The 69,899-nt window shown below is 44.4% G+C and overlaps 1 protein-coding gene across 3 annotated transcripts; it reads left to right on the forward strand.

Moving 5' to 3' along the window:
* The first annotated feature begins 645 nt into the window (after positions 1 to 645).
* IRF2 (interferon regulatory factor 2) lies at positions 646 to 42,547 on the forward strand. 3 transcript variants are annotated; one of them, XM_027879875.1, is made up of 10 exons: positions 646 to 892; positions 17,846 to 17,979; positions 18,947 to 19,054; positions 24,312 to 24,411; positions 25,020 to 25,196; positions 27,666 to 27,712; positions 31,632 to 31,743; positions 34,548 to 34,712; positions 39,819 to 39,865; positions 41,204 to 42,547. In XM_027879875.1, exons 2-10 carry the CDS (start codon positions 17,974 to 17,976, stop codon positions 41,513 to 41,515), a joined length of 1,074 nt encoding a protein of 357 aa, XP_027735676.1. In that variant the 5' UTR covers positions 646 to 892; positions 17,846 to 17,973; the 3' UTR covers positions 41,516 to 42,547. The 3 variants fall into 3 exon arrangements, with proteins under 3 accessions (XP_027735676.1, XP_027735677.1, XP_027735678.1); XM_027879876.1 differs by having other exon boundaries at positions 17,846 to 17,975; XM_027879877.1 differs by lacking the exon at positions 17,846 to 17,979.
* The last annotated feature ends 27,352 nt before the right edge of the window (positions 42,548 to 69,899 follow it).

Here is a 69,899-nt window from a genome sequence, read left to right on the forward strand (position 1 = left end):
AGTGACTACATTCCATATCTCCTCCAGGCCCCAGACGCTCGGAGCCTTTCCTTTATCATTTACGGCTAGGGCTAGGAATAGCACATTGCAACCTTTCCTCAGTCAATTTTATATACCGTATTTGAATTGGGATTATAAGAATCTGTGGAACAGCCTTGGTCTCTAAACAGACTCCACGACCAACAGCAGTTTACAAAATCTGTTGGAATCCAAGAGCTCTGTCTTGAAGGAACCCAGCTGCTGGAGACTCGCTAGGTTGAAAAGACCTGAGCTGAAACTGTCCTCGTTGTGGAACTGACCAAGGGCAAAGACGGCCCCACCACGCGTGTGCACCAGCCCGAGACCACCGCTCCCACCGCAGCAGAGAGGGCAGGAAGGCAGGCAGCGATTCAGCCGGTGCTGGCGGAGCTGCGCGGCAAGGGTTCCTTCCCGGTCTCCGGGAAAGCCTTCTTTGAGCTGGGGGGGGGGGGGGGGGGGGTTAAGCTTGTGCGTCTCGGAGGAGTGCCCCCCGGTCCCGGCCGCTCGGGGGGTGGCGGCGGAGCCCCGAGGCGCTCGGAGCCCCGCGGCGCTGTGTGCCGCTCCGTGCCGTGCCCGGCGCGGCCGTGACGGGCGCAGCGCTTCCGCGCCCGCCGCCGCAGCCCTGCCCCCGCCGCCTGCGCGGCCGGCCCGGCCCGGCGGAGAGGCGGGGGGATTTCCAAGCGCCGGCGGCCTCGCCGCTTCCTCTCCTTGTTTTGCTTTCGATCTGGCCCTCTCTCCGCCCGGGCGGAGGCACTGAACTTTTAGTTTTGCTCCCGCGATTATTCAGCGCCTGTTTTCATTTCCATTTCGCGTCCCCTGGCAACGGCGGTAACCTTGAGGAATTGTATAAGGGCCGCGAAAACGGGCCGTCAAGGTAATTTGGAATTGTTTTCTGATTTTCCTATTTCTTTTTGGTTTTTTTTTTTTTTCCTTCCTCGTTTAATTTTTATTTTTCCGCATTGCCCCCGCTTCCGTGTGTAGGCGGCGGGGGCTCCCTGGCAGATGCGCATCGGTTTTAAAAACAAAAGGTCGGGCTGCAGCGACCGGGGCCGATCGTGATTCCGCCTCTGCGTTTGGGAAGGGGCTAGGGGGGAAAGGGAGACGCGGCCGCGGCGGGGACGGAGCGGGCGGGGGGCACCCGCCGCTTCCCGGGTGGGGAGGGAGCTGGGGCGCAGAGACAAAGGCGGGGGCGTTGGATCGGGAGGTCCGGGGCGCGGCGCTGGCCGGGCCGGGCCGGGGGTCCCTGCACTTGTTGCGGGGCGGGAGGCAGCTGGCGGCTCCTGTGGGGAGAGAGGGGCTGCGGGTCGGCAGAGGGGCTGGGGCGGGGGTCGCTGCGCTGCGAGGGGGGGGCGCTGCCCCCGCCAGTGCCGGGGGGGCGGGCAGGGGGCGCGGCCTCGCGGCCCCCGCGCCCCGCCCCGCGGAGGGCCCGTTACACAAGCGGCGGGGCGGGGTTGGGCCGCCCCCACGGGCAGGGGGTTACCCTGCGCCCCAGGGGTTTCTGCCCTCGGGGCCGGGGTATCCTGGCATCCCAGCATCTCAGCCTGCGGGGGATGGCGGCGGCAGTGCGGCGGGAGGAGATGAGCGGGGCTGGGGGCGGTCGGGCCGCGGCGGAAGGAGGAAGTGGCGCGGCCGCTCCGTTCCCTGCAGGAACAGGCTCCGCTGCGGGCACGGGCAGCGCGTTCTTAGGGCTGCCCCCGTCCTGCCCCGCGTCGGCCAGCGCACGGCCAAGGCCGGGACGGCTGCCCCCAGAGGGAATCTGTGAACCGGCGTTTTGCTTGTGCGCAGCGCCCAAGGCCAAATGCCAAGCGTCTTGCTGTGTCTGGGGTCAAAGTTGCAAGTACTCGAAGAGTTGGATCCCGCGGCCCAGGTTCCGAGAGATACTTAGGTCTTTAATTCCCGGTTTGATTAGCGTGAGCACCTAAGCAGCAAATTCGGTGACTTTGTCTTATTTAGACACAGAGCTCAGATAAAGAAATTTCAGAATGCAGAATTCTGAATTCAGAACTTCCCTTCCAGTTAGTGTACGGTTATAATTTATAGTCCAGCTTACCATGCTAAAGCCTTGCAGGCAGCAGTCTCTTGAAGGTATGAGTAGTTGTAAACTACAACCTCAGTTTCTGGAGATGAAATACAGCATGTTTAAGTTTGTAGTTATTTTATTTAAGTCTTAGTGGGTTTACATACAGTAACTTTTGCAGAATGCTTGTGTTCATACCATAAAAAGAGTTGAGTGGAGCAGCACCATTTAAATTCATCTTAATACAGAATCAGTGACATAAAAGTAGCAGAGTCTGTGAGGCTGATAGTTTCAATCTGAATCACAGTCTTTCCATGCCACCAGCCCCTACAGAGACATCAGTGTCCTTCTCTGGCTCCTGTTGGTAACATCCCACTAGGGAGTTACTTCACCTGCCCCGTGTGCTGCAGTTTCTGTTTGCTGTTAAAGAGTGGTGGAAGATATGAGTGTGGACTCCTTTGGCACAGTATCATTTTGTCATGGTCGTGTGCCATACTGCAGTTCTTCAGCAAGCTACAGGCATGGCAAGGTGTGAGTCTGGTGTGAACCCCGTGTTACCTCTCTGAGGCTTGGGGTCCCAGCAGGTCATCAGACGTATTTGGGCTGATCAGCCATTGAATTTGGCACATAACCTTTGCACTGCCGCCTGGTTACTTGCTGACTACAGAAGGGTCAGGTTTCAGAAGATGTGAAGTCAGTCTTTAGAGAAGAGCTGTTCATCACAGGCTGCGTTACATGGAAAGTTTCTCATACCAAGAGGTATGAGAAATAACATGCAGGCTGTTGGGAGTGGGGCTTAAAGGCCCCATTCTCCATTGCATGAAGGCCTTTGGTATGTGGGACCAAGTGGAGTTACAGACAGAGTCTTAACTCAGAGTTGAGAAAATGATGGGAAAAAAAAAAAGGGAGCTAAGATATAAGAAGAAATGGAAGTGTTTTTGCAACAGAAAGATTTTACATTAGAAGAATGGGCTTTATGTAAATAAATTTGCAGCCAGGCTCTGTATGCCTTAAATTAAAACATTTACTTATATGTACTCTGTGTATATTAATTTGTGTTTAAAAAACAAACATTAGGGAAAAGCTGATGGGTGAAGAATGTAAAGTTTGCCATGACACATCCTCTTTTGAAGAGGAACGTCATCCCCGTGGTGTTAAAATGTATACATGGTACAACACTTGGAGTATCAGGAACATCATGAATGTTCAGATTTTGTAGACAGACATATGCATATGCATGAAGTGAGATATTTTTGTTTAAGAGGAAATAACTGTTTGGGGAAATAACACAGGGTTTCATGAGTTGATGATCTAGGTCTGTATAAAAAGATAGAGATTAGGGCTGCATGACTGTCTTCCCAACCAAGATGTTGGCAACAACCATCATATATTAAGGGAGCATAGAGAAGCTACAAAAAATAGGAAGTACAGTTGTTAATGGGAGGTCTCCGTTGCCCCCACATAGATTATGTCATTTTCCAACATGAAATTTGCTCAGGTGCAAAAAAAGCATACTTGCTAGGTGTACCCTGTACAGATAGTCTGTGGCTAGCAACTCTGGACAAGGTACTGGCCAGCAAGAATTAAGTTCAGAATTTTGCATTTAAAATCCCAGCCAGCTCTGGAGTGACAGTGATCCTAATGTTCTTAAACTCAGTGTTGCTTCAGGAGCAATAAAGCCAAGAGTTGTGAGAGTGTTTAATTTTCCAAAGTAAATCTTCATAAAGTGAAGAAAGAAATTAAGCAAATGGTGAGAGGCAGCCAAAAGTGTAAAATAGTTGCAGGTGGCATGTAATTCTTTGAAGACACTAATAGTAAAGGCTCAGAGGAGTTGCGTACCATTATGGTCAGAAATACCAAAAAAGCTGATCATGCTGACAAGCAAAGTAAAGGAGCTCAGTAAAAGTAAAAAGATGTCTTTCAAACGTTGATGTTTTGTCTTCAGATGGGAAAGGTGGAAAAGAGCATAAAATCTGTATTAAACACAATAAGGTAGGCCAAAAAGAATCATGGAACAAACTGCTGAAGACATGAAAACAATTAGAAAATGCTCCTTGAAGTGCATCAAAACCAGGAAGCCTGCTGATAAGTGATCTGTGTGTGGAAGGAGTGGCCAAGGAAGATAAAGTCATAGCAGAAGAGTGAAACAAATTCTTTGGGCCTTGCTTCACTGAGGAAGAGCTTTAAGGCAATTCCCTTGCAGGAGGCTTTTTTTTTTTTTAAGGAATGAGCGTGTTGGAGAATTTTTCCTGAAGCGAATTGTCTGTAAGAGAGGGTATCAGATAAACCGGTGAGAAGGATGAAGTAGAAGGCAGGAGGTGATACTTGTAAAGACTTTTGGAGAAACTTAAAATAGGAAGTTGCTAGTACATTGCCTGTTGTGTGTAACTCGTTGCGTAGGCCTGCCTTAGTGCTCCAGGAATAGAAGGTGACAGATGAGCTGACAGTTTTTCAAGGTTTCTGGGGAAACTGACAACTCAAGGATGGGCATTTTTGTTTGCTTGTTTGTTTGCCAGGGATTAGTGAATGGGACTAGTGAACATGGGAGTAAATGTGATACATTGAGGAAGACTAGGCGACTAGGCTGGACTTCTGTTGCCAAGGAGTTGTGCATCACGACTCTTCTAGCGTTCTCTAAAGGAATTGCTGAGCTGTTGTCTGGTTGATATAGTCCTTATTAAAGCAAGGGCAGTTTCAGGATAGGATCAGTTTGCTCTGAGTTGTACAGTCGTGGTCATTTTGCTCAGTGAAAGGAGGTTGCCAGTTGTACCCCCTCCCCCCAAGTCTGCCATTTAAGGGTTGGAAGGGGGAATAGGTGGTAGTGATTTAACAAGTTTGCTGGTTGTATTAATTCCTTCAGAGCGTGACAATCCCAAAGGCTGAACAACAAAGCCTGCAGAAGAATCTTACATTGGAAGTCCAGATGTAAGTTTGAAAATGAAGTTCAATACAGGCCAATGTAAGTGTAATGCGCATGGAAGGGAATGCAGTCTTAACTTTCTGTTCACAAGGGTGAAGTGTGAACTGATTTTTTACTCAGGAATCTGGTTTAAAAAATTAGCTCTGTGCCAAGATGTGGCTAAGAAAGGAGAGGGCAGGTTAAGAATTACTAGGAAGGAGTAAAAATAGAAGTAGAAAACACCATCGTGCCATTACAAGTCCACGGTGCTCCCCTCTCCTGATTCAGGATTTAGTAGTGGAAGTTGCTGAGCTTCAGAGAGGAGTGTCAAAGAGGATCAAGGGTATGAAGGTGCTTTTGTGAAAGAGTAAGTAGCTTGGAAAAGATGTGACTGAAGGGGTTGTAGGGGATATTCTTTAAAATCATTAGTGTCATGAAGATAGTGAATTGTTAAGATAAATGAGACCCAAATAAAATGTTGGGACGTAGCTTCAGAACAACAGATACAGTACATAAATTGTGGTGCTCATGGCCACTTTGTGTATGTTAGGAGTTTACTTTCGTTCAGGAGTGATTAGGCAGTCTGTGGGAGAGAAACTTGCTGTGCAACTTAGAAGTCAGAACAGTTCAGTATCAAATTTTGGGCAGTGATTGCCCACAGAGAATTACTGCACATGATGATCAAGAATTATTGCTGAAAACTGCTAATAGAAACTTCCACTAAGAAGCATAAACTATGATCCATTTGAAGATAACACAGAGAAACAGGACAACCTATTGCCGTTTGCTATGTGAATCTTGTGGTATAAGATCTTATGAAATTTCCAGGAAAAAAAAATGAAACATCTATGGTGATGCTGTTTTATCTGTGCTTGTTACCCCTGCACTTGGTAACCTGACAGCAGTTACAGTAAAGTTAAGTACATCCTGTGTGCTTTTACAGTTGCATTGGAGTGGTAACCCTGCAAAATTCTTCTGATATTTGCATATTAGAACCTCAACTTGTATTCTGTGCATCTTGTATTGAAAGTCATGGTCCATTTGTTGGTAAAGCCATGAAACTAATCACGTGTTGCTGTTACTTATCTCTTTGACTCGTTTGTAAAGATTGCTCTTTTGAAACTCGGTTCTTCAAAGGCTTGTAATGATTGTGATATTGCAGGCATAAACCATAAGGCAGTGTTTACAGAAGTTTTATTGTAGCTTATGCTGCTACAAACTGATTAGTGCAAAAGATTTTCTAGTTTGTCCTTTGAGATCTCAAGTGTAAAAGCAAAACACAAATACGCAAGCTGAAGAGATTCTAGGTACAGTGAATGAGAGGATTTGTTAAGTTGCCTATTACTTATGTATGAATAACATTATGGAAAAAATCATTCTGTGCAATTAAATAATTTCCCCTTAGGTTGTTTGTTTGTTTGTTTTTTCCCCCCAGAAGTGTTGTTGGAACTGTATGAAGGTTCTTCCATGTATCGACTGTGTTTGAACTCTTGTGTTAAGATTAAAATAAATTACCATAGCCACTAAGAAAAACTGAAATTAACAATTGGCAGTTAGTGGAAGGGAAACCATATTAACAGTCTAGAGCTTAATGTTGGCCTATATGTATATAAAGATATATATATATGCAGATATACATATTGACATATATATAAAAATATAAAATGAAGATGTTTTGTGTATAGCATAAATAATATACTGTACAGCACACATTTTTTATTGATAAACTGTAAAAAGGTTTTAAAGCTTGCTCTTCTAGTTAGTGCTAGATATGTTTTCAATTTCTTGGAAGCTGATGAAAAATTACTGTTTCTTTTAAATGACCTAGGGAGAAAAGAAAGAAATAGGAAGCAGTGCAGTAATATTTACTTTCTTAACGTGTAATATACTGCAAGCCCAGCTTTGTGTATATTGGAAATCTTCTGACCCTTTTGTTTGCTTGGGGGCAGATTGCAGTAAATGTACAGTAGTCTTTAGTACAAGGCAAACATTTTATTTTGTTGCAGCTTGGACACAGGCATCCAGGAGCAAATCTGCCTGCTTGTTTTTTCACCCCAGGGGCAAAACTAAATTTTAACTCTTAAGTATTTTAACATTCAGTTGTTGCTATATAGGTTGCTGGCTTTCAAGATAAGCTTGGAAGTAATAATTTCCATATTCCTGCCTATTAAAGAGTAGAGCAGGTTGCGGTTTGATAGTTTTTCAGCTAACCTTTACAGGTTAGCTTGATTTGTAGCTCCCAGCATGTCTCTGGTGTTAGGAATGGAGTTAAGGTGTGGCAGAAGCAAAAGTATTTAAATTTATGCTTTGTTTTGAACTGCACGTGACAGTGGATGTTGTCTAACCATTTCCCTTCTGGTGTAAAATTATTTTACTCTTTAGAGACTCAGATACTTAACGTTGATACAGCACAAAAGGAGGAAGAGTTGCTTATGTGTTTGGTTTTAAAAAGTCCGAAGTGTGGTTAAGTTCTGCTTTTTGTCATGAATGGAGGGGTGTATGTGACTTGAAGGGCCTGATGAGTGCACAGAAGACAAAGCCTGTACTGTAATGTTCCTCCTGCACTGTAATATTACTTTTGATATTGAGCATAGCTTGACAGCATTCCAGGCAAGCTTCTTACAGATAATGCCTTAGTTGTTTAATAAATTAAGGTAGAAGTAAATTTAGGGCTTTATGTGCATTTCATGGGCATATATATATATATATATATGTATAAAAAATGCATTTGGTGCATGATGTGGGCTTTTGTGCATTTGGTGCACTGGCTGCTCTTTTAAGGTGTTTTGTTGAATTATGTAAATGGATATGCAACTGAGATATGAATCAAGTGGAAAATCCTGAAGTACTGAATTTATTGGACTAGGCACATAAATTTGTGAAATCAAAACTAAACAATGCCACCCCTAAACACTTTCCAAAATTGTGATAGCATCTTAAAAAGTTTATCTAAACGCAAATAATTCCAAAACAGGAAAAGAGGCAGGATAGGAGACTAATGTTTTTTAATTACTGAAGCTTGTCTGCAGCATCTGAAATCCCAACAGTGCCACAAAAAAAGATAAAAGCAAAACTTGAGGATAAAATTGAAACCAAATATAAACAAAAGTGAAACTGACTCCATTGGTTTTCATATCCCAGTTGGCAAAAATGAAAGAAAAAACACAGAGCAAAGAAGCACGAGAGCTGAACTTGAAAAATTAGTTCAGTTTTACTATTTATTTCATCTTTTGGTAAATTTGACTGCTGCGTGGCAGCAAACTACACAATAGATAATAGGAGCTGCACTCCTGTTTTTTTCCACGTACCACTTTTTGCAGCCAGAGATCTGGTCAGCAGCCCTGCGGTATGGGAAGTGGCATCTTCTGCAGGCACGGAAGTACGTTTTGAAGTGCTGTGGCAAACACGTACAGAAAGTACAGTGGAGGTGATGACATCCAGTGTGATGAAAGGGAGTCAGTCATTCAGCTGGTAGGGACTCCTGAATTTTATTCATGTTGAGCTTTGAGTTGTTATAGGATCAGGTATAAAATATATGGTGGCCTTTTTTTTTTTTGCACCCCACCCTTGGGGTCATCCACTTAGATCTGGGGCAGATCAACGGTAACCAGAAGATCTTACCCTGGTATCAGCTTTACTGATGACATGAAATGACTGCAAATGGTTTCACTCTGTTTTCTCAAATCAGTCAACAGCTAGAAGGCCCTTTTCAACCTTGAGAACTACCCATTTAATCAGTCAAAAGGTGGCCAAGTTGGGTGGCCATGTAATCTTAAATGAATGTACTTCTCATATGTAGAGATGTGTTACTGGGCCATATCTATAAAAAGTTTGGGTGTTGATGAGAAGCTTGGACAATCTCTGCTCTGCTGAAGATACACTGGGGTGAAATAAAAGAGAGTTAAGTTCCAGAGGTCTAATTCTCACACATTTGAACACATTGCATTCAAGCATATTAAAACTAAATGCTTTGGATGCCAGAACCATTCTGGAGATTTGAGATTGATGAGGGAAGCTGAAGAAGACTAGCTTTGTTTAATTTAATAATATTTATCCAGCTTAGATGAGAAATGAAGACGAGCTGAGTTGTCTCACTGTAGCTCAGTAGTATTTTAGGAAACTTCCAAGATAGAAATAGCTGCTGCAGATCACAAATGGAGGCTGTCTAATTGGTGTTGGTCTGTGGTCAACACAGAAACTTTAAATTAAAACCACATTTTGTAACCAATCCTATTACCTATTCTTATCCTGTATGTTCTGTGGCAGAAGAGTAGCATTTTTAGAAAAAGGAGAATTAGATCATACCATTTCAATAAGCACAAGTACAAGCACTTAATACTTGCCACTCTTTAAGTGCAAGCCTTTCAAATGTGCATACAAGAGGAAGACATTTCTCTCTTGAATTCTCCAGTGTCAAGCAGTATCTCTGTAATAACTAATTCAATTTATTTTTTGTGCTCAACACATCTGCTTCTTTCATGGTGCTATTTTTGTAACCACAAATACATTCATGTGACAGACATGTTTCCAGCTTGCCATGTGGATGATTCAGAGAATCCCAGCCCCCAAGTCTGTGCCTGCTCTGATCTGTCTGAAAAGAAAGTGTCTTAGTAAGCGTGAGAGTGTTTTCTACAAATCCAAAATACTGTATACTTTTCTTTAATACTTTCTGTTGGAAGTAAAGGAGAAATTGCTTTCCTGAAAGGACTGGGTTTGCTGCTCTCTGTGAGGGTAGGCAGAGGTAGTTTATGTGTTTTGCTCTCAGATCTGGGTGCTGTGCTTGCGATTAGAAGTTTGGGTAGCAAAGGTGTAGGTGTGGGTTAGCTATTAACTTCAGTGGTAGAAACTGCCCTTGCCCAGACAATAAAATGAAAGCTTTAAGCAAATATTAAATCGCACTTTAGCGTAGTGTGCAAATAGGTTTTGCTGTGTGTTGCAGAACAGTATGTTATACAAACAAAGGTAGCTGTGAGAAACAAGCCCAATCAGAGCAAGGTGGATTACATCAGGTGCAGGTCATGGCTGGTGAATGTGAAAACTCTTCCTTGAACACATTTCTCTCAGCGTTTGCAATCTGGAATAATTTTTTCTGCCTCTCTGAGTGCCTCTAAAATGTCATTGTCCTTTTGCTCTCCTGCCTGAGCCTCACAAGCCGTCAGCGTGGGAACACTGAGATTAAGCCCTTTTGGTTTATGATGGCTGTTTTTCTAATGTATAGTACCCTATAACGTGCTTACCTTATAAAGCATTCACCCTGTACTTAGGCAGGACTCGGAGATGAAGACTGCCCAGTCTTGCAGGTACATGCATGCATGATTTTCCATTGCTTTCAGAAGGACCCATGTAGGAAATGTGCTTGTTAAAAGTTTTAGGAATGCCTCCTGTAAACCTAGTCATGGATCTCGTAAGAGTGCAGTGGTCCAGCAGAACAATGCTGTTAAGTTGCATCAGTGAAGCGATCCTTGATAATTGTTTGAGCCTTAATAGCCTTGTAGTTTTCACCAGGCTGGAAAATTCTTTATGAATCAGGTGTCAAATGCTGAGTTTTCCTGGCAGCTTTAAAGAACACACAGGGTTTGGCTTCCATGGATTCTGACTGGCATGGCTAAGCAGCAGCGCTATTATGTGTGGGTAGTCAGGAGTGGATTCATGTGTGAACTCTTAATTCAGGAATAAAATTGATTATTTGGGAGATAATTGCTCCCCAGTGCAAGGAAATTAATTACTCCCTGAAAACCGTGCCAGCAGATTTCTTGTTGTAAACAAGCCCTCCCCAAACTTGTCTGAATGAAGTATAGCTCTGCTACTGAAAAGTCACCACCTTTCCTCTAGGCAGCTTTTGGGAGAAAAATAGTTAGACATCTCAGATACTGGGGACAAATCGTGGTCAGACATTAGGTGTAACACAAAGTTTAAGAGGGAAACAAATCAGCTATTGGAGTGATTACTGTAGTCCAGTTATGGCTGCTTTTGAGACTCCTGAAGGAGTTTACAGGGGAAGAGTCCTCTGTAGTCAGCGTGCTGATGAGTATCACTTGCACAGACCTGTTGACATCCAGATGTCATGCCACCAGAATCTGGCATCTCCCATATTCACTCCCTGGAACACCTGGGAAACTAATGGAAGAAACTCCCAGAAAACAAAATATTCTTTCAAAGCTTAAACTAAAGCAGTCACTTTGTATTGTCACCAGACTTGCAGACACTGTGTGCAGATGATCATCATGGCAAGGATACTGCAGAGATGATCTTTAGCAATCTGTTAGAGGCCCTGGGCCAAGTTCCCAGCTGAGGTAAGTTGCTGCCACGCCAGAGAAGTGAATGGGCTCAGCCACAGACATCGTGTTGTTCAAGTGTTATCATAATGTTCAACATACAAGCCACTGCAAGGGAAATTTCATTGTTGGTATTGAGAGGTTGAAGCGTTGTTTCATTATGGCTAAGTCCAGAAGCAAAAAAACAGCCTTCTGGGTCCACTGTATTAAAATAAGATGTTTTTTCTTCATTGCGCTTCTAGTCTGCAAATCTGAGGGCTACCTTTAATGATGCTTGAGATCACTGCAAAATAACAACTCGGTGTCTTTGCTGCTGAGGGAGAATAAGCTTTGCAAGGAAACCAAAGGAAAGAGCCTGTTTTGATGTGTAATGTCTGAATCCCAGCCAGGGCATGTTAACACCCTTTGGGTGGAACAGAAATGCTATAAGGCTGATGAAACACACTCTATATACAGTTTGAGTTCCCATTGTATGTTTTCCTGGGCATGTTTATCATGCAGTCTGTAATGCTGACTTCAGTACACATTTGAGGTATTTTCTGCCATTGTTTTGTTTGGGATTTGTTTTGTTTTTTTCTTTAGGGCAAGTCAGGTTAGTTGTTTTTTGCCCTCTGTCCCTTAAGGATGCAAGGGCTTTTCTCCTTCTACCTTTGTGCATCTTTCTTGGGTAGAGCAGGAAAAATACTGCCATTGCTGCAGTGTGGATCAAGCGTTACAGCCAACACAGGAGCTGGTTCTGTGGAACAGTCGGCTATGGCATGTACTTTAAGGGAACACAAGGCAAGAGGTGCTTAGTGAGAAGCAAATCTGACAGTGATGTTTCCCCCATCCCTGCCCCTTCAACAGGGCATCACTGACAGAGTAACGGTGGGGAGTAAAAGAGGCAACATTATATGCAATTAAAAGACCAGAGAGGGCAGGTTTTGCATTCTAACTGTCCATGAATCCAGAAAGTTTCTTAGAGGTTTCTATGTGTTTTCCTGCCTCTTATCTGTTTTCTAAACCAAGAGCTTCAGGATTTTATTTTGAACCTGTAATCTTTGCCCCTCTGAGAACAATGCCCACTTTCCCTCATTAACTACTCTCTAATTATGTATTTTGCTGTTGGTTCCAAGAAAAGATATGGATATTTGCGTAATTTGGGATTTTCAGAAAGAAGGCATGTTAACTCTGCTTCTGCAGTATCAGTGGTAAGATTCTCCTCTGCCTCCTGGCAGATGGAAAATGCACCAGGCAGAGGTCTTGTCTCCCTGCAGGCTGCAGGCAGGGGGATTTCAAGTGTCTGAAGTTGAAGCCACTGAGTAAAATGGACTTGTGTTGTCCTTGTTTCAGTGTCAATCTCACATTTCTGAGGTATTTCTGAGCAGGTGAGGCTAGCAGGTTTTCTTATGTGGGAGAAGGCTCTATCCCTCTGACGAGTTTGACTTCCAAGCAGGGCTTTGCTTGGAGTACATACAGTTAAACCTTTGAAAGGGGCATTTTCAATAGAATAGCTGAGAAAAGTGGCCCTATATGCAAAATCCCATATGAAGGCAGAGTCCAGTCTGTGATCAAAGGGCAGAATTTTGCTCCAAGTACTGTTTTTTAAAAAAAGATCGTGTTTCCTTGTGTCCTAGAACAGTCTTGGCACAGGCACAAATACAGAACCCAGTTCTCCGAATCCTAAAATTAGCGTATGCTCTCATTTCAGCATATCTCTTTGGTCACAGAGGATGATTGATGCTTTTCTGAACTGCTGCAATGTTAGCAAACAAAGGGAATAGTTTAAAAGATTATCAGCAAAGCACAAGTACAAGATAACTTTAAAAAAATATATTGCCAGTTTGGTATTTGCAGAGAAAAGAGAAATAGATACTATGCAGTGTTCTGCACGTGTCCTCTAGGGAACAGATGTTTTTTCACAGCTTTGGGGAAAGGCTGTGACGTACTTCACAAATGCACCTCCAAGATTCTTATCCCACCTGACCTTCTCAGAACCATTAATAAAATTTCCATATACTGACAAACCTTTTAACTGGGTATTTTGTGATGTGGAAAGAAGAACTGCTTTTCAGACTTTTTTTTTTGTTGTTCCACAGAAATATACTTTTTAATAAATATCCACAGGCATAGCGTAGCTTGGGGTTTTGGGATAACCTTTGTGCATTTTCAGTTTTCCAGATGCTATCAGAATGAAACTGAAGGGAAGAGAACATCTTGTACTGCTCAGATGTAATGCCTGCCATGCCGTTGCTTTCACTTTCTGTCTAGAGCTGCTGCAATTCTAGTGAAGAGCTCTTCATTCTCAAAGGTTACACTTTCTGTTTGGCAGGATTGTTATCTTCATCATGGAAAAAACAAGTCAGAATTGCTAGAATGTTTTAGCAGAGAATAGGGAGGACTACAAGCTCTTTATTAAACATTATGGAGTGAAAATATTTATATGTGTATACAGATCGCAGCCATCGCTTACGTATTTTCTACTGTCTCCTTAGAGATGAATAGCTCTTGAAAATAATTAATATTTTCCTGCTATATCTTAAAAATAATTGAGCGCTGTGAGTTTCCTTCTGAAGAGTCTTGCATAAAAAATCTTAGAAAAATACATCATGAAAAGAATGTGTATATAGTTGAATTTCAGTGTGTACCTTTAAGAATTCTGTGGTGACAGCTACCTACTCAATGCCCTTTGTGTAACTACTCCAAAAAATGCACTTCCCATCCTTACATCATTAGGACTCTTCTTTCAGCTGTGTCTATCTTAAGAAGCCAGCTTGCATGCTTCACCCCAGGCTGCTGATGTGATTTCCTGGGAGAAAGCTCATTTTCAAGTGTGCAGTAGCAGTGCAATCGACTGGCCTCCTCCCAGGCCCTCTATTCCTAACTGGGCTACACTGGCACCAGCTCCAGTAGATGCTGTGCTTCTGCCCTCCTCAGCGCTCTTCCTCCATGCCTCAACTGCAGGCTTAGGACAGTTTATAGCTTGTTGTGGGGTAGCCTCTGGCATACTTTTGCGTTTTCTACTTGGAAAAAAAGGCTGAACTGACCACAGGACTAGCACCAACAGTGCAGTAAATAAAGCTTTGACGAAGGTCAAAATAATCCCTCCATAAACTGTGGCATCAGCACATCCATGAGCCATGCCTGTCACATGGGAATGTCCCGGTGGCTTGCCCCTCCAAACATGTTGGAGTTGGTATCTTGCACGCTTGGCACTTGTTTAGGAATAATTTTATTGATGTCTGAATGTCCATCGATACATTTAAGCTCCCACCACCAAAAAGGCAAATGCCCCTGACTGAGGCCCCCTCTAAGAATGAGGCAGGTGATAAAAAAGGAGCAAGAAAAGGGAAATTCATGGAGCTACCAGTCTTAAAATATTCGTAAGAGGCATGGTTAAAAATAGTGGTTCTTGAAGACTGGCTGTCTTAAGAATGGCAAGTGTTCATAAAATGATTTCCCAGCAGGTAACCTGACTTCCGATGTCTAAATGAGCTCCCCTTTTCAGATAGGGCAGAAAAATAGTTTCTTAGGTCCCTTAAGCAGTTTTCTTGGCAATTATTCTTCCCTTCCCCCACAATGGGGCAGTGATAAACCAGAAGAAAAAACAAACAGGAATTATTTTCAATGTAATACCAGAAAGTTTGACGTCTGCCTTCGGTGTCTAGGAGTATTAAGCATTTTCCCGTGTTTTCCCCAAAGAAATGCTGGGGTTCAGTACTATCCAAGTTTGAAGCTATGGTCTAAAAGCACAGGAGCTTTATTAGTGGTTTTGGATTAAGGGGTTCCTCCCTGGCCACCCCAGCTGCTCCTTCCCATTCCCACACTGGAGTGCCTTCTTCTGTTGGTTCTGCTGTCATGCGTGTCTTTGAGCAGGATGAGAGCCACAGTCCAGGCTCAAACAGATGAAAGACCCTACAGAAAGAGGTGTTGCTTGTAAGCCTGCTAAGTTCCTGGTCTTGTTCAGAAAGCTGCCTATGCAAAGAGTAGCATTGAGGGACTGAATGGAGTGTCAGGTGCTGCTTTGCCACTGGTGAGCTGGTGCCACTCCTTCCCTCTGCAGTCCCACCTGACTCTGCTCCCCTCCCTGGCCACCTCCATCCATGGTCTCTCCAAGGTGGAGGAAGATGGTGTCAAGTAACCCATGGCAGGCATTAAACCATTTTTCTCCCAGTTAACCTGAGTGTGAAGGTTCAGGCAGGCACAGATAACCAGGCTCCTGAAGAGGTTTGTTTAGGCCAGTGGATGGGTACCCACAGCTCAGGACATCATGGTGGTGGTGAAGCTAATGGGAACTGGATGCCTTGGCAGCTCTGAACATACTGTTAGAAGTCAACTTGCCCTGTGGTACAAAAAGTACAGACAGCTGCATGTAGCTTCTTCTAGGTGTGAATGTGCAGGGGAAGTGCTGCTTGACCAGGAATGGGAGATAGGTGCATAGGTGCTTGTGGTTTTACAGCCTGATCCAAATTGTAAATGTTGATGTTTCGTTCTCCTTAAAAGGGTGGATTGTTTCTGCTTTTTTTTTTTTTTCAGCTAGGTAAACACTGGAGAGAGGCTGGAGCAAGGAGCTTGGCATGCCTGCTGTTTTTTACAGCTTACCTTGGTTTCTGGCTTTGTAGATTTCTTTCATAATTAATATATTCTGGTGGATGGTGAAGCTGGCTTAGTGTTAGGTAATGGCCCCTGAAATTTTACATGTCTTTGCTGTCTGTTTTGGAGAATTTCAAAGGTCTTTTCAAACTTGAATGATTCTTAATGTCAGGTGATTGGTTCTGCACTCACTGAGGGATGGACTTCAGGTTCTCCCATCTGGAGCCATTGGAATAAGACTTCCAAGTGCACCTATTAACCCTGCTTATTGTAAGGCAGAAACTACTTTTAAGGCACTGCAGAAGTTGATGTTTCTTTCTGTACAAATAAATCATGCATTTGTCAGCTCTGGAGAGGGGAAATGGCACCTTCATTTCCCACAGGCTTGGTAGAGTTGACTTGATGTTTTCATCAAAAGGATGCCATTGATGGCAGCTGCAAAAAACCCCACTAAATTTTAGCACCGTTGTGGTCAGTACTGTCCTGAGGCAGACAGGTCTGGGGGTGTCTTCTGAAGACATCCAGCTTTATTTTCTGCATCATAGGCTCTTAGAGGAGGACTAAGAAGGGTGTTTTGGTGAGCAGAAGCATAATGTGCTTGCCAGTCTGTGAAAGACATAGCCCCAGAAGACGCCCACGGTTCCCCCCCAACTGAACATCATTGTGGGGTTATTTTTAGCTGGGTTTGAATTTACTTTCAGATAAATAGGTCTCAGGAGCCACTCCTCCCTTTTCATAAGCCAAACTTCTCTTCTGATTACCTTGGATTAATTTGCCTTAGTGTGGGTGACGGATGTGAAGGTGTGTGCTGACAGTTGCAGGTGGTAGTCCCAGAGGAGTCCCAGGGTGCTGAAAAGGAGATGAGCACCACACCGCCGCATCTGCAGGGGAGCAGCTGGGGAAGCCCCCAGGGACGTGGGAGGGAAGAGACAGACTGGCTCAGCCATGCCATTTTGGGCAAAACTGGCTTCCTTGTAGTAGCGATTGTTGGCAGCTTTCTCATTTCCTGAAATGTATTGCTTTTGCACAAAGGCAGCTTCTGTTTCTCCCATGTTGCCTGTCCCAAGTGGGATTCGTTGCTACTGCTTTCAAGATGACTTTTCTGCCTTCTGTCTAATTTGTTTATTTAGATGGGCTTGAAATTTGTCTTAAGGGCTCATTACCCAGAAGACAAGTCAAGTCCGACTGCTAAATGGGAACACTCATATATTGAGTGTTGAATCTGATGCACAGTGTTTCCAGGAATTGTCTCAAAGTGCATGCATACTTTAACATGCCTTACAAAGAAATGCATCTGTTGCAGATACTTGTTTCTTCGTTGTCAGACAAATAAAAATTTGCTCATGTTTTTAGTACATTTCCATTTGCATTTTTCAGCTTTGACTCAAACTGTAGTAGGGGAAGGTGGTACAAATCTCCTATACACATTCTGCAACCTGGGTGAGGATTACTGGTGCCAAGGGGAGGGGGCTGCAGTGACACAGCGGGTTGTTTGCCACTGACCTGGGGGCTGAGAAAGCTGTAGCCGTGTCACCCTCGCCCAGAAAACAGCTTTCCTCTTGCACAGAGAGGGGATTTGCACAAGGGCTCAGCCGCTGTTGGGTTCTGGGGTTTGCTGATTTTGTGTGTCTGATGTGCACCTGAAAGGGAGCTGAGCAGTTGCAACCATTTTCTGAGCTATTTTAGAAATTCATAGTTAACTGCAACAGGCTGCAGCTGAAGCACAAGTGACCACTGCCCACTGTAGTAAACAAAATGCCAATATGTTTGCTAAGAGATTAGTGTGAGCATGGCTGCTGGTAAATTCTCTGAACACATCAAAGAGCCTTATTGTTGCACTCAGGTTTTAATTCCTTATTAGTTTCAGGAAATACATGTCCTCAGAGCAATGAGAGGAAACTTTGAACGTTTTTCTTCCTCTTGTGCTGGGTGTGGGCTTGGTACTGCCTAATTGTTAGTTTGTCTGATGCCTGTACTCCCATAGGAAGTGAGAACAAACCCATTTACATTTGTGCCATTGCTGTGTGGTTTCAATTTTTTTCTCTTTTTTATTTTTATTTTAAGATCAAAGGTGACAAGAATAGTGGAGCAGAGAAGTTAAGAATGATGCAGAGAACACAGATGTGAAGAACAGTGGAGAGAGGAAGGAGCTGAGCCCGGTGCAGAGGGGGCAAGGAGAAGCAGCAGCCTAAATGCAAGTACCTGAATGTGGAAATGATGGATTGCAGGCTGCCTAGCAGGCATTTAATGCAGTGCCTTAATGTGCATCTAGTGCCAGTTGGCGCTTTCAGAGTGGTGCCTGAGATAGGTTAATGATTTTAAAATTTTCTGCCTCAGGGTCAAGACTTTGGACTCTTATGTCAATAATTTACAGCCCTGAACAGGGAAGTGGCATCAAGGTCACGTGAGAAAGAGAGAGAGAGGGAGAGAGAGAGAATGAGAAAATGAAGTCAGTTGGAGTATTAACTGCATAATGTAAGGTGGTGTGGTACAGCTGAGGGGGCTGTGAAGCACTCACTTCATAGCTGAGCAGCACTGAAATGTAAAATAATAGCTAAATAAATTAGTGACTGGATGGATCCAAGAGAGCTGGAAGGAGGGGACCAAACTACTCAGCTACAACCAAATGGTCTGATAAATTGCTGTGTTGTAAAATGTATTTTTCATAGTTTTAGTCAAGTTTATGGGACAAAAACAGACATTTGAAAGTACTTTTCTTAGTAGATGCATCATTTTAGCCAGTACAGTGATGCCTCCAGCATGTGAATTTTCTTCTTTAATATTTTTTCTTTGCAAAAAAAGGTCTTGTGCAAATACCAGTACGTGTGCCAAAAAGAGGTATCCCCAGGAGCATAACTGTTTTTCTTTGTGACCTCTGGTATCCCACCTGTGTCAGCAGACAAACTTTTGCCAGTATCATGTGTCTTCTTCAGGTGAAGGTTTTCCTAATCGAGGTGCACCAGAAGAGTGTCTTTTACCATAAAGAAGACTTTACCATCTCAGTTGCTCTTAGGGGAAGCTTGCACACAGATCTAGAAACACAATTATATTTACAATTGTTCAATGCCAGCAAAGCTTTAGTATGTCTGTACTGTGCAGAGGTGGGGGAACTGCCTGGCAGTTCTGCCTGGAAAACAAGTAATCTTGTCCCTTTTCTTCCTGCAGCTCCTTCCCAGGTGGGTGACAATGCCTGTCGAAAGGATGCGGATGCGGCCCTGGCTGGAAGAGCAAATCAACTCTAACAGAATACCGGGGCTGAAATGGCTAAATAAGGTAATGGGGGGTGCATGCATGCACTGAAGAGGAACTTATAGCAGTGGCTGAGGTCTGAATAGGTAAATCAGCTCATTCCTGGTTTTCAAAGGGGTGACGTGGGGAGGAAGGGCAAAGCTGAATGCTTCCTGCTGAACCTGTTCCTCCGGCCTCGCCTGCCAGATCTGAGGCATCTTGCTTTGGTCTGGTGGATTTGTGGCTCCTTTGAAAGCATTTTCCGTCTCTTTGTTGTTGGAGTGAGTGTTTCTGGAGACTCTGATAGGTGGTTTTATTTTTTTTAAACTGGGATCACATTGTTCACAAAGTAGCATCAGAAGGATGTGAACACAATGCTCTCCTGAGGTGGAAAACCATATTCTGAGTTAGACTCTGGGTTGAAGCAATGATCTCCTGTTTCAAACTTGTGAGACTTCTTTGATACTTCTTAACCTAGGAGAAAATGGAGTAATTTTTACCGTGCCAGACCCAAACCTTAGCTCTTACTAAGCACTCTAGACACTTTAAGAGCACAAGTATGAGCTACAAAATGTCAGTGCCCAGTTTGAATTTATTTTAATTGGTTCAGTAAAACCAAGAAGTGCATTTGAGACTTTGAATAGTGATAAACCCTGGAAATGTTGCATGCATTCTGTATTATGCAGGAGGGTAATTACCACACTGAAAAGCATGAAGCTGTTTTGGCTATAGAGGCTACTTTATTATCAGAATGGGTAGAAATGCACAAAATTGGGTGCAGAAACATAGGAACTGCCACTCTGGTTAAGGCACTAACCCAGATAGTCTGGTGTCCTCCCTATAGCAGTAGTAATTGTGGTGCTCATTTTTAGAGCTGAAGAATGGCAATTGAAATTACCACTTTTTATTTCAGCTTTCAAAGCTAGAAATGTTCACTACTTCAAAATTATCAGGAGCCCTTTAAATTTCAGCTATGAATCTTGTTTCTCAGGAACTTCCTGCATCAGTGACTCTCACATGCTGTGGCTGAGTAAATAAATATTGTTTTATACATTCCCTAGTTCGCTGCCCCGTGAATTTGAGTAGGTCCTTGTTCTTGCATAATGGGGTCACAGCTGAAGAGGAGGAGACCAGTTTTTACTGTTGTGTTTGTAATTTGAGTCCCATGTTGGGGTCCCTCTCCTTGAATATGTCTACTTCCGTGTCAAGTTCCCTGCTGACAGTCCATATCTGCTGTTCTTTGCTGGGTATTCCTGCCCAATCCTGAAATAATTTCTCTGCAGTTAGTAGGGCACAGTATTTCAGATCTGAGCATATTACTCTTAAATACAGCGTTGTCATCTATAGGTTATGTTCACGTAACCTTTTCTGGTACATCTGAGGAATGGTACTTGCTTCCTTTGCAGTTTAAAAATGCTGTCACTGTGGTAAGGGCTTCACTCTTCCAAGTTCAGAACACCAGTCCATAAAGGCAGTTTGCAAGGCATGTCATGTTGTTTAATGTTTGCAGCCCTCTGATTGTGTTGTTACAGCAGTTTCTGCCCTGTGCTTCTGGCATGAACTGTTTGCATGCAAGAGTCGGGAGAAGATTTTGTCCTTAGCATATTCTGTATTGACTGAGGCTTGTCTCACAAACAAATTATTTTGAATTTTTTTTATTTTGAAAGAAAGCCCTGGCTCCTATAAGAAAAAGGATACCAGGATAAGTGGCCTGCCTTGAGGATTATTAAACTCTGATTCCCCACTTCTACCCTCTGATTTGGCATCAGACTGGATTGCCTTTATTGTGCTCAACAAGCTAATTGCCCTTCTGAGCATTTCTGTTTAAAAATGTTTGAACATTCATTCCAATAATGGATCATTAAACCACAAATATATCTATTTTCACTTTAAATCCTGACCATAAACAAAGCCATGCATGGAATCAATGATACAGTGTCATGTGTATCACAACCTATTCTTTACCCACAGAATTGACTTTGGAAGCTCTAGGATTTTGCAATTTGTATATTTTAATTAGAGTTTGGCAAAGAACAGTTAAGCGTTTAGAAAAGAAAGCAGGTCAGATTATCAAAGATAATGAAACTTGTGTGTGCATAGCTTTTAAGGAAATAAAATATAAATATGAAAGGAATTACTACTGTTCTGGGTTTGTGATTGGCTCTTGGGGAATTTTTCCAAACTGAGAGAAGAATTAAACCTCTCTCTGTTAAAAAGGACAAATCAGGTACAGCTAACTTACCTAATTCTGTCCCCCACTGTCCGTTGATGACATTATACCTCCAGAACAATCCCCTTTTTTATAAGGTTTAAAAAATAAATATTTGTGTGCTATCCTGGTGAAAATGTTATCCTGCTGAATGGCATGAGAGAGGAGGGGAATTTCTTTACCTTCCCAGAGAGACAAAACTGGGAGGTGTGAAGGAAATTACGTAGTTCAGTAGAGGGCAGAGGTGGTGTGAGAAGGGGGATAATAAGAGGTCAGTGTCCCTCAAGGATCTGGAAAAGGAAATCAGAGTGGAAACATTCCGAGTAGATGTAACAGAAGTCAAGAGGCAACCTGCTGTTTTGATGGATGCTTGGAGCGCTACCCTCAAGAGGGATACTGCTATTTAAGATTTGTCCTATGGCTTGTAGCTATTTTGTGGTCTCGTGCTCATTCACCTGCTTGGGGCAGATTGCAATGCTATTTTCTCCTTCATGCCTGTTTCTAGGAATGCCACAACTTTTCCCTTTTGATGTCCCCACTGGAGCTTGGTAGCAATTACTGTTAGGCTGCAAAAGTTTTGTGTGTTGTGTTTTTGACTTCAGGTGAGGCTAATTTTTTAACAGAAATGTGAGACTGTTACACAAATGTCCAGTGCTGTACCAGTCAGCACATGGTTTTCGAGTCTAAGAGAAAGCAGTGAGGAGCCCTTCTCTGTTAAGGTCATTACTAGAAAGCATCAACTGAAAAAGAATATAGGTAATGTTTGATAATGTGTGAAATAAAGAATTAGTATTTAAATAGAAAGCATCCAGGTAAACTAGAGCAGAACACACAACCACGTGCTATTGATGCACCCAGCAGCCTTGTGGGATTTCAGAGAAAGTTAGATACTTGATAGGGGATGAGAAAATCTGTAGTTTCTGTATTTATATATATCTGTATTATAAAATTATAATACATGTGGATTCTGTTTTGTTATTTGTATTTAGTTTGCTGTAATACCTGTACTTAAAGACATCTGGGATTGGGAAGAACTTTCTGTAATGAACAGAAGCACTGTAATGACCACTTAAACTGCTACTGAGTGTCCTAGCACCTTCCTTTGAAGCAGTGAGTACAGCTGACGATGACAGGATGCTGTGTCTGGAGTCTTGTTCAGTCTGCTGGGTTTTGAATTATCCTATGGAATATGAAATCCATGGTACAACCTCCCTAGCATTGTGTAGCGTTGTTCAAACCTCTCAAGTGTGAGACTTTTTAATCTGTTCAATTCTCAAAGTTCTTGTTGATAGAAATTGTTTTCTATGGAAGTATGATTTTTTTCCCTATGCTTATTATGGTCTGTGGGAGAGTAAAGGCAGAAAAGCTTATTCTAGCTCTGCTGAATACAGTAGTGCTCTGGACCACAAAACAGTGGGTTTGAGCCTTTCTTTAGACTTCTACTTGGGGAAAGAGGTGAACATCTCTGTAGGATTATTTAATTATATATAGGGGGAAGAGTAAGGAGACAAAAGGAGAGAAGTGATAGGACCAGATTAAGAGGAAGAATGAGGGTGTGAGGATTTGAGGAGAATGGGGAACGTGTTAAATCAGTGCTTTCACCAAATTAAAGATAAAGCCATGCGAGAAGGCAAGAATGCAATTCCAACAGTGAATGTACATGAGAGAATGGATTAAAGACTAGGGTTGAAGGACAAAATGCAGGGTCAAAAAAAAAGAAAAGATCGCATGTGAAGGAAGGGAAATAAACCTAACCTTGACATTAGTGAAATATTAACAAGATAGACAAGGAAGAAAAGTGGTTGTTGGGGGAAGGGGAAAGGACAAAGGATTCATCTCACACGACCACAGACATCTACAATGCAGTCATTTAAAGGAGTGCTGCCTGTCTGGAGTTATTTGTAGTCAGTGTAGAGAAATAGGCTTTTTTAGGGTGCAGTTCAGTTGGCATAGCTCAGGTGGCCACTTCAGGAGGAGGGAGCATTTTGCCCTGGAAGTACTTTTCTCTTCGCAGACTGAGAATTGAATCTAAACCTGCAGAGGGAGTTTATAGCGCAAGATGTCTGCATATGGAGCCAGATGAGATGTATTTCTCCCAACAGGGGAGAAAAAATTAGTATTGTGTAAAAAACTCCTTTTGTATGGCTTTGCAGAAAAGAGTGTGAAGAGTTCTGGAGCAGCCCTGTAGTCAGTTCAAAATAATTCATTACCACATTGTATGACATAAAAGCACGTCTGACCCAGCATCCATTTGGCCCAGTATCCTGTGTGCTAAGTGCTTGTGGAAGGAGTGTAGGAATCCATGCTGCTCAAGCTCTGAAAGCCCTTGGGCTCCCAGAGCTGGAGCTACCTCCCAAAACTATCATCTTTAATAGTCACCAGTCTACTGTCTTCCATGATCCTTTGGGAATCAGTTTATACTGCCACCATGTAAGGCATGCCCTTATTTAACTACATACGTGTTTAAAAAAATTTAGAAAAAGCCTTCCTTTGGATTGCTTTAAATGCATTTCTCTGTGGCCTAAAGTTTCTGAACTGAAATGTGTTCAATTATCTTTAAGGCTACCTTTTCACATGAGTGGTGGGTTTTATCCCCACTGGAAAGATGTCTACAGTTGATATATTCATATGTTTGTTTGCTTGGCGTATAAATTTATAAGATCTCCGTTCTTCACCGTGCTAGTATTTACTGACTGAATTCTAAATCCCTTGAATTTGCTCTGTTCCTATAGTTGTTTAGTTTCAGATGTAATTTTACTAATCATAAAAGTGTCTGTGCTGCCAAACTAGCCTTTGTTTGAATGTTTAGAAATGTGTAGTACTGCATGTTTTTAACATGTGTCAGCTTGGAAAGCTGCCAGGCTCATCTTCCATGAAGTGGCTTCTGAGTATTTCATACACTTGAGCTGTTTTCTGCCTTTGGTGACGCCAGTGGATATTTTCCTGTTGACTTCAGTGAGAGCAACACTGGGTTAGAAGGGAGCAAAACACTTGCAGATGCTGAAACTGTGCTTATAAATGAATGACTTAAAGTCATCAGAAGATCCCTCAAGTCTGTCAGTGTTGGCATTTCCTGTTTGTTTTCCCTTCCAGGAGATGAAGATTTTTCAGATTCCCTGGATGCATGCAGCAAGACATGGGTGGGATGTTGAAAAAGATGCTCCCTTATTTAGAAACTGGGCAATTCACACAGGTATCGAACTCATTTTCTGCAGGACAGATTTTCACATTGTTTTCCCTTTTAAAGTTACATTTTCCTTCTTCCTTGTCTTTGCTTTTCTAACACAGAGTGAACTTAAGTTTCCAGATTTGTGGGAGGTTAAGTGCTTTTTTCAAGGCCTGCAATACTCTCCAGCTTTATTGAAGTGCCGTAACTCATTTGCATTGATGAATAAAGTAAAACTTAATTGATTTAAATGTTAACAACATTGGGTTCAAAACTGTCAGGAGTAGAGCACAGTCAGCACTTTGTAGACGTAGGCCCTTAGGCTTTTTATGCCTTTCTGTGGATTTGAGCCAGACATAATAAAGGTAAATGCTGTGCAAGCTTTTCCATGTTGTTGTGGAGTCACATCTGATCTGCAGCACCCTGGGTCTTTCTTGAGCACAAACTGTTCATCATGTGTTCTAGAAATGTGCATGGAAATGAGATCACAGCACTCTCCTGCAACCTCAGCTGTTGTTTGAATGCTTCTCATGGGAACCAAAGACTGATACCTTGAAGCCAACCTACACTGTTATTAATTTGCCTTGGATTTTTAATCTCATGTCATGTGTTCCTAACTTTCTTTTCTTGCTTAGGAAAATACCAATCAGGAGTAGATAAACCCGATCCAAAGACATGGAAGGCAAACTTCCGTTGTGCTATGAACTCCCTGCCTGACATAGAAGAAGTGAAGGACAAAAGTATAAAGAAAGGAAACAATGCCTTCAGGGTGTACCGGATGCTGCCGTTATCTGAAAGACCTTCCAAAAAAGGTAGATGGGAGAGCCTGTCAACATGAAATGCTCTTGGGGACACTGTGTTGAGAAATACACCTAGTGCAGATACTCGGTATGCAAGCTGCCAGTGCAAGTCTGGCTGCCTGGGAAAGGACTGGAGCACCAGGCAAGGAGCTTGGAATGGGCACCAACCCTTTGCCTAACAAGGGACAGCAGGACCAGCGTCAGCTGGCTGGGGATCGGGGCTGGCTGGGGGAAAGTGGTCACTCAGAGACTCTGCAGGAGCCAGTGAGCAATGGGAAGACCCCAGACCCAAATCTAACTATTGGAATGGGTATATAGACTGTAAGGGTATACAAGTCCAGGGATTCCTTTATTTAGGGTCCCTCCCCAGAGGTACCCAGGCTGAACTATTCCTATTGCTGTACTACTCAGTTATTTAATTAATTTTTTCCCTCCTGAAAATGGATACCTGACACTCCCTTGCAGGAAACCTAGGATAGAGAAATTACTTCAACAATTATTACTATTCTGGAGCCTACAAAATGTGCCAGTTACACTTCTGTGAAGCTAGATGTTTTTATCCAGGTGTTCCCCAGAACTTAGGAACAGCTGTATGAAAAATGGGCTACATTCAGTTAAGAGAAGAAGCCGCTTGAAGAGAGGATTAATGAGATGTGATAACTCCAAGTTGTTGATGTTTGTCTGCTAAAGCCGATGGAGTTATGTTCAGATTCTAGTCCCAGGTCTGCTTCAGTCAAGGAATAGGATTAGGGAATATTAGAGATCAACGCATTTAACTCAGTAGGACTCATTCAGAACACGGTGGCAGACATTTTGGTATCTTTTTTCTAGCAAGAGTAGAATTAAACTGGCCGTTGTCTTGAGCTGCATGGGAGCAATACACTCTGCTCAGAACATTAAACCATGAAACAGCATTGTTACTTACAAAGACCACGAAAAACCAGCCCCCAGGTGATCATAATAGTGAAATAGGAAACTGTTTGAATACCCAGATTTAGGGATTAAGTCTCCTGCCTGCCAGGAGAGGACCTAACCACCAGGGTTAGGACCTAACCACCACCACCATATCTCATGAGTATTTGGTTTCTTTTGAAGTAGAAACATTGATTTATTTATGGTTCATTGGCTTTCTTATGGCTTCTTTACTGGTATATGGAGTAGAAAAATGGCTTCCTTAGTCCTTTGGTATCCTCCGTTGTCTAGGATTTCAGCTGAAAAGATAACCTGCGAGCCAGATGCAGAATGTTCCTATAAAATCCAATTCAGTTTACCTGTAGCTCAGTTTGCTATTTTCTTAGATTGAGAAGTGAAAGGCACAGCTGGAGTTAAAGGTCAGAGTGACTGGAAATGATGAACCATGGAATTTTTGGGGCAGAATCATACTGTGAAAGGGAGATCAATCTGCAAAAGGTAGAACAATTGCTTTGAAACTGTTTCCAGTCTGTTGTCAATAGAATATTTTGTATTTTTAGACATAGTCCCCTGGACTATAACCTGTCTCTTTGTGGTAGATTCGTGTAAGAACTACAAAAGTTCATCTTGAAAGCTGAGATTCTGGAAACGGGTGCTGTAGCAGGAAAAGATTCTGCAGAAAGTCCAGTTACTGTAAAACCAGCATTTCTTGGACCCCATGTATTTTTTCACATGCCCTTCCTTCATGGCATGTGGCTAAATTTATATGTGGGAGCAAAAGAATCTGGCTGCAAACATTTCTAATTTTCAGTGACATCTTGTAGCAGAGATGGGAGAAATTCCTGGGACGTGTCTGTGCCAACATGGGGTAGAGCTGAGCATGCACCAGCAAGTCTGAGCTTCCACATAAGGGTCTCATGAGGTCAGAGTAGGGCAGCAACACTGAGGTCTGCCAGGGCCAGTGTTGGTCAGTGAAGGTCACATGCATGTATGGTTTTCTGGATTCTCAAGTCCAGCATGATTGCACAAACCACTTTTGAATTGTAGTATGTATTTCCCCACCTGGTTGCAACGATTGACAAAAATATTGGTTGAAGTTTACTGGGATCTCTTTTCATATTAAATGGATTAACAATCTTCCTTTTCATATAGCTGCAGTGAGAGTGTCAGAAATTTGATGAGACATAAATTTTGATTTTTTTTTCATTATGAGTATTTTTCTCCCCCTTCCTTCTTTATTTTTTTAACAACAGGCCTTGTTGCTTAATTTGTCACTATTCCAAAGTTTTCACTTTGATTTTTTGACTGCATTTGCTTTACTGGGTCCTATAGGAGTTCTCTCTTGTAGCCTTTTAAAAAAGAAACACAAAGCCAGAGTGTTTATGATGAATTTTTGGCTGCCCAGACCTTAAACGAGGGGTAAAAGTTAAGCAAAATGTGTTCTCCTTTTACCAGGATGTCCTGCCATTTTGAGGCATATTTTGAGGCTATTTGTTGGTAAATATAGAAAGTGTGAAGGATAACTCATGGCACACGGAACTTTATGAAATCTTCCTTCTGTTGTTGCAGGAAAAAAAACGAAGTCTGAGAAGGATGACAAATTCAAACAAATTAAGGTAAGAAGTGGCTGTTTAATAGTGTGAGAGCTTGTGAAAACAGTCTGTTGCACATATTTTTTAATAGCCCCAACAGTATATTGTGGTGTGTATTTGCAAATGCTTGTGGTTTGGTTAAGTCGCTACAGTTACCCAGGATGTTTGAGTTTTTTTTTTTTAAATGTGAAGGCTGTTAAAGCTTGACTTACATCATCAGTGGACACAACCCCTGTGTTACAATGCCTGGAGGTTGGAAAACTGGAAGTCTCAGCAACACATGTGCCGTTTGCTTTTCTGTGTAAGGAGAAATACAGTAATTATGGAAGGAATGCTTCTGAGCAATAGAGCTACCTTTTGGAGCAATTAATTTCTGTGTGTAAGGCATTTGAAGTTAATTTTCATTTCAGCAAGGGCGAGAATTTCTGTTAAAAGTGCACCTTGTGCCCATGTTTTGTCAGTTAGAAGTCCTCAGCTGTAAAGCTCTTCAGTTGCTGCCTAAAATTTTGCTTGTTCAGAGCATGGACCCCAACTGATGCCGCTTTCCCTGTGAAGCATGGTGCTTCCTGGCTTTCACACCTCTGCCAAGGGCCTCTGCAAGGTGGTCAGTATTACAGACCAGCAGGATTTAGTCCACCTACAATTTTTCAAAAAAAGGCAAATCTCAGAGGTTTCAGACTTTCAGCCTCCTGTAAAATTGGTGTCCTTGGGTTGTATGTAGCAGCTGTGTCTGCAGTGGAAGGGCAGCTTGGTCCCCTGCTGCCTGCTTGTGAAGGACTGTGCACCCATGGGTGCAGGCTCTGCAGCCACTGGCCAGGAGATGCTCTGAGCCAGGTGAGTCCAGAAAACTGGGAAAAACTCCTCAGTTGAAATTGGGTTTGGAAGGCAGATACTGCCCCAGCAGTTGTGACATGGAGTTACATGTCAGAGTGCTATGACTTTTAAATTGTTTTAAAGGAACCACTTTTTCACCAATCTGTCTGGATCATGCAGCCACATGTGCTAATTATAAAGTGACTGATGGTAGCTGGTGTTCAGAGGGAGCCAATAAACTCCTTTGGTCAGGACAAAGCAGCATGTGATCCCTTTCAAAGCTGGCAGCGACACTTTGCTATTCGCCTACTTTGTAATCTTTCTTTTAGACAAAATACTAAATATGTGAAAAGCTGCAGAAGCACTTGATCAATCTTGTATTCTCCAGTAAGATCAATCTCACAGTCATTGCTGAGGGAGTCCCAGTGATACCAGGCAGATTAGTACATGAGGTGTTAGGTTTAGAAGTACATGCCAGTGGGGTGATGCTTGTATCTTTTGGGAGCACTTTCCTCCAGCGTTGTTGCCCTGAGCCTCACAGAAGCACTAGGTCAGGTGACACAGCAGCAGTGAGCTGAGCTGGCTGTGTACACCTCTCAGTGATACCTACTGTGAGCATACAGCTCACCAGCCTCCAACTGTGGTATGGCCACTTAGTTCTTCTAGGCCTTGAGCTGAGGCTAGGTAGTGTTCTTGTCTGTTCCCCCTTGCTCTGACAAATGTGTGCACCAGCTGGCCATCAGGTGTGCCTCTCAAAAGAGATGCTACTTTCATGCTCAGCCACTCTTAGGCTATTGAGTGTTGAAGGCTGTAATGGTGGAGAAGGTTGGTGGATGAAATAAAGCAAATGCATGTTTCTGAGCACCGAAAGCTGCTTATAATTGCTTTGCTTGATGATGTGACTTCCTGAGATCCAGGTTGCATGTTTTGAATTGAATGCTTTACAGTTACCCTGAAAAAACCTCTCTTTAGCGGAGCTGAGTGGGAGGCTGCTCCACGGTTTGCCCGGTAACTGCAATGGGGTAATAGCAGCAGAGGGAGAAGCTGAGAATGTGAGCACAGATCAGCAAAGAGACTTCAGCATAGTAAGAGCCTCGCAGTGAGCTTCCTGTTGTTGGCACTGCTGGACCCTGTGGGCACCCACAGCAATCTCCCTGGTGGGAGTGAAGACACCCTCCCAGACCTTACTGAGCTTGAGCAGGGTGCTCTGGGCACTCACTGCTTGTCCCCATGGATGTGAAGAGTCCTGGACCTTACCAATTCCCTACTCCACATTAGGAAAGGGGGGCTGTGAGCAAGTCTCCCACCTCTCAAATAGGTCTCCTACCTATAGGTAGGAGGCTTTTGGGCAAACAGAGACAGTCACTATAATTCATTAAATTAATTAAAAAATGGATTCTCATCAATAGGAAGAAGACAGAAGTGTCAGAGCAGCCCAGGTAAAAATAGTCTCTTTCCTTTGAAACAAAAGACTTAACTGAGGTTTAATTTTTACTTGATTCTAGATGTATCCTTTTGACCATGCAGCCCCACATTGAGAGACATTTTTCAAATCTTAGCAACACTTTTCCTCATGCATTTAGCTTAGGCTAAGTATCTAGATACTGGAAATTTAGATGATTTAACACCAACTGCAGCAATATTCAAATCTCTTTGTGGATCTGACACCATCACTTGAGTTCCAAGATGCACATTTGTTTATGAAGCTTGAAAGGGCCTACTAAATAAACTTCTCTGTAACCAAGCCTCAGTAAAGTTGAGCAAGGTGCTGCGTGTGCAGCTTTTCCATTGGGGCTGCTGTATTTGCTGTGTTGCACAACACCAGGTACTCAGGGTGACTCTGCAGCCCGAACAGGTCCCTGCAGTCGTAATTCTCATTGGATCAGTAGCAGCTAATTTTATATTTTCCAGCTCTCCAGGTCTTTGACCCGGGGGTCAACACAGCTGGTGCAGCTCATCAGAGACCTAGTTGCCATTAACACTTAACTTTGCACCCTTCTGATGTGCAGAAGGACCTTGGGATGTTTACCTTGCTTAATGGCTGCAAAGGTGCTTGTGTCAAAGTGACAGCTCCTTTTGAGTGGATCACGGTCACAGCATGTGACATCCAGGAAAGACTTGTCACAGTGTCCCCAGTTTCTTGTCCTAGAGATAACAATTCATACAGTTAGTGTTGTGAAGGGCTTACACCCTGAGTTCTGGGGCACACCTTTTACCTGCCTTTGATGAAATGCTTTAGAGCAGTGACAATGAGCACAGCATGGCATCAGATCCATGGATAGCTCTGCACCTCTCTCTGCTGGTGCTTCTGGCTCAGCAGCGGGCTAGAGCTAACCTTGCAGGGCCAGCTCAGAGTAAGAACACACAAGACTTTAGACTTTGTAACCAATAAACATGTAAGGGAGCCAATACCAGACAGGAAGTTGGACCTGTAGATAATCTTTTAGATATGTTTATAGCTTTTTAAAGAAATCCTAAGTCTATGGAATTAATTTTTTGGTGTCTGCTCTGAAGGGAGTTTTTTAGATTCCCACTCAAGTGTACCAAGGCCTACAGGAAAGCTCAGTCTGTGTAGAACAGGCGACATTTTCCCAATGCCGTTGCCCTGTGGTAATGTTTATGATGTGATCTAAAAGGCTGTATGTAGTGTAAACACTTTGATTTACTTTCAGGCTTGCTGTGGAGAAAAGCTAAGGCTAGAATTTAGTAATTGCTGTACAGAAGCTAAGGCTTCCTTTCAGACAGCAGGAAGAGATAGAGCATGTTTGGAAGGGAATGAGGATGAAGATTAAGTGTAGTATCATTTTGAAGTGATGTTTCTTCCTTGTTTGTGTCAAATGGTAATCTCTTGTGGAAAATAGCATACTAATTCCTTGCTCTTGGAAGACTCACTCTAAATCTGAAAATTAAAAATAGCTTTTGTTTCAGAGCACAAGATTTGGAAATGAAGTAGACTCTGTCTTCTCAGAGAACCTAAATATTCGTTCTGAGACAGCGTTCTGCAGAGAGCAGGGGGTTTATGGTAGGCAGAAGTGATGTGATTTATTACTGTCTCAGAACAAAGAGTTGAACTGTCTCCAGGCTCCTAAAATAAAGCTATTCTGACCCAACTGTACTGTTTCCATTCTAGCAAGAGCCAGTTGAATCATCTTTTGGGATTAATGGGCTAAATGATGTCACTTCCGAGTATTTCCTGTCCTCCAGTATAAAAAATGAAGTTGACAGTACCGTAAACTTTGTAGGTAAGTACTCCTATGCTTTTCTTACACACTGAGCACACCAGTGACTTCAAAAACCTTTTTGACTTTGCCAAACTCATCTTTCCATCAGCATTTTGCACTTTGGAGAATGCCGTGGTTGCAGTCAAGTTGACCCATGTTTCAGTAGCCCAGGCCATGCAAGCTCATGGTTGCAGGTCAACCCTACCACCTTGCAGAGACAGTGAGCAATAACGTGGCAGTGTGGTGGTTCCCTTGAGAGTAAAGCACTGACAGGCATGCTTAGTGTAGTCCCCAGCTATGAGGAGACTGTAGCCAGTGTCATGTGGGAGTTACACTGAGTTCGGTGACAGTTTCTCATTGCTTAAAGCACAGGTTTGGACAGGGTACCATTTTATCAGGGAATTTAAAGTAGCAGGCAGAATGGAGGAACTTGGTTCTTTTTGCTGGCATCTCAGCAGCAAAGATAGTTCTTAACATCACTGAGCTAACAAAAAGGATCAGCAAAGACTGCATTTAGGAATTAGCTGTCATCTCAGCATGTGAATAATTGGTTCTTGGTGGAGTAATTGGGCTGAGTTTTGACAGCTCTTTTTTTGGCTGAGGTTGTCACTGCAGCAAGAGTGCCTAGGAATATGACCCATATACCATTTTGTCTAGAATTTCACTTTTAAATATGACAAAAAAGTATTTGAAAGATACGTTAGTCTTCTGCTTGGAGAGATGGCAGAAATCAAATGCGGTGACTATTTTTGACCCCCATTTCTTAGGTCACAGGGCTTGGCATAGTCATTCCCCTCAAGTACTTTGTGGCTGAGAGTTTGTGAGTAGTTTTCCTCTCTTTATGGCCGTTCTTTTAATCAGCTTCTGTCGCTCTGTAAGAATATTAGAACATGATTTTTGCTCCTGCTGTTATAAACTGGAGGAATAGCACTGTGGCGCTATCAGTGCTTCCTGTTCACTCACTGAGGGTTGAGTGGGGAACTGTCATCCAGTGTTGTTTAATTATTGACACGTGAAGTGTGCTGCGTATCCAGACTGCGGAGAGAAGCCCTTATTTAGGATTGCAAAAAGGATTTTAATGTAAACAAGGAGGAAAGGGTAAATTAGATCTGTTCTGCAGAAAGGAGGGAAGTCAGCTGGAGGGGACTAAAGACAAGCAGCACCTGCAGTGTTTCTGACATACATGCAGCTCACGGGAAGTTGTGGCATACTACATGAGTGAGCAGTAATTTTTGCTGTGCATTTTATCTCTAGGGGTGGGTAAGAATTTGTTGGGTATTGTGGAAAAAGATACAGTGCAGATGACCTGCTCGTACCCTGAAGGTGTTGCACAATATTGGTTTCTCCCAGATAAAAATTACCTCTATGGGTGTGTGCTTTTGCCCTCTCCCCCCCCACCCCCACCTTCACCACTCAATAAAAAACTGGTTATTTAAGAACCAAGAAAGGTGAAATAAAATATCTGGAACAAAATTGTAGCAATTGTAGAGATTCAACTTTAAAAAAACAAGTCTATCCAGCATGTATGTAATTTTCTTTATGCTGGCATTGTCTCTTAAAATACACATTTAAATTTGGGAGATTTTCCAGTGCTTACCTGGCACTTCACAAAGCAAAATACATAGCTTTTCCCTGGGAAAAATGCCTGCCACTCTTCTTTTTCAAAAACCTATGTCTAAAGATAGATTGCAGGAATGGATTGTGTGTATAGACATGTACATTCATGTTTATTTATCTCAGTTCATGCAGGAATAGATGCTATCTTTTGCCTTTGTCAAAATTAGTAATTAGTATACTGTTACTTAACAGAAGAATTTCAAGATCTGTTGTATTTCACTGCCTACATGTTTTCTAGAAAAAAATACACTGTTTGAACAATGCAGCGTTGTGTTTGTACAGAATTTGGCCTTATGTTCCTTTTGAAGCTTTATGTTCAGTGAAAGAATATCTATAGTCTTTCCCTTCCTCTTAGACAATTGTGGATTCAGGTTAGCCATCCCCTGAGATGTGCTTTCTTCTGATCCAAATAGTGACTTTCAGTTCTGTGGTAGATTAAAATTAACGCATCTGTTGTGTGTTCATACTGCTGGGATCAGAGCTGTACAAGACAGAGGAAATTCTCTCAAGCAGTTCCAGAGAAGTGAGATTCTGACTTCCACCATACATTTGCTTTGCTCAGTAACTCCTTGGTACCTTGGTTTATTCCCCTTTTTCAAAAGGTTGTTGTGTAGAGCAACCAATGTCTTCAAAGCATTTCAGGACACTTGGGCGCATCCGTGGTTGCTTCACTGTGTAGAAATAAATAATGCTCTATTGATATTAAATTTCATGTGCTCTTTTGGTATTAAATATCAATGCCTGGGGGAATAGGAAACCCCTCTGTTAATAACTGAGCAAACTGTAGCTTTCTGTCACAGGCCCGTGTGGATTGCAGACTACAGGTACAACAGTACCATCAATGGTATTGCAAAGGTCAATGAGCATCTAATTGGAGGAGAAATTTTTCACAAATTCATGTCATGTAAATATCAGAGTCCCACTGTGTTTTGCATGACCCCGTGGCCAGTTTTTTGCATGCCAGTTCTGGTCTTACGTTGCATAATTTACATGAGAACATTCAGAGGCCATGGGATGTTGGCAGCTTGCTGGGTGAGGATCACAGGTTTCCTTTAGAACTCTCACTGAAAGCAGGTGGTGGGCATGGAAGAAGCTGCTGAGAGTACTGAAGACTCACTCAAGTACCGAGCAGGATCCAAGGACAGGGTTTAACAGATTCAATAGGGCCGAGGTGTTATGAGTAATATTTTTTTATTTCTAACCCCAAGTTGTAGGACAGCCACACTTTGATGGCAGCAGCGAGGAGCAAGTGATAGTTGCCAACCCTCCTGATGTTTGTCAGGTAGTAGAGGTGACAACAGAAAGTGATGAACAACCCCTCAGCATGAGCCAGCTGTACCCTCTACAGATCTCCCCTGTCTCGTCCTATGCAGGTAAGCATCCTGGCATTTCTTTACACTGCTTTTCCTGGAAATGTTTAGAAGACACTGGGGGAAAGGGGAATCTTCAAGGGTAGCTGACAAAGATCCAGAGATGCCTATTCACCTGCCTTCTGAATTGTTAATGAAACTCAAAAGCTCACAGTCCTCTACTCATTTTACCTTGGGAAACAACTTGGCAGATGTGAGACTGGAAATGTAAGCTGCAAATTTTAGCCTGTGACTAATGGAAAAAGAATCTTTTTAGATATAGTGCAGAGAGGTCTCTTCAACTTTTATTAGAGTGGGATTTTCAGTGGTACAAATGATGTGCTGTAAATATAGCAAGTTCACCTTGCCCCCTTACTTACTAAAGGTTAAAAGTCTTCTATGCTGCGTGTTTACTCTGTGTCTGGCACAGTGTGCAGAGTGCTAAGGGCTGCATTAATGGTATATATGCAGATATGGAGCTGAGAGCCCTGAGGGAGTGGTTCTGTCTTGCTGCAGACTGGAACAGCCCTATTCACTGATAACAAGTGATCTTGCAAGCAGCAGAGCTGTGGATGTCTGGTTTCCAACGTCTGCCTCTCATCTGGATTCTCTGATACCTCAAAAAGGGGTGAGATATCAGGCTTGCCCCCGCCCCCAGGCAGGGTGCTAATGGTTTCTCTTTTCGTCTGGCCCCTTATTTTCATACAACTGGTAGGAAGTTAAGTCTTTGGCACTCATGCATCCCTTATCCAAGTCTGACAGCGTGTTCAGAAGTTATTAGGGGAGAACGGACACAAATGCACATATGGACATGCTGTATAGAGTCCCCACAATCATATAAGCCTTATTTCTGTAGGAAGCAGGACAAAGCCACATTTGAAAGTCAGAAAAGTTTAAGATCTAGCCTGTCCTTTCTTTTTTAACATGGTACTAACTTGCGAGCCTCAGGAGACTGGGTAGAAACATAAATATCATCTTTTAAAGCAAACTTAAGTATTAATTATTCTCCATGCATTTTATTATTTTACATATGGTTTTGTCTTTGACTCATTAGGCTGAAATTACTTCCAGACATATTTTTATAAAGTATATATTTAGCAATTTTTATCTTTGGGTCCCAGTGAATAGTATGATGTTCTTTTGAAAAGTCTCCAATGTTAGTCTCACATGTTGATAAACGATTATGCTTCTCGGTGTATTTAGTCTGCAATGACCGAAGCATTTAGAAGGTCTTTGTATAGCCTAAGGCAGGGGATTATGAGGGTGCTTTGATTTATTAGCAGCAGGGAGACAAGGCCTTTTGAAACTTTTCTCCCCTTTCCAAATGTTTCCTGGAAAACTTTTCCATTTATATGAACATGACAGTGATGCTTTCTTTTAACCTCAGCTACAGGATCTAAGTTCTTGGAATGCAAACAGAAGTCACTATCTTGATCTGGAAGTCATGGTGGCTTCTTGGACTGGAACAATAGAGGGGTGGTCTGCTGACCACCCTGAAATGAGCAAATCATAGCCTGGTTACCCTAAAGTCATTGCAGCCAGCCTGCATAAGAAAAATGAAGGATAAATGAAGTACTTCTGTTTACATTGTCTTAGTATCTTGGTGCCCTTCAGCTGTCCCAACTTATACCAGGACCTGCTAAGCCCAAAACTGAGATAACAGAGAATTTCATGCCACTGTCATGCTTTTAATGCATCTCAAGGCAGCTCTCAATCCTGGTTACACTAGCTAGAGCCCAGTAAGAAGTGGAGTACTGCAAGGGTCTGTTTTGGGAGAAGTCTCATTTAATATGTCAGTGAGCAGAAGATGTGTTCGAGTACGCACTGGAACTTTACAGATGACACCAAATAGGAGACACCAGTTGAAATGCTTGAGGGTAGAGGCATCACTGAGAGAGTCCTGGAGAGATTTCAGGAACAGGTCAGAAAAACCTTATGAAATTCAGTCCTGTGCATGGGAAGAGCACTTTGTAGTGATAGAGGCTGGGGCTGATGGAATGGGAAGCAGCCCTGCAAAAAGCAGGGTAGGCAACGAGCTGAGCATGAGATAGTAGAGCACCTCAGCCACAGAGAAGGCTGTCAGTTTTCAGGAGCATGGCTAATAGATCTAGGGAAGTGATTAACCTCCTCTACTAAGCACTAGTTGTACTGCTTCTGGAGTACTGCCTCCAGTCTTGAGCTCCCCAGTCCAAGGAATTTACAAACAAACAGGAGCAAGTGCAGAGGAGGGTTAATCAGGGTGATCAAGGGCTGGAGCATTCAGCTTGTGAGGAGATACTGAGGGACTGGGGCTTGTTCAGCCTGGAGAAGAGATGGTTTTCAGGACCTCATGGCAGCTGCCCTTACCTGCAGGGATGTTGCCAGCAAGGTGGAGCCAAGCTCTTCACAGCATTGTATAGTAGAAGGATAAGAAACAGCAGGCACAGACTGAAACAAGAAAACTCGGTCTAGCTGGATATAAGAAAAATGTTACCTTTTTCACCACAAGGACAGTCAGGCAATGGAGCACGATACTCAGAAGGATTGTGCTGCCTCCATCCTCAGAGGTTTTCAAGACCCAAATGGATAAGATCCCAAGTAACCTGATCTAGTCCTATAGCTGGCCTTGCTTTGAGCAAGAGTTTGGGCTATAGACCTCCTGAGGTCCCTACCAGCCCAGATCGTTCTATGAACTGCTTTTTTTTTTTAAAGCATGCGTTTGCTCATGAGGACAGGGGTCTGTGGATTAGAACCCTGAAACTTCTAGGACACTCTTGTGACTATTTCTGTCTTTGTCTTGCTCCACACAGACATGTACAAGAGAACCACAGGAACCCTGTCCCTCTGCTTGTGGGTTTGCTCTGTCAGGTGCTACTGCTGAATGGCAGGAAAGGGTATGACCATAACAGCTGTGCAGGAACAATTAGATTAGCTCTTTTGAAACAACAACCCAAAAAAGTAGCCTGAAGTATCAGCTCTCCTACATAAATCAGTATTATTTCAAAAACACTTCTGGTTCCTTTTTGAGGTTTCTCAGGCAGATGATGTGAGCGGCCTGGGTAAGTTTTCTTGTGTTTACACCAATGTCTATGAAATCTGCTGTTTTTTAGTACTGAGGCTGTTGTCAAACTCCTGTTGTGTTTGATACAGATTCAAATAATCTTCTTGATTGAAATAACCCTCTAACTTCCAATGCCAGAGTGGCCAGCTTCCCTGGCTTTGCTAACTGTAGTGCCATCTCTTGCTCAGCATTTTGTTATGTATAAACATGAAGGATGGATTCCTTTTCAGCTGCATCACCCTGGTTTTGCTGTGACATGTTTCTTCATGTCAGGGAATATCTTTTTCTTGTCTCTGTGTGGATTCCTTCTATTGATTCTATCTTCAGGGCCATTTCACCTTTGCACAGATTAATTTTTGCCTCTCCTTTCCCCACTAGGGCTTAATCACCCAGCTTAATCATGCTAGCACATCTTTCTCTGCCTGGGCCAGTGAATCAAAAGCTCTGCAGAACATTGACTTCACAGGGCATCGCAGTTAGATTTAACATTTTGAACTGTTCCTCCACCACACTGTAGTGGAGACTCTGGCACAGGGGAGGCGCTGGCTTTAGAAGTAGCAGTCTGGAGTACCTGGGCTGCCTGCTTCCTTGCTTCAGAAGAACTCTAAGTGCAGTTTAGATCCTGGGGTCTGAAAGAGTAATTCAACCTGCTGGTTTACATCCCTCTGCCTAAATCTAGTGCTTAGCGAAGCCTTGAGAGAAGGGCAAGGTACTGCCAATCTCTCTGAAGATGTGCGGGGGCACAATCCATGAGGCACGATCTGTGCACCCTTAGCACTCATGAAGAACATGACGATGCTCCCTGGGAAGGCAGGATCACAGGGGCTGTGCAAAGCAGTCTCCATGGGCTAAAATGCATAATACAGAGCTGAGGATGGAAGCTGGGGTTTGAGAGCTCTCTTACCTGCTATAGTAACTCAGTCACATCATTCCTTCAATCACAGTGTGATTCCTGTGTTCCTTGTGGATGAGCCCTATCTGCGCAGCCCTGCTGGAGGGGTTGGGGAAAGACCTCTTCCAAATGCCACTGGTAGCCTGATAGATGCCTAGGGTTGTCCTCCCAGGAAACAGGACACAGTAGTTCAAAACCCTGTGAGCTGAAGGGAACCTGCAGTCTGGCCTCTGCTTTTCTGGGTGAGGGTCTGGGCAGCAGGCGGCTTGCTGAAAGCAGCAGCTGCTGCTGCAGACCAGTGCTGAAAAGAGGGGTTTGTGCCCTGTCTAAGATGTATGTGAGGCATGGCAGTCTCAGCCAGCCCATGGACCAGGAGCCTGACCCTCACACAATAGGACACCTGTATTCAGACACATGTAAGCTTGAAAACATAGTAGAAATTCCTGGATTTCAGCCTCTCCTGCAAGGGAGGGATGCAGCTGCAGGTGGATGGCTGTCCCACTGAAGCTGTTCCCCTGTATTTATGCTCTGGTTGAAGCGATAAGGGTGAGGGAGGCCATGTGCAGTGTGGGGACATGATGGGGTTGGAGACTGTAGTATTGCTACTTGCTCAAGTGGTGGGTGAGGGGTTGAGAAATAGGCTGGGGGAGGCTGGGCACTAGTGGCTAAAGCAAAACTATACCAACTATATCAGAATATACCAACAGTAATCAAGCCCCAGAAGACATAACAAGCCTTTGAGATGGCAGGCTGAGACAACAGTTCATGAAACAAAAACACACTTATCTCTTGGGGTGGAGTTGTTACTGATTTTGCAGGGACATAAAAATAAGGATTTGGACAGAACTTTGCTCGTGTCCTTGTCTGGGGCTGCCAAGAGAGAGCAAGGGAGAGGGGGCATCCCCTGCTTGCTGGAGGCTCAGCGCAAAAAGTGCAAATCTGCTTCTTCCCTTTCTCTTGCTGTCTTTTACAGGGTACAGTCATGTTAACTGTGATAACCTCCAGTTGTTCAGTGCAGCTAGCCCTTGGGTTGCTATTGCTGCAGCAGAGGCTTCATGCTTCTCCATTGTTTTTTGGTTGTTTGGCTTGACTCTGTTTGCTGCCACTCACTGGAAGTGGATCAGGTCTCTTGAGCTGGAATTTGTTAAAGCAGATGGAATAGCACAAGTTTAATTTTTGTTTCTGTTTTGTCTGACAGAAAGTGAAACAACTGACAGCGTTCCAAGTGATGAAGAAAATGCAGAGGTAAGCTATTTCTGCATCTTTAGCACTTTGGAGTAAGATCTCAAGATCAGCGTCACTGAGTATTCTTCCCTTTCTCCGTTTGCAACTGTCTGCCAGTGGAGCATTCATTTTAACAATATTTGAGGGAGAAAAGCAACCAGGAAAGTTCAAGGGAGACAGACATTAGGATGATTGTCACAGAATTAATGTCGCTACAAGTTCATTCCTCTTCATCTGTCCAAACTACAAGGAGATTAATTTGCATAATAAGATGTTCTGTAGAGCCATCAACAGTGCAGGCTAGTTTGTTAATATGATGCTGGGTAGTGAGTATTTTATCTCGGTTGAAAGCTCACTTTGCTCTCCTTAAATGGCACCTGAACTCACTCAATTGCAGGAAATGCTTACACATGTGATAGAAATGCAGCTTGAATGTTTGAGGTGTGCATGGCAGAAAGCTTTCCCGAGCCCACAGCTGGGTATTGCTGGGTGAAAGGAATTCATGGGGGAAATAACCACCCCATGAGTGTTTCCTGAGCTGCACATATACAAAACCACCACTTACCCTTTATTTTGAGGCTGCTGTCAAGCGACCAGACCTGACGATCTCCATGAGTACTTGAGGGCCAAGGGAAGCTCGCTGGAGGCCCTTAGATACCTTGTGCTCCAGCTGCATTCTTGCAGCTGTCTCCTGCTGTGCCCCCCTGAAAGCTCTCTGAATCCTCCTTGGTGGAGAACCACAGGTTGCACAGCTGTGTAATGACACAGCTAACCCACTAGGTTTTGTCTCCTGTGCCTTGGTTGGGGTGGAACCCATATGTAGACTGCCAGTAGTGACTCCCTAAACCTCCTTTGACAGAACATGCCATTGCATGTTCTGTCTGTGGTGGGAAAGGACTGGATGCTCATCTTTCCTTGATGAACCTCTTCCCTGTGATGAGGGATGCACTATCAAATGATGGTGATTTTCCCAATAGCCTCATCTGTATTGATAATTTGGGTAGTGTTGCTTGTCCTCTTGGCAGGAGGATGCTCTTTCTGGTAAGAGAGGAAACACTTGCATTTGCAGTTCTGGATGTTTGGTCGTCCGTGTCCGGTTTTGTCTCTGGCACACTGGGAATGAGGCCTTTATTTTGCATTCAGAAGAACTGGTAGAACCTCTTGAACGCTCGAAAACCAACAAGGTTTAAGTACATGACTTCAGAAAGGGAGAAGTGGATGAGTGCAGAAACATTCTAATCCAGTGGCTACAGGCTCAGGCTTTTAGGAATGGGGTAATTCCTGTGCAGTTTGTGAATATTTCTGTCTTCATCTTGTTACTTGGAGTACTTCTCAAAGTTGTGTTCTCTCCTTTTCTAGGGACGACTTCATTGGCAGAAGAAAAACATTGAAGGCAAACAGTATCTCAGCAATCTAGGAATGAGGAACACTTCTCATATGCTTCCCAGCATGGCAACTTTTGTAGCCAACAAGCCTGACCTCCAAGTCACCATCAAAGAAGAAAGCTGCCCACTGCCTTACAACAGCTCCTGGCCCCCTTTCCCAGACATCCCTCTGCCACAAGTAGTGTCCACAGCCTCCACAAGCAGCAGCCAGCCAGACCGTGAGACACGGGCCAGTGTCATCAAGAAAACGTCAGATATCGCCCAGTCGAGAGTCAAGAGCTACTAAGCCTTTGACAGTGTGGTTTTTTAGCTTTGTTTTGTTTGGTTTTGTATTTTACGTTTCTCTAAGAGAGGTTCATCCCTTGACGCACACAAGACAAATCTAAGGTAAAACCTTGGCAATATAAAACATTGCTGTGTCCGACTCCTGTGCCGGAGTGTTTTTAACTCAGGACTCCAGCCATCAGTATGTACACCTGAACCCAGACAGATTTCCAAGGTTGCTACATAGAAAAACAACCCAAGAACTTTGGCCCACTCACAGGTTCCAGTGTTTCATAAGAGGACCAACCGACCACAAGGGAAGTGGTGCTGCTGCGCTTCTTGCTGTCAAGGCTGTGATGGAACTGAAAGCCTCAGAATGGAAGAGAAAATGTGAACTAGCTGGAATATTTTTAAATAAAGAAAAATCTATTGTGAATATTGTACATAGTGCAGTACTAGCAACGTTGCAGTCTGCTTCTGCACCTTATTAAGAAAGCACTTACAAAAGGCCTTTTATTACCTTGCTCTACTTAATGGCACATTGAAGGTCCCTCCCTACCTGTATTCTTTTCCAAGCTATTCTTGCTAAAGTGTCTTTAAAGAATAGAGGAAAGGAAGTTAAAACTTTCCATGTGGATTTCATATGTTCTGAGACTGCTTTTCTCATGTTTGTTTCTAATCTGCTATGCTTGAATGCTGTGTGGTACAATAGGAAAAAAAAAAGAAACCTATTACAGAGATATTATGCAAATTCCCAGATTTAAAAAAAAAGAAGAAATACTCTAATTCTAACCAGAGCAAGCTTTTTTATTTTTTATACAGGGGAATATTTTATTCAAAGTAAAATTCTAAAGTGAATATAATTTTTTTTAATCTTTTCTACAGCAAATTTATAATTTTAAGATTCAGTCCTTGGTTATCAGCAGTTATTACATTCTTGTGGCACATTTTTTTTTAATTTTGTAAAGGTGAAATAGCTTTTATGAGCTCATGTAGCAATCAGATTATCCTGTGGATTGATAATAAATATGGTATATAGTTAAATTTTTAATAATCCTAGTTTGTCTCTCATTTTTAATCTTTCCAAAGCCCCAGATGGCATGGGTTTGGTAGGTAAATGTGACGTCTCAGAGTGAGCAGTTAGTATAAGCTGCCTTTACAATTTCTGGAACACCCATCCAAGAGGGTGTTGAGGCAGCTTGAGGTGGAAAGAGGAACTAGAATTTAAAGGTGACCTACTTGGTTTTGGCCTCAGATGTAAGAGGTTGGGAGTTGGGGCACCTCTTCAGCTGTTACTCGGTGGCTGGGCTTTGAGCAAGTCACCTCACGAAAGGGATCTTGTGAAAGTTCATCCTCCACCCAACACAGGTTCAGCTGTACTTCCCTCATTCCTCATAGATCTCCAGGTGGCTTGCTTGCAGTTTCCTTGTCCAGAAAAATCTCTTTTTGCAGTTTCAAGCAATAGCTCCTTATTAGTGGAATGAATCAGAAGTGAAATAAGCATTGCCCAAGGCTTTCAACATTACTACTTGATGGCAAGTTCTGATTCCTGGGAAGTTGTAGAGTATCTAACTAAGGGTGCACAATGGCTTGCAGGGTTGTGCCATAGACTTTGTGAAGTGCTGTGCACTTTGGGCTGTCACTGGCTCAGGCAAAAGTTGAGAGCACTCACCCTCTTGCAGCTTTTTAAGCTGTTGGAAGTGACAGAGGTTGATTCAGGTGTGTAAAATACGTGGACACAGAGTGCCCTTCAGCTGTGATTACCATTCTTATGCCAACCCAGCAGAGAGGTGAGCCGAGGGTGGTGTATATTGGGCTGATGAGCCCGATACATGCACAAAAGGCTGGATCACAGGGAGATGTGCTAGCTGGCTATTGCAAAAGGAAAGTAAACAGTAGGATTTTGCTGTGTTCTTCAACTGATGCTGTAATTCCAAATTTCATCACGAGTCCATGTGAAAGTTGCAATTTTGTCTTGCCAGCTCACTGCCTGGTGGCCTGGGAAGGCAAGCTTTTGTTAGGGTTGGGAGGAGGAGAAATGTCCAAACAGTGTTTGGAGTGGGGCTGAAAAATTGTAATGGTTAAAATTGTGGCATGTAAACTTTGTAGTCTCTGTCCCTTTCATTTGGTTGTGCATTTACCTTTCCAGTGTCTCTCTGGGTCCAGAGACCATAAGGTTTGATCTGCCTCAAGGAGGTAATGTCTGCATACATGTGTGTTTGGAGGGGTTACACTGGGTCTCTGGCATCCTTAATCCTTTTCCAGCAGGGTTATGAGGCTCATGGAAGTTTTCTTTTTCTTGGTTTTGGAACTCACTTGGGATTATTTATATATTTTCTTAACGTTGTCTTCTTTGTTTTTTGGAAGTTTTTCCAGCTAAAGTTTGGAAGTTGCTCCGTAGCATCACCTAGACCCTTTTAAGATGGTGGGCTCTTGTTAGGGAGGGACCTCATAGGATCACAGACAAGCTGGGGCTGGAAGTGTCCCCTGGGACACTTTGGGTCCAACTTTCTGTCAACAGCATGATCTTAGAACAGGTTATCCAGGGCCCTGTCAAACCAAGTCTTGAATATCTCCAAGGAAATTCTTCTCTAGGCTTCATGAATCCCTATCTTTCAGCCTTTCTTTTCATGGCAAATTCCCTGCCCTGCAACTGAGAGCTGCACGTGGAAAATGGCTGGAAAAGGGCTGTCCAGGGAGACCCAGGGTGAGAAGAGTTGTCATCTGACAGTTTTTGTTGTGGGGAAGGAAGAGCTGGATTAGGTAGAAGAGAAAGCCCAAAGCTGCATTTGTGCTGGGGCTGGGAGGGGACTGCCAAACCCAATGGAGACCTCTTGGGAAGGCTTGTGTTTGGAAAAGGACTGCAGTGCTGTGGCTGAGGCTGAGCCTAGGGCAAGGATCGGGGCTGAGGGAAAGAGAAAACTTAGTCATGTGGAGCTGGAAAGCGTCATGCAATGTAAACAAAGTTCTGGCACTCATCTCGTCCTCTGAAAATTATTTAGTCTGTAGACAGAGGCTCTTGCCTCTGGCGCAGCCTGGGTTTAACATTAGGGGTTTAGGCCTAGGGAAAGCCCAGAAGTAGAACTGTGTGGGGGCTATAAAGCATCTTCTGAAGTAAACAGAGTTGACTCCAGGCTTCTGCTTTTCTGAAAGCAGGGCTGCTTTTTACCTCCGCAATGGCCTTCTGTCTCCTCACCCTTCAGACTGGAGATGTTAAATGCGGGCATGTCTTTGCAGGCCTTCAGGCAAGAAGTTGTGTCCCATGCATTACACACTGCAAGAGGCAGAGGGCTTTTCTCTGTAGCAGCAGTTTGAGCTTCCTGCCCCTCACCATGGCACTGAGGGAGCATCTCAGAGGCCTTGTGCCATCCTGCAAAGCCCCTCTTAATGTCTGACCTTGCACAAGTGCTCCCTGACCTCCGTCCTGTGTGTCCATGTGAGAGAGGGAACACGATTGCCCTTTATGGTGAAACACTTTTACTTTCTCAGTTCCAAAGGCTCGCTCAGGAGCCTGACTCTCAATAGGGCTACAGAAGAGGGGTGAGGACTGAGCTGCCTTTTCTGTGTGTCCTGCCTGACTTGCCTTCAGTGAGCCCAGCTGGTCACTGGGGTGAGAAAATGGTTGCCCAAGGGCCGCCTGGGTGTTTCTACGCATATAAATGCTTGTCTGCAAAGTAAGATGCCCCTTGCCAGGAGAAGGCTTTGCTACTCTTAGCATCATCCATCTGAAACTTTAGAGCAGTCAGCAGGGAAAGGCAGGCACCTCCAGCTTAACCCATGAGTTAACCTTTATGTAGCTGAAGCAAGTTACATGGTCACATCTCGCCTCGGATCATTCCAAGCAAGAGTCAACACCAGCATGCAGATGGCCAGGCACCTTGGCTTGCTCTTCCTTTGATCCTTCCAGGATGGTTGCTGAGCTGCAAAACCCCAACCCTCACCCTGCTTCAGTGGCTGTGCACTAGGAGACACGAGCACACATACCTCTGGGAACTGTGTGCATGCTCAGTAAATTCCCCTCTTCCTAGGGCTTCTGTGTTTGAAGCTCTTCCAAGAGGTATCCAAGCATGGCAGTTACAGTATGTATCCATAACACTGGTCCATCAAAGAGAGTGTTCACCTTGCAAAGGCAGTGACACCTCTGCAACTTGCTCAGACCAAATGCAGTTGGCCAACCATGGGGTGATGTAATGCAATGGGAGATTTCTTTGGGCTGGGATATCAGGCATTTATTCTGGAATGCAGAGTTTTGTTGCATTTGTTACCTGTGCTTGCAAAATGGTGCAAAGTCACAAGAAAACATTCAGCCTTTAATACCATAACTGCAGATTTGGTTCTGAAAGCGGGTGCCTGTCCATTAGCACTGCAAGCAATACCAAGTTAATCTTGTGTAATTCTGTGATGTGGTCAGCAGATAAGCCTGCAGGAATCTCCCTGATAGGAGACTGGAAGGGAGGTAAGGGCCATGCTCTCCCTGTGCAGCACCCACATGACTTGTGACCAAGGCACTGCTCATGCTCTGGAGTTCAGGCAGTCCCCTTCAGGGAGCTCAGTGAACAAGGAGCTGTGATATCAAGGTCTCTGGTATCTGATCCTCTCGAAAGGGCTGTTCAACGGGCTCAGGTAGGAGAAAAGTCATCACTAGAGTAGTAGAAGTGGAGAAGACAGATTTGCTTGGGATCTGGGCTGTGTTCAGAGGTGTTTTCTGGAGTGGGGAATATTGCTGAAGCTCTCCTGTTGGTTAGGACACTCACACAGCCTCTCTCTCTCTCTTACCATCTAGCCTCCTTATAAACTTTCCAGTGAAGGTCTACCAGTCTCTTCCTTAGCAAGGCTGTAGTGAGAGCTTTCCTCTCATGAGGGAAACATGAAAAAATTAGATAATGTTTCCAAGCATAAATTTATCCAGGTGTGTTTATGAGTCACATACTGTTACAACCAAGGTTCCTGCTGGTGTCTGTATCTGCCACTCCTGACAGGCTCCTGGAGCCTGGCAGTATCCTCACATACAAAGATATTCAAATCCCATTCAAAATGACGCTGGTTGAGTCAGCTCAAAATTCCCCAGGACCAGTCCCTTGTTTCTTTTTTCCCCAGCAGTTAGTGATGATCCTGGTTCCTGTTTGCTTGTAACCACCTCTCTGCTTCGCTCCCTCCCTTGCCTGATGCATTAGCATCCAGGCAGGTGGTGAAGTGTGGGTTACAGCCTGCTGCACTTGCCTCCTGGGAGGCAGTAGTTGTATGTAACCTGCATGTTTCTTTGTCACAGGACTGCAAAATACATTCACTCTGCACTGGGATAAATGGGAGAAAGATGTGTCTGTAATTAGTGTGAAAACTGTCCGTGCTAGTCCATGCTTTGGCTCTCCTTGGGCTCTGTGGAGTCACCAGGTTTACTGCAGGGTTTCTGCCTGGGACAGCAGAAACCAGCTGGGCCTTTAAATCGTTCCCCTCTCACCCAAGACCCGTCTCTTTCTCTTTTGTTTCTCTCCCACCCTGCTTACAGCCGGGGCTTCCCCCGAACTGGTAGAATGGGCACCGCCACATTCCCTTTGCTCCAGCCTCTCCCTCCCTGTCACTAGGTGGGTCAGACACCTGGCAGGAGAGCCAGGAGTTGTCCACGGCATAGAGCTGTGCGGTGGTGGCCTTGGAAAGGTGTGGACAAGGGACAGGGGCCGGGAACCCTTCTCCCATCCTTAGATGCCTGGGGGAAACACTCCCTGCCGCTGTGCCCCTTATGGCGTCATCCCAGCTGGTAGCGCAGGTGGCAGGCCAGGTTAACTTTATCCCTGCTTCCTTACATCAGCTGCTTTTGCCGTGTCTGTTAATTACTTTTGCTGATTGGATTTATTATTTATATGGTGCAGATTGCCAGCACGTGTGCGGGTGTTTCTCAGGCAGGAGAGGCTGCACTGTCTCCCTGCTGATGCAACGGCAGAAGAAATAGCCCAGTGACCTTTTCAGAGAGTGCTTGGAGGGGGGTTTCCGTCTCTGCAGTAACAACAGCAGGTGCATGATGTTTCTGTCAACAATAATGAAAATAGTAGTAGGGAGGAAGGAAACCATGGGGACCACAGACTGTGCTTTGCCCAGGACCCCAGGCTTTCTGAGGAAGCAAAGGCACTTGCAGTAACACTTGGGACGCACAAAATCCAGCTACAGGACATTACAGCTCCTCAAATGAGCTTTTCTCTGTGTAGTGGCTTTAAATAAATCAGCAAAGGCATAAGAAGCCCTATGCAAGTTCAGTGTGTTACTTTTTGATGAGTAGCTGATGATAGATAACTCCTTTGGGCTACTTCTGCTCTCAGTTTCATGCTCGTGGACTAATTCAGCAGCAGCTAAGGAGTGTGGTGCCAAGCTTCCTTCTCACTGCTGTGACTCCAAGCCCTGCCCAGCCTCCTTGGTGAATTTGTGTTCAGAACTAATTTTGGACTGGTGTCAGGAGGTGAAATGTCACTGGAAATGGATCCTTGTTTTACACAGGCCAATGCTAGTGTAGAGACAGTACAGAGGAATTCAAGTGCAGTTTTTATTTCAATTTTGTAACGACCACCTCTTTCAGACCCCCATGCTGTAGCTCTTCTCAGGAGAATACTTGATAGTGCCTGCTATGATACTGCCTTCATTCCCTCCGCTCATTTGATGTGCAGTTTCTCAGCTGATTTACACACCTCATCCTGCCCTTTAAGCTTACTGCCTTTGCATATGTTTTTCCAGACAGTTTCTTAGGAGAAGGTAAACTTTGAAGGTGTCCAAACCCAGGCGGCAGGATGTGAATATGCCAGGGTGCTGCATTACTAGCCACTCACAGTTTCTGCCCTGAGACATGGGGGAGCAGCAGGAAGCCGTGCAAGTGCTATGTGCCCATTAAAGACGTTATCTCTCACATTCAAAATTGTCAAGTTTCGGTTTTGGTAGTATTTTTACTCTCAGGTTTTTTGGGGGGTTTTTGGGGGTATTTGTGGTGGGTTTGTTGTTGTTGTTGTTGTTGTTGTTGTTTAAGAACTTTGAAAAAAATTAATGTCACATGGGGTCAGTGTAACATTGAGGGAAAGAAAATATGGACACATCAATAGGGGTGCAGGTGCAAGCCCCCAAGAGCTGATCACTGTTAAAACCTCTTCTAGTGCCTGCCATGGTGGGGTCAGTCTCAGTGCCTTTGATGCTGTAACCACCTTTGGGGCAGTGTGCTGGGGCCAAAGTCTTGGACTAAATGAACTTAGTGGATATTTTGTGGACATTTTATGGACATTTTATGGACATTTTGCAGGGGTGGTCCACAGACTAAGGGAATGATATATGTGTCTTTTATCAAAGGTTGGGAAGGTTAGTGAGGATGTATTGGATAGTGTGACCCATGCATGACATAAGTGGTGTGGAATAAGGAGTGGAGAATGTGCTGGTTTTGCCTGGGGTAGAGTTGATTTGCTCCACAGTAGTAGTATGAGGCTATGTTTTGGGTTTGGACCAGCATTGCCCGTTGTGCTACCTAAGCCTTTTTGCCTCCTGCGGACAGCCATGCAGTAGAGGAGGATAAACCAGTTTGCACGGGTTACATAAAATACGGAATGAAGCAGCCCTGAGTCAGCACTGTGGGGCTTTCCCCTTCCCCAAAACACTGCCTTGCTCCTCCTGATGCAATGTGTGAAGCACCATTTGAGGCAGGGTATGCACCCACCCACCCACCCACCCGCACAGCCCGTGTGCCTTCGCGGGTGCTGCACCAACCCATTGGGTGCTGGGTGTGGTACCCACTCTGCACAGCCACATCACTGCCAGCATGAGGGCAGAGGGTCCCGCAGACACCTGCTGTTCAAGGTGCCTTTCCCTAAAAGCTGCTTCTCTGAAGGTTTCCACTGTCCCAGCACACGTAGTGTGACTCATCCTTGTATTTGCACTTCTTGCAGCTTCCTTTTGTCTTTGCCATACTTTACTGGGGAAAACAAGGTAATTCCTATTTTGCTGGAAGGTCTTACGGTGCATTTCAGGAGAATATTGCTACTCTGGCAGCTGCTGTTTAGAGACCCAACTTTCTTGGTACTACAGAGAGACTTTATGAGCATTTTATATTTAGTCGGTAGGGGAAAATTTATGGGGAAAATGTAAATGATGAGCACGAGCAAAGCTGATAGAAGACCTCTTCATGAGCATTTCAAAGGGCTGTTCTAAAATGAATCTAAAATCAATTATATAAAATAATTACACAGAACCATAGAATATCCTGACTTGGAAGGGATCTAAAGGATTGTCCGACTCCTGGCCCTGCACAGGACAGCTCTGAGAATCACACCATGTGCCTGAGAGCATTGTCCAAGTGCTTCTTGAGCTCTGTCAGGCTTGGTGCTGTGACCGCTTCACTGGGGAGCCTGTTCCAGTGCCCAATCACCCTCTGTGTGAAGAAGCTTTTCCTGATGTCTAACCTAAGCCTCCTCTGACTCAACTTCGTGCTGTTCCCTTTGGTCCTGCCACTGGTCGCCAACAGAAGAGAGCAGGGCCTGCCCCTTTGCTTTCCTTCAAGAAGAAGTTGTAGACCATGATGACGTCTCCCTTCAGTCTCCTCCAGTCTAAACAGACCAAGTGACTTCAGCAGCTCTTCACATGGCTTCCCCTCAAAGCTCTTCTAAAATTACCTGTTTGTAGATGTGGCACTTAGGGACAGGGTTTAGTGGTGGACCTGGCAGTGTTAGGTTAATGGTTGGACTTGATGATCGAGGAGTAAATGATTCTACGAATAAAATGTCAGTGAAAAGTTCCAGAAAAAAAAATCCCAAGATATCAGTTTAGGATCAATGACCCCCTCTGCTATGTCCAGCCCATCATCTCTCCTGGCGAATCTGCCTGGGCACCCACATGCCCAATTCCAGGCTGAGCACATCCTCCTTCGGGGCCTGGGATGCACCCAAATACCCCAGCCAGCTCGTGCTGCAGCTGGAGAGTGTCAGTGTGGTGCTCCCCTCTGGCACAGCAACTGGTAAATGTGAGCTGGGGAGTTCATGACACCGTAACAGCAAGGCTTCCTTCGCACGGTGGAATGGCCACCTCTGCTGAAGTTATCCTCACCAGAGCCCCTTCTTTTTATGTTTTCACATTGTCAGGTTCAAGATGGGATGGAAGAGAAGCAAAATCAGAGCAGTATGATAGATAGTATGGAATTACATTTACAGCAAGTCCACATTTATTCATGGAAATCTGGTTAACTGGGTTCTAAATAGTTTTACTTAAATCCCTTCAGTTTCCATATGAATAAGGTCTTTAAAAGCAGACAGATGATACTAAATCAAGTTCACTACAGGCTTAGCTGCAGGAACAAGTTATCCCATCTCACTGATCCACTCTGACTGTCTGCAGCAAATGCTAATTTGAGGTAACTCAGCCTCGATGAAGGCAAAAAAAGGGAATTAGCTAAAGGAACATCCATCCCAGCAACCCCATCCCATCCAATCAGGATGATGAGACTTTTATTTAGCTGCTTTAACTAACCAAACACCATCTTCTTGTGTAAGCAGCTTCTTGCTGCTCCAGGGGACAGTGAGCATTCAGATGCAGGACAGTGATCCATGATCACTTCATTAAGATTATTACCCCTCTCACTCTCTGTGCACAGAAACATTGTGGGAAACAACGTGGAATATATATAGTGGAAACATCAATCATAGAGGAGAAACAGACGCAGCACAGGAAAACTCCGTATTGCGAATTTATTGTTCCGGTCTACCTTATTCTGTGTACCTCTCCTTCCCCCCCCGCCCCAGTGCCCACGGTGCCGGCTGTGTGCAGCGCCACCCCTGTCCTGCCCTCAGAGCCAGCCCACGTCCCTATCCTAACCCAATTGGTTGTCCCTCTGCCTCTCCCCGGTTCCTGGGTTCCTACTGGGTGTTAATCTCCAGGTCCCTCTCGTTGGCTGGCCGAGTAGCCGAGCCCCTCCCTTCCTTCCAGCATCCTTATGAGCCGCGGGGAATTTGAATAAACCCTCTTTGCCTCCCGATTGCCTGTGTGCCGCCTGGTTCTCTGCTGCGTGCTGCACCGGGACTCCTGGCACAGTAACTCCGTCCTGGAGAGACGGAAAGCAGAGAGGATTTTTCCCTGCACTCTGTCAAAACGCTACAGTCCAGCCAAGCTGAAATAACATCCCAGCTGGGTCACTTCAGGTGAGGCCAACAGGATGTGCACTGACTTCCCTTGGCAGAAGCACAAATATCCCCAGTGCCACTCTGGGAGCTGGTAGCCAGGGCCAGATGCATGCTGTCTGTCAGCGGTAGTGGCTGGCACCCTCTAAACAAGAGGCTTTTTTTTTTTTTTTTTTTTTTTTTTTTTTTTTTTTTTTTTTTTTTTTTTTTTTTTTTTTTTTCCTCCCCCCTGTGCTAAATGACATGCAATGCTAGGACGCTTGACTGCCTTACAAAGGAAAGCCTGGCTTCAATAGGGGCACAGCTGCCTGGGTTGTTTTGGTCATCCTTTGGATATTTCTTCATGTGCTGACTTGAAAGAAGTTGTTACAAAGATAGGCTTCAGTTTTAAAAGCAGCATGAGGAAAAGTAAGCTGTCTGCCCCAAGCCAGTTGTCCTCAGTGGAAGGAGCAAAGGCCGTCAGGTACAGGATTGGGCTCCAAAGCCCGGAAATGGATATGAACTCTGCTGGAGGCCAAGGACGGAAGAAAGTGTGCTTGAGGGTTTCTAGAGAAGTGCTGTCATGGGGTATGGGAACAGACATTCTACCCAGGACCTCTGCTGCTTTTTCCAATGGCTTTGGTTGGTCTTGAGAAAAGAACAAGGTTTGTCCCTTAGAGCTACAACAGCTCTCATAATATAATCCCTTAACCTGTGCTAAGTAACCCCTCAAACTCTTTATTAGGACAGAGCCAGTTAGCAACGATAACCTCCAGGATATACCCACACCAGCTCAGGTGCTTCTGGATAAAAATTTGTGCCCAATTTATGCCCTGAATTTTATCTGCATGATAAAATTTATATGCATTGGTTGTGGCCAAGTCTTCTGGATTTTTGGCATAGGTCAAGCTGGTGAAGATCTTACTCTTAGGAGTGTCCCTGGCCTTCATCTTGAAGATCTCCTACATGCCCCTTATTGTAGCAGCAGCACCTTTCACAAAGTTCAGAGTCCTTCATTCAGTCAGTACTGTCCTTCAGCTGATAATCTGCACACCTTGTTACACATTCAAAAAATGCCAGTAGCTGCTTTTGCTGCAGCGCTGCCCTGGAAACTCATGCTCGATACTTTCTCCACCAGGAACCCCACACCCTCTATCATCTCTGCTTTCCAGAATCCAGGGCAGAGCCTGTCCACTTTGTTCCCAAGCTGCCCACCTTCATGCTTTCAAATGAAATGGTATGAATACTTCATAAACTTTTTAAAAATCAAATATTATTCCTCTCTCCCCATTTCTATTTAAAATCCTGCTAAACTAAGTGTCTCCTGGAAATAAGGGTGCAGTTACGGTCAGATGGGCAGCACTCTCCAAGAGGATTGAGCTCAACTCCATTATTGTCACAACTGGGCAGCAATTTTGGGCAAGTCCAACCATATTTTCCACCACAACTGCACTCTCACTCTGCTTTTGTATAAGTCTGTTAGGTATTTCTGCTCTGCTTGGAGTGAAACTCTTTTTGTCATAGCTTTCCCTGACCGAGTAAATATGTGCTCAGTGCCATGGCATTGTTCTTTGGGTTTGGGCTGTTTCCAGCTGATTAATTATTACAGACATTAGGTAGTTTTCTAAACAGCAGGACAGGGATGTGCGTCAGATCACTTGCCTGAATGGACCAATATCCTGTCTCTAAGATTTTGGACAAGTATTTTGGACAAGATTATTTGAGCCAGACAAAGTTTAGAGTGAATATGCCCTTGGTAAATCCTCCCAACATCTGCTAATCAGCATTTTGAAGAGTTTATGAGTTGGAGGTTGTATCTGAGTGATTATCAAATCATCCCAATGGACACACCTTGCACAAATAGGCACTCCCAACATTCCCTGACAATTAGTTTATTCATCAATCTACATGTTGTGTAAAAATATACTGCTCTTCAACTGCTTCAGAGCAATTGCCTGATAATTTAACCATAACCATTCTGATTTTTTCAGATATACAGGCTAAGAAAGTGAAGACATGCCCTGTGTGCTCACATTTCCCAGAACCATGGCTGCACGTGTTTTAAATCTCAGTTACCAGGACAAACGCATTAGGAAGTGAGAGTCTTCAGTGACGCTCCCTGGGCACACATAGCTGGTCCCATCTCTGCAGGACCCCAGCTGAGACCTACAGAAACTGAGTTTACTGGGTCACTGGGGCAGCAAATGGAGACAAGCAGCTGCCCAAGGGCTGTGGTTCATCTGCGGGTACTCCCAGGTGAGCGGCAATGGGGTGGGTGTGCAGGGCTCTGCAGGGCTGTGGGGGCAGCAGCCTGAACCAGAACTTCTCAGTGTTTGAGGCACCCACAGCACAGACTTCAGCAGCATAACCATACTGAGAGACTAAAAACAGCAGCGAGCTAATCAGTGCTGTTCTAAGTGTGTGGGGGTTTGCACAAAAGGTGGGTTAGAGGAGGCGCTGACGGTGCCAGAAGGCCTGCTGACATTAGTTATCCTTTCAGACTCAAGCAACTGACCACGAGCGAGAGCACAACCCATCACTGCTGCTACTGGAAACACTCTGGGGCTGCCTGCCATCTGCTACCTCCCTGACCCCCCAAAGAGACAGCGAAGAACAAAGCCTGTTGTGTGCAATGAAGAAACCTATTTTTTAGGGTTTTTCAAAAGCTCTTCCTTCAGACTGTTGTCTGGTTTTCACTGAGGAATATTATTTTCTTTTAAAGAGGAAGCAGGTGCTTAGGAAGGATTTGTTTTTGCAGTGCAGGGGAACTGCAGGACACGTGGCCGCAGCTCAGCCCCATCTTGCCTAGCTCAGAAAGCCCCACTCTCAGCAGAGCTGTGTGTGCTGGACATTCATTCATTCATCCCTCCCAAGTCCTGCAGGGTGGTGGGCTGCAGTCGGCATCACCTTCCCTTGGCAGTCTGGGGGGCACACATGTTCATGCCTGTGCATACATGTGCCTGCAGACACGACACAGGTTGTCCCCACAGTCCGAAGGGCAGCAGGCTGTCTTCATGTTTTCTATCCGATAAAAAGCAGAAATAAAAGGGAAGTTTCTAAGGAGACAAAACAGAGATGAAAATAAGTGTCCCTGTCAGTCAGGGGCCCTGTACCTTTGGGATTCTTGCAAGCTTTAGTCACAAAGTCTAGACTTGACAGGGATGGGAAGGGGGAGGAGAGAAAGGTTTCTCTGTTTCTCTGTCCTTCTCTTTGCCTGCAGAATTCTTCAGTCCTTTCTTTCCATCTTGAGTGAAAGTGGCCACTGGGCTGAGAAGATTTTGAGAGGATTTACTAACTGCCATGCCAGCTGCTTCTCCGAAAACCAAGCTGAATCCAATTTTTTTCCCTTCTAATTCACAGTATTTTCAAAGAAATAAACACAGGTAATCAGTTTTAACCAGAGATTTATTTTACCTCATTGCTTCACCAATACTTTGACCATTTTGTAGCAGTTGTGAATGAAATGCTGTTTCATTATGCAGGAGTTACTTACAAATATGGTGGGAGTTCCCACTGCCCACCTTCACTTCCCTTCTGTGACAGCGGTTTGCAAGTGTGCTGACCCAGAGTGACTTTCCTGCACATGGCTGTGGTGCCTGTGCCCAGATGGGTTCTCTGTGTGGTCTTGGGGAGTGGCAGTGAGAAGGAGAACACCAGAAACCAACCACTTCACAAGCTGTCTGCTGACAAGTGACCCTGGGGCAAAGCCAGCACAGGGTCAAGGAGCAGGGGTCAGCTCCCTCCTGACACCCCCTGTCTGGAATCGCTCATCACAGGGGCTGCCAGGGCATGGCACAGGACAGGGACAGTGCGCTTGCCCTCCCTTCCCTCCAGAGGCTCTTTGCACGGGCCCTGCTGAATGGGAGAAGAGAAAAGAAACGGGAACTTCTTCTTGAAATCTTATCATCCCAAAACTGAGAGAAGAAGTGAAATTTAAATAAAAAGGACTACTGTTAGTAAAGGGTGTTGAGCTTCCAAACCTTACACTGAGCAGTTCCCATCCTATGGTCTATGGAGATATGAGTGGATTCAGTGCAATAGTATCAACTCCTTATTTCCAGTCACTAATCCAGCTACCAATTAATTACCAGCTGGCATTATATGAAACATTCCCTTGTTATCTTCCAATCTGCAAAGAAATCTCAGACTACCTCTGGAGTGAAATGTAGCCAAAGAAAACTGCTTAAGTCTCAGTGGGAACTCGCACCACTTTGGCATCAACTGTAGTGCAAATCTAGCCTGAAATCCTTATTAAGCTCTAGAAAGAGAACATGTTAACAGGTCCTGTGGCCTCACAGGTATCATCAGGCACTCACCAGCTCTGCTCCAGTGGGAAAAGGGCCCTGAGAATTCCTCTAGTTTCATCACTGCATCTCCCAGATATGGTCAAAACCATTTTAATCACAAGACTGCAAAGGGGAAAAAAATGGGATAACTGCAAGCATTGTTCTGTAGTGTCTATGACTAATCCATAAAAGGATGCACTGAGTTACAATTTCTTTTGGAAAATAAATGAAAACTATGGCATGCTCTTCCAAAGCTTCCATAAATTAAAACTTCAGTGTGATGCAGAGGTCAGAAAGCAGTGTCTACTCTCGAAGAGACTCAGGATGAAGTGTTTCTTGAGATATTAGTGAACAGTGCTGTACTGGGCATTTGATAAGCTTCCCATCCTAAGGATGATATTTGCATCTGTTGCTCTGGGAATAAGAGAACATTTCAAATTCCTTAGACAAAACTAGGCTAAGATGGAATTATAGCTGAGAGCAGATTAATAAACTCCAAGTAAAACATATCACAGGACAGTAGCAATTATCTATCAAAACCAAGCATGCTAAAACTCTAGAAAAATCAGACTTGTATGTAAATTTAAATGAAAATGTAAACACATGAGCACAGGGAGACATAGGCAGCCAAGCATGGCAGGGATGATGGTGCCTCTGCAAGCATGGTGGTAGTCTAGCCCCACAGTTTTGGGGCAGCACCCCATGACATACCCCCTGCTTCATCTGCTCTGTGTTGAGGTGATGGCCCTGCGGTCTTGTTCTTACACAGTTTTCCCCCTCTTTAAATGAAAGTGTAAGTGAAAAATGGTGCTGACTTTTTTTCATTAGGTCTAGATATTATCCTGGAGCTCCTCCACCTTAGCTGGTATATAGAGACCAGAGTATGTCCATCCAAATCCCCTAATTTATTATTAGTTCTATAATAAGCAATGTCAGCTGCAGCATCTTTATACAGGAACTAAAATCACTTATATGTTTCCTTCAGTTATGTGACCCAATGTGAAAAAAGAAACTGAAAAATAGAGAAAAGATTCAAAATTAGCTACTAGATACCACAAGAGGTATCAAGCCATACTACGTAATTGCCAAGCTCCCTATTAAAAAACAGTGTATCTATTAAACTAAAGCATTTCATATCCCTCCCGCCAAACTTTGTTCCAGTCCACCAAATCACTTCAGCACATCCTCAGTCTAGTGGAAATTCTCATGTGTTGAGTATTAAATACATGCTTTTATGCTTGGTAGCATAGGGGCTTATCAGAACAAGCACCGCTATGGCAAGTGGGCTGGTACTGGTGGCACTGGTGTTACTGAGCGAGAACCTCAGGGCTCAGAGGCAGCTGGATCAGATGAGGATATCACACCCTGTTCTTTCCTGAAGATGGTTACAAATTTAATTCCTTACCAGGCATTGTATTTTATCATGCAACGTAAAAGGTTCCTGTATGACCTGTTCTAAAAGTTTTGAGTAACTCCTTATGTCATGAAATAAGGACTGGAATACATCCATACTAAATAAACTCATTAGCTATATTTGCTTTATACTATGTAGTAAATAGGGAAGGGGGAAATACATTAATTTCCATGTAACAGAACTCTGGAAATTTCATCATTAGAAGGACTAATTGATCTTATTGAAGATTATATTATTTCCAGGACCGTAACTGTAAATGCACTTGCTCGTATCTGGATGTTTCTATCCAACGGGACCCATGGTCCACTTGCAATACAGTCTGGCATTGTGTGGCAAATAGTCTAGGGCTGCCACTGTACATTGCAGTCCCCTGTACACAGCCACCTCAGAGAGGAACCGTGAAGAGGTGCCTGGAGGATGGCTAAGGGTCCATGCCTCCAAGCACGGAGCACCTGGTGATGAGTTGCCAAACCATTTCCTTAACAGAAGCGGCAGTGGTGGCGAAATGCCACGCAGAAGGGGGAAATCTAACTTGGGAAGCTGCCATTATGGATGAGGTTTTACAAGAAATATTAAGTAAAACCCCAAAAACAACAACAAGGTTGTACTGAGGCACTCCAGCCTCCATCACAGGTTTTTTTTTCTCATGGTACTAATTTGTGATGCCTCAAGCTCAGAGCCATGCTCCAGTGTGCAGAGGGTAGAGGCTGACACCCTTTGCAGAGCATGGCTTTCTGAGTGGGGCTAATATTGATCAGAGAGCCACAGAGACCTGTGTCTCAGTAAGTGTCACCACTGTGCTTTGGCACAACAAAGCATATGGCAGAAAATAAAACAGAATGCTTCATCCAGTTATAGAAGGGACAGGCGGAGGCTGGAGAAGAATACCTTGCAATTTTTCTTTCATTCCTTTCAGGTGAAAAACAGCTTCCTTTCCCATGTAGTCCTACCTTCTTCCACCTCATCTGCTTAAAGAGAAACTACAACAAACAACACCCCCCCAACCTCGACCCCCATCAACAAAAAAATCAACAAACAAGCACATCCTAAACATAAACAAACAGAATGGGAAGATACTGAGGCAACACAGATGAAAGACACTGTTTTAGCTACCATTGCTCAGAAAACCTTGTCAGCCAAAATACAGCTCTGTGTGCTGTTAGAGTTCCTCAGCTCACAGCACCGGGCCTTGAAGGCACCGGGCTCTTTCGTCTCATGCATCTGAAGTCACTTTGGAAGAAGGATGGCTGCTGGAAGAAGGAAACATGCTCCAGAAACTAACAAGGGCACCAAGTCAGACCTTTCATTCCCGACCTCCGCTCCCTAGGCAAAAGCCAGGGTGGAGACGAGGGCAGGCACTGGCTGCTCCATGGCTGGCCATATCTCCCTTTCCTTGCTCAAACTTTGTAGCCGCACACTGACATTTCTCCATAATCTGACTTTTCTCTGCAAAAAATGCCATTAATATGAGAAATATGTCCAGTTCCTTCTATGTCTTTCTAGTGGTGTCCATACCCACTGTTAGAGTGAGTAAGATCTTGCCTGACCCCTTCCCTTAGCTCTCCAAGCATACTGCCTTGTTGACTTTTTATGAATTTATAAAGCAGTTATATCACCTCTTCATTTTAAAAAGCAATCATATCCCTCTGGCATTCATGGGAAGATGGACCCTAAATCTCTTATTTTCCAATGTCCAGACTCAGTTTATGGTTGGTTAGATAACATCTAACAGGTTCTTTGACCTAAATGGCTCTCTCACCCAAATATTTGCTCTTGCCTGTAGTTACTAACAGTAATCCCACCTAATTCATACCTGAGGAGCCAGAACCACCAGCCATCCCCCCAACCTCAGTTCTGCCTCCTGACTAAAGAATAACTTCCCCCCTCACGTAGGGGTTTCTTTAAACCCAAGCCTGTAGCTAAACTACTTTGAGGTTAGAGTTTTATGTCATTTTTAGGTCAGACTGAGGGGGCCCCTGGTGGTCTAGTGGTTAAGGACGCGGCACTGTCATCGCTGAGGCCCTGGTTTGGTTCCCGGTCAGGGACACTCCCCGGGCAGATGGAGCTTGTTAGCCCTGTAAGGCAATCCATCTATGTCCTGAGGACCTCGCTGCCACCGTCCAAGCTCGCTTGGCCCCGGCAGATGAACCTCAGGATTAAACGCTAGGCTCAGTTCCGCACACACTGTGTCTCACCTAAAAAATCCAATGTGCAGGCTGGAAGGTGGAAAGACCTTCCCCGGATCTTTGTTCACGAGGATTGGCCATTATTAGGTCAGACTGAAAAATGCTTCTAGTAGCAATAAACCCCCCCTCCCAACCCGCCTTTCATTTCAGCTGAAGTTTAAAAGAGATCTCATCCAAGTTGCTCATGTATAAAACCTCTCACTCCCTCTCTCAAGTGGTTTGGTGGGGGTTTTACACCTCTGTCTGATCTGCAGGGATTTTTTCCAGGCATATACACAGCGCCTGCTGTCCCCAGGGCAGGTAAGCAGAGTCACTGTTTGGCTGTCAGGCTTCGCTTCAGCTCATTTCTTAGAAAGTACAAGCCATGCAGAAAACCTCTCTGAAAAGTCACTGCACACTTTAGAAAGTGAAAAACTTGCTCCTGGGCAGGCCCTGAAAGCCTGACTGTTAGCACCACACTGTGAAAGCTCGGGGGCAATGGAGCTTTCCCTGCCACCCTGGGGAAGAGGTGGGTGGATGTGGGGGTGGCAGGGCACCATGATCCCAGCCCTCTGCCTCCTGTGGCTTGACTGTAAGCAGTCAGTAAGCAACCACCATGCAATTTAATCTCCTATTATGTTATGCAGCAGAGACAGTTTAAAAATAGGCTTCTTGGTTCCAGCCCAAGCTCCCCATCCCCCTGCCATATGTGTCTGAGCCTGGCTGCAATGGACACGCAGGCAAGAGCTTTTCCCAGCAGAACATGAACTGAGCAATTGTTTCTAAACTAGTTTCTGCAGGCATTTTGAAGGGTGCCAGTGAAGGTGCTGCTGTGGGTTTCTTTCACTTGTATTCTGGAATTGAAATTTACCTCTTACAGCTGGATACAGGGAAGAAGAAACACAGGGACCTGCACTGGTGCAAGCTTGTTGGCAAAGTGCATTTGGATACAAAGCAGATGTGCCACGGTCTGGACCACAGGATACACAAATGAGTTGTGTGACACCGATGAGCAGAGAAAGCCACAGCAGCAACAACCCTCCTCCAGCAGTCCTCAGATGAGGTGTACAGGAAGAATCAGGTATGGCCACCCTGAGGTGAGGGTATTTCCTTCCCCCCCTCCACCAAAACATTTTTACCATTTATAAGTTCTCAGGCTGTGCTGCTCAGCTTTTGCAGAAACTGAGTAACTGTCCCATAGCTCAAGGACTTCTTACTGTTACCTGGTAGGCTAAGAGTGTTAAGATCATTCTTACAATGCATGTCCTCACAGGAAGCTTATTGCTGAGTATTTGTTTTCACTATACAAGTGTGAGATTACCTCATGACCCCTAGCATACACCAAAACCAGTATACAGTTTGGAAAAACTGAGAGTTTACATCAGATGTTGACTGGAATCAGACAGTTTAACAAGAACAACTCACAGGCACCACCTGTTCTGTGTAGTTTCCATATAACATAAAGGTTTGAACATGGTTTATGAGATGTTACAGTCCATGCCCCGACAGCTGCAAGATGTTCAGGTTGTTTACAGAGACTAGAAGAGAACAAGTTCAGCCCTGGCCCCTTCCCCACCTACATGTGAAGCTGTGTGTGGAACAAAGCATCTAATGTTTGCACTGAACCTTGTCAACCTCACTTCCACTTGCAGAGCTGAAGACAGGAGAAAACAAGAACAGAAGACTGCAGGACCTGAATACAAATGCAGACAGAAGTTCACTTGAGGCTTCTTCCAACACCCCACTCTGCAATACAGCTTTAACCTTTTCACTGTTACTCTGATCAATACTTCCTTCTAATACAATCTTACTGGGGAGAAAAGGTGCTTCCTGAGAAGACCTGTAGGTGTGCACCCAGAACAGAAACACTGAAATATTTATAACCCCAACTCAACAAGAAAAAACTTTGCCCTGCCAACGCCAACCCTTCTTGGGCTTGTCATCACTTGGCAGTTTTTGGTGTTCAGACACACTGCTGACAGCACTGTGTGAGCTGCTTGAATAGGAGAATCTGTGCTCTGGATAATGCCAGTGAATAGTAATAAAAATTTTCTGGGAAAAGGTGTTCACCAAGGTCAAACAACAGAACTGTAAAGTCACCTACCTCAGAGAAAAATGTCACGTATCAAAGCAGCAGAGGGGAAAGTTTTGGCTAAGGGAAGGAAAGGCTTAAGAATTGGCATTACCCTCTGAGGGAAGGTATAACCACCATGTGGGCTTTCATTTACTATTATAAAATTAGATGAAGCAAACAATAAATATAATTTACAGAGAATTCTGCCTGGTCCTGCAACAGCTATGAAACCCAAGACTACCAGAGAAGCAAAATCTGGAGCTTCTGCTCAGTGTGTGTCGAAGGGACTGCTCCAAGCTGCTGTCTCTGATGGGTCAGCCTTTCCCTGCCTCAAGGTGTGATGAAAGCTGACACTGCATTGTGAAAGTTGGTGTGGTTGAGAAGCTTCATCTACAGCCTAGAAGATGACCTAGCTGACTGAAATAAGAGCAGTGACATCTGAAGGGTCTGCCCAGGAAAGGCTCTTGGGGGATCGTGAGCCTGACAACAGGCTGTGTTGACCTGAAGAAGGTCCCTCACCACCACGCATTGTGACAGGCAGAAAGCCTGGGGAGAATTCTCTTCCTTGGATCAAAGGAAAACATGTAATTTCCCCAATTTCCAGGAATTAATGGTGAATACTAGAATCAGCTATGTTGATTTGTGTGAATGTTATGTTAATACCAATATCTGGGAAGGGCAATATGTGAATGAAGACCCATCAATAGAGTGGTTTGCTCAGGATTTTGTAAGGGGTGCAGCTTCTCTAGGGACGCTGAGAACAAAATAGAGATCGGATGTAACAAACCAAGACCCCAGCTGACTCCAGAACAACTGAAAAATCCACATGGATTTTTCGAACCACAGAGGTCAGAGAATGATTTCAGGACACTTCATGGCTGAAGTCCACATGAAGATGTGTTAGAATTTAGAGACTGCAAAACACAATGCCACTATCCAAGTTAGTGATCATGCTGCAGAGATCAGAAATGGCATAACAGGCAATGAGCTAAGGTATAAAGTTTTGCCTTAGTGGGTTTTTAACTCAAAAAAAGTGCAAGCCCTGGATTCTGGGAAGAGGAGAGGAGAGGACAGGACAGGATAGGACAGGAGAGGAGGAGAGAGGGACAGGAGGGGAGAGGGACAGAAGGGGAGAGGAGAGGGATAGGAGGGGAGGGGAGGAGAGGAGAGCTAACTCATGGAAATCCTGTGTACTTGTAAGTTAAAAGGATAAGAAGAAGGATGTAGTCACTAGAAGCAAAAGATCAGTGCATTAATCTTGATGTTATTTGACTGGGTAGACCCAAAACTTCAATTGCACAAGGCTCCTGTTTTTGTGTCATTGTGGCTACGGCTATGAACCATGAATATTTTGTTCACTTTGGCACTGAACAGATGACAAGAAACTGGAAGAGTTTCAAACAACAGTAGACATGATTTAAAAGACACTGGAAGAACTGGCTTGAGAAACAAGGAAGCAAATGTAAAACAGGATGAGAAATGTGCTAGAGCTCTTTAGAGAGTATAACACCACTGAGAGGGGTACTATTTAGTTTTATGGAATATAAACACAATGAATGTTCCATGAGTAACCAAGAGCTCTGGAAAATCAATACTATCTGGTCTCACTGCACTGATTTAAGTTATCAGTCCTTTTTCTTGCACCTCAGCTACAACGGGGACAAGTAGCAAGACAGGCAGTGCAACCTCCCCTCCACTGGCAGCCCACTGCACCGTGGATTTAAATCCTCACTTCTCCCAGGCTAGAAGTGCACACCAAACTCGGGTGAGCTCGGCTGACCGGTGCAGGTCTGCTGCCACAGATCCTGTCCCAGTATCTATAGCAATGCAGGGACAAAAGGGAAACAATCGGTAGCAATTTCCACCGCTACCCCAGCAAGAGCTTCTTGTAGCTATGAGTAACCCCCAGCAGCAGCTTCTCCGTAGGGGTCCTCAGTAAATCTGTATGGAGGTGAGAGCAAACACCTTGATCAAGTGGATGCCCCACACAGAACCCCTCTTTTCAGTACAGTCAGCTCCAGTATGTACTGTACATGACTTAATTGCTTCTTAGAGCTGCCTGGCTGGAGCTGCTGGACATTGCTTCCCTCTGCAGTCGTAATATTTGCAGTGAGTCAACAGACCAGCTGAGCCCCAGGAACTTCAGCTGGTCTTTCCCACTTCTTCACAAGCACAGCAGGAGAGACGACCAGCAGGAGAAGCTGACTTCCTCTTCAGAGAGGTCCTCTCCTTGAATTGGTGGGTGCTGGCTTTTACTTTATCACCTTCATGATTTCCACATGCACAGAGAGCTGGCAGCCTGTGGAGCATCCTTGCAGCTCCACCCCCTCCGTTTCAAACACTCATCCCCATTTCCCAAGCAGGCATAAAGCTGCAAATATCTGTACTGAGCCCCCATGCAAAATATTTCAGGCCATTCACATCAGTGTTTCTCTGCGATGCACAGCTTGCTCATGGCTGGTGGCTGTTTGTGGGGTGTTCATGCCTGCAAGTGAGCCAAGAGGTGCTGGCCCCCCCCGTGGGATGTCTGACCATTCACCCATGTACCCGTGCACTCCCACCCCTATGCACTTTATGCACCTGTGCTCCCACCTACCCATGCACCATGAATCCGTGTGGCCGGGAAGCCGCAGCAGCTCCTGCCAGCGCTGCAGCAGCGCTGTTTCCTGCCTCCTCTTTAGTGGCCATGGCAACTGTTGTTGTGTAATGAAGTGTTGCCAAGATCCAGGCCAGGAGCAGAGTTTCGTAAAGGAAATTAAAAATTAAAAAAAAAATCAAACCAGGGAAAGGCATGATGTCAAGCCATTGAAATCCAAGTAGCCCTCCTGTCTGGCATCACACGCATTTTTCCACACTGGCCCCCTGAAATCCAACCTTGCCATGGCTGACCCAAGTCCCAACCGCTGCGGAGTCACCACTTGGAGCAGCACTTGTGGTTGTTTGTGCTGCTATTCTCTTTCTCCCCGTGGTAATCAAGAACAAATTGTTTCCACCACTCATCTAGTTGTTCTTTAAGGAAGTGGTTCAGAAAATGAAACACGTATCACTGAGCAGCTAAGCCAACAGAACAGGCTACCTATTGCAGGATACCAGGCTGGAGCAGCTGAAATACTTGTTCTTTTGACTCAGAGTTGCTCGCATTTGCTTTGCTGAAAATCCCTTTGCTGACAGACAGAGGTATATTTAAAAGTGCCAGAGCCTGAAGCTCTCTTTAGGTTTGTCTCTCTAAGGGGCAAATTCACTGAGGAAGCAGGAAGCCTGGATGCAGGAATGCCTGGGCTGTTTCTGCACTAGCCAGTTCAGATGCAGGAACCTTATCTCAGCCATGGTGAGCCCTTGCCAGGCCAGGGGTGTGCCAGGCAAGGGTGCTGGAAATGCACTGCACCCTGTGGAGCTGGAACTCATCTGGGTTTTGCCTGGGTGATTTCTACATGCCTCTCTTGCATAAAATGACACAAGAAAAGGCAGGAGCTGGACAGGGAAATTCATATATACATTAAGAAAAAAACCCCACACCAGAAGGCAGAAAAGCAGGAACACAGATGTAGGAGTAAGTGTTCACTGCCAACCTTTGATCTCTGGATTCCACAAGGGTATGTCACCTCTGCAGCCTGGAGCCCTTGTCAGACTGGCCTGCCACAGTGGGAGTTTGGGAGAATAAAGGGGAAATGGGGAAGGAGGGCTGTTTTCTAAACAGGGGAAAGGGAAAATGCTTCTATCTCCAGCAAGAGTGGGAATAAGAGGAAATGCTATTTTTTTCATTAGGCAATTTCTGTTCTCTCAGAGTTTTTGGTCAACACTAGCATTGGTAACTGGTGTCTGTGAGCTAAACACTCTGGGACAACAATGCTGGGAGGAGAAAAACACTAATGGAGCTTTAAAATACTTGCAAAAAGCACCCTGGTAAGTCCTGTTTCCTTGCCACTAGTTTCACTTTACTGTAAAACTGAAAGCACCTGCTCTGCCACATTGTCTGAGCTCAGGAGAGCCCACAGCTCATAGCTCCTTCAAGGTTGCATTCATAGCTGCTTTCTCTTTTAGTAAAACCCTGCAGCTGTCAGTCTTCCCTGGCAGGGTCCTCCAGGACAGCCTCAGCCTGCCCAAAAAGCTGTCTGTGGGGAGCAGGGAAGATGCTGCCAACGTTAACCCCCTTCCAGCACTTCTGAGACGAGGGCAGGAACTTTGGGTGAGAGTTTTCATCCCACAAAATGTCTCCTTTTGGCTTGTATAAATGCACGTTTATTATAAAAGAGGCTTTATGCAAAGATGCAAAGCCCACCTTTTCTTTTCCCCCTCGCCGTTGCAAAGCAACAACTCCCCTCCCTGCAGGGGTGGAGATTGCCAGCGTAGCCCAAGTCTCACCCAGGCAGCTCCTCCACGGGTTTGCATGAAGCAGAGCAGACGCACTCGCGTGTTTGGGCTGACATCTAGTGTCGACATGGACGGGAAAAACCAGCTGACTCATTTCTCCCAGCGTGTCAACGGTGACCTGAAAGGAAGCAGGAAGAGAACATTTCTTTGTCTTAGTTCTTCTAATTTGATTAGAGAGATCAGATCAGAGAGATCTGATCCGTAAGTCCACAAATATCTTTGCTCCGTTAACTGGCAAGGAAAATAATAATAGAACACTCAAAGAGAGAATTAAATAATCCTAAAGAAATTTCTCTTCCCTTCTTGCAGCAAAGTGTCAGACATCTGATTTCAGGACAACAAAATTAAATAATTGAGTAGTACAGCTCAACCTGGGTGGCTCCAGGGAGGGACTCCAGACAAAGGAATCTTTGGGTAGTGTAGCAGCATCTCCAAGCAGCAGTGTAGCAGTCTATGTACCTGTTCCAATGGTTATTTTGAGGTCTGGGGTCTTCTGATTGTTCACTGGCTGAACAATTGTCACCCGTGTCACCTTTTATCTATGTTTTTCTGGTTTTAACTTAGGTCTGATCTGACCCTTCCACATGGCATAGGCGGAAAAAAGTTGTAACAGACATTTTATGCAAAGTTGCAGAAACAGACTTCAGGTTTATAAATATGTGAAGGAAGAGGAAAATATATTTGTGCTATAATTTTCCCAAAAAACTGAGAGGGACTCTTGTGCAAGTGGGTTCCTTAGGTGCTGTTGGTCAAAGTCTGTGGTGTTTGTGCAGGAGCTGGCTTAGCTAAAAGGGCCAGATGGAGTGAGGGAACAGATCTTACCATCCTGACAAAGCAGATATCCTGCCGTTGAAGTTTCCTCAGCAAGTTTCCTGTTGCTGTTTAACCTTTAAATATGTGATCTTTCTTTTCAGATTTCCCATCAGATGTTTTTTTCAGACAACCAGGGAATTCATGCTTCAGCTCAGATCATGCAGGCTTCTTGTCCAACCAGAAACTATTTGTTCTGTACACACACTTGAATTCCAGAAAGTACATGGAGATACTTTACATTAAACTTTGAATAATTTGAGGATAAAGTATTCTTTCATTTTGTTTTAGTTATAGTATATTTTACTTCATACAGAGTTCAAATATATACATATATGCAATTATGGCCACTGTTTATGTACAATACAGACCCTCTCTTTTAATTCATGGCCACATTGCTGCCATCGCACCACATGAAATCTCCCTCCCCAGCATAAACCCAAAACAGCAAAGAGTTGATCTTGGCATGTAGAAACAGACTGCAAACAAACCGCTGGAGAGTAACAAACCCATCACCAACCCCTGCAACTACTGAAAGCCTCCAGAAGTGACAGACCTCCTCCTGGCTCAGCCCCAGTGCTAAGGGGTATGTTCCTATGACGATTGATCCTCTAGGGACAAAAGGGTCTGACACAGCACAAACAGTACACATCAAGGTTAATAGCAAGGGGTTGGGGTTTCATAACCCACTTCCATTATACCAAGGCCATCATAGCACTTGAAGAATTAGAGTCTTCCTCCAAAAGCATTATTCCTAATGCAGCTGCTGCTGCTGGAGGTGCTCACTTGGGCAAACAATGCCTCTGCCGTGGCAAACCACAGCAGAAGAGGCTGTTCTGAGAGCACACCTCAACTATAAAATCTGATGCCTTGGCTCAAAAGAAGGTGACAAAACCCAATTCTCTGTTACAATGTATGCTTTTGAAGTGATTGCTGCAAAATATTAGTGGTTTCATATTTCGTAAAACCGTATAATGCTTTTTGTTTTGTGGAAAAGCGTAATAGCAGCTGCATAAAAGCCACATAAAACACAACAGCTTTGGATGAGCAATCGTGAGTTTCTGCCTAATGGCTACCCAGAATGAAACTTAGTTTAGTAACTAATGCCTCTCTCTGTCAGAAGAGCTTTTCCAGGATCCTCTGATTGGTATCCCATGAATGAAGTTATTCAGTGTTTTGGCTGCTTGGAGGTGCTGACTTGGCTCCAGGGCACTTTTGAGTCTTGCCTTTTGGCTGATGGCAGCAATGCTGTTGTGGGAGGAACCCACCCACAGACAGTTTTCTAAGGAAATGGTCTACTCTGGGGTGTGAGCAGCCTTTATCTTTCAGTTTCTCATCTTTCGCTTCAGGTGTGCCCAAAGGGCCACCACTAGGAAAACATCTAATGCCTCATGCAATGTATATTTAATTGCTATTCATATAGTATCTTCCTGACAGATGCTCATGTCATAGAATTTAAAATAAAATGCTCGTAAGTCATCTTTAGAAAGTATTGGTTTAATCTGCCACTTGTAGGTTACTCCTGTGGCATATTCCACCATGGCAGCAATGCTATTGTGGACAAGGGCTGGCTGAGCAGGGAGAGATACCCAACCCAACAGCACGCCCAAGGGATGTGCCTGATCCGTGTGCAACACTAGTTCCAGGAAGAGAACAGATATTGGAAATCACCTTCCCAACCTGCCATGAAGGCAGAGTCATGAAGGATGCTGGAGATGCTGGACACCAGAAACCACCTGGGGAATGGCACAGTGACTAGCAAGGGGCAGTGTGAGCTGCTGGCGTGTCAGATGAGGGGAAAGCACATCATGGAGAACCAAGCTGGAGTTGGCCACAGTGACACTGACTCCTTTCTCCAGGGAAGGGAGTGGATAGTTCCAGGGCTGTGCATGGAGAGTGTGTGGGCACAAGCAATGCTTCCACAGTAGAAGATCACCTCCTGGATTTGGGCCTCACCCCCAGGTGTAAGGACCTTGACACTTCTCCAGTCCAGCTGGGGTGGAGGCAGTAACATTTTGACTCAGTTTGAGATTCCCCCATAAAGCACCTTGTAAATCCCTGCCTGCAGGACTGGAAATATCTGTTTGCCCTGAGACTCTGTGCAACTACTTCCAGCATGCGGAGGAAACTGCAGCTGTGGCGAAGTACAACAAAATAAGCCAAACTCCAAACAAGCAGAGCAAACAAACTCTTAACCTTACTTCTTGGAATGGGAAAAAAAAAAAAAAAAAAAAAAAAAAAAAAAAAAAAAAAAAAAAAAAAAAGAAAAAAAGAGATAATCATTTTCAAATGTTTCTTGCACCTGCTAAATCCATTAGGAGAGGTGTTGTATCCTGAACAAGCAGTCATGACGAAAGAAAAATAAATTCTTTGGAGTGATCTGTTGTGCTTGTGACAGCCATTCAGGAGATGATTTACAGCTCTGTGCTGGAAGCTGGACAACTACACTCAGTGCTCACATGGTATAAGGTTGTTCTCCATCATTTCCTAACTTCCTTGAAAGAGATCAGTACTTTTCTCTTTCAAAAAACCATCTGAACAAGGTTTTGCATGTGTTGGCCATGCTAAGGAAAATAAGTCCTTACTGGGAAATGGAGGCAGTAGGCCACTGGCCCTGGAGGTTATTACAGGGTGTCCAGTTACAGCAGCTGACAGCACTGCAGGAAATCTCAGAGGTTTTTTGCTGCCATGGAGTGGATTAGCACATCAGCATAATGTCAGGAGGGAAAACATAGAAAATATGAGCCACGTGCTATTAAAACAGATTCAGTGGGGAGCTTTGTTGGTGTCAGGCTGCCCCAGGGACTGGGCTGGGGGAATAGCCCATGCTTTCCACTTCGGGGCCACCAGCTGCCTCTGCTCTACTAATGAGGCCTTGGCCACACTTTTCCGCTCCTCTTCATGGGGGATAGCCAGGGACATGCCAAACAGGATGCAGCCCAGGGCCCAGTACTGCAGTCCTGGTCAGCCCTGACCTGTGACAAACAAGAAGCCATTTTTTCCAATAGATTTGCACTCAAAAAAAGTGTTGGGGACCCATGACTACTTGTGACAAGAGTTTCAAAAAAACCCAGAAAACTACCTACACCTTCAACTTCTCAGAAGTCATTCTACTTAAAGGGGACACTCAGGAGCAGCACAGTGCAATGGCCACTGAGTTGAAAGGGGCATCAGCAT

The sequence above is a fragment of the Empidonax traillii genome, unplaced genomic scaffold (assembly GCF_003031625.1).
Source record: "Empidonax traillii isolate 1590-97213 ecotype Southwest subspecies unplaced genomic scaffold, ASM303162v1 scaffold60:size2069287, whole genome shotgun sequence".
Lineage (NCBI taxonomy): Eukaryota > Metazoa > Chordata > Aves > Passeriformes > Tyrannidae > Empidonax > Empidonax traillii.

What these genes read in the sequence shown, in the direction of transcription:
- IRF2 (XM_027879875.1), top strand. An exon ending in CCCTGTCTCGTCCTATGCAG is followed by an intron (nt 34,713 to 39,818) that starts GTAAGCATCCTG and finishes TTTGTCTGACAG; the next exon opens with AAAGTGAAACAACTGACAGC. An exon ending in GTGATGAAGAAAATGCAGAG is followed by an intron (nt 39,866 to 41,203) that starts GTAAGCTATTTC and finishes CTCCTTTTCTAG; the next exon opens with GGACGACTTCATTGGCAGAA.